General features: G+C 47.0%; 1 protein-coding gene and 1 pseudogene across 2 annotated transcripts; both read right to left on the bottom strand.

Annotated features, from left to right (window-relative positions):
- Positions 1 to 20,327: 20,327 nt before the first annotated feature.
- Positions 20,328 to 24,572, bottom strand: RPL11 (ribosomal protein L11). 2 transcript variants are annotated; one of them, XM_060015937.1, is made up of 6 exons: positions 24,426 to 24,570; positions 23,549 to 23,699; positions 22,427 to 22,533; positions 21,990 to 22,121; positions 20,839 to 20,949; positions 20,328 to 20,406 (listed from the first exon to the last, which is right to left on the bottom strand). In XM_060015937.1, exons 1-6 carry the CDS (start codon positions 24,429 to 24,431, stop codon positions 20,377 to 20,379), a joined length of 537 nt encoding a protein of 178 aa, XP_059871920.1. In that variant the 5' UTR covers positions 24,432 to 24,570; the 3' UTR covers positions 20,328 to 20,376. The 2 variants fall into 2 exon arrangements, with proteins under 2 accessions (XP_059871920.1, XP_059871911.1); XM_060015928.1 differs by having other exon boundaries at positions 20,328 to 20,949; positions 24,426 to 24,572.
- A 797-nt stretch (positions 24,573 to 25,369) lies between these two features.
- Positions 25,370 to 37,365, bottom strand: LOC132426234 (elongation factor 1-alpha 1-like; annotated as a pseudogene).
- Between the last annotated feature and the right edge of the window lie 34,724 nt (positions 37,366 to 72,089).

Below are 72,089 nucleotides of genomic sequence, written 5' to 3'. Positions count from 1 at the left end.
CCAGGGAGCCTTTGTATGGTGTTCAGGAACTCCACATCATTCAGTCTTTCAGCAGATATTTATCGAGCACCTGCTGTGTACCAGACACCTAGCCAGCATGGAGACTAAGCAAAGAGTAGCATGAGGGCCCTCATGAAGCCTGCGGTCTAGCAGGGTCAGTCTGGGGCTCTTCGTATTTTAAGCCTTAGTTCTGCCTCCTCCCACCTCCCACTCCTTGTTCTAGTCAGCCTGACTGATCTGGGATTCCCCAAACTTGCCCCACTGTAGCTTCAGGGCCTATAAACATGCCAGTCTCTCAACCCAAAAATCTGGCCCCCAGCCTCCTGGCCTAGTTGAGACTCAGCTTGAGAACCACTTCCTCTGAAAAGCCTCTACCAAACCCCAACCCCAGATCTGCCCGGATTAGCAATGCACCCATCTCTGTACCTAGGGTTATCATCGTCTATTTCATTGTCCGGCACCCTTACTATACTGTGAATTCCATGAGGGCAGGGATAGTGACTAAACCATCTGTGTATCCCCAGGGGAGGCGCTGATTGATTGTTTGGTGAAACCATAAATGCGAGAACTTGAATGACCAAGAGGAGGGTCTGTGTGAGAGGTGCCCACCCAGGACAACGCATGGTATGAGCAAGTTATGAGCAGATTGGAAACTAGTTAGAGGGGGTTTACAGCTTCAGGAGCTTCCGCTTCAGGGAGCTAGGCTCTGGATAGGAGGTTCGAAAATAGACAGCTTTATAACCACCAGGGAGGCAGATAGATAGATTACGTAGCATCAAAACTGAGTAAGACAGTGGTAGCCTTACTTCTCTTTGAAGAAGTGCCCTGTGTGATGGAAATAACAGAGGATTTGTTCTAATTTGTGTTCTAATTTGGACAATTGCTTGTTATGTGACCTTGGGTTAGGTCTACCCCTAATATTTGTAGGGCCAGTGGCAGGAGTGCGAATGGAGGCCCACATACCACATGTCTCAATATCTAAAAGTTATCAAATAAACTAATAAACCATTTAAATACAGTTTCTGTTCTATTTTCCTACTTTGATAAACATACCTTCATAATGACCTGGAAGTCTAGGTTTGAATTTCAAATTCTTAGAGTTCTTGGGAATATGGTGGAACAAGGAAAACTAGCTCAACCTACCTGCTTCTCTTCCCACCAGTGGTAGGTAGAATAATGCCCCTCTTTCCCAAGATGTCCACAGCCTAATCCCTGGAGCCTGTGAATGTGGTATCTTACGTGGCAAAGGCGAATTAAGATTGCTGATCACCAGACCTCTCCTCCAGGTGGGGAGACTATCCTGGATTATCCTGGTGGGCCCAACATAACCACAAGGATCCTTAGAAGTGAAAGGGAGAGAAGAGTCAGAGTCAGAGAAGATGTGACGACAGAAGCAGAGTTTGGAGTGATGGGATTGCTGGCTTTGAAGACGGACAGAGGGCGCCACCAGCCCAGAAACATGGGTGGGCTCTAGAAGTTGGAAAAGGCAAGCCAACGGATTCTCCTCTAAAGCCTCAAAAAAGGAGTGTAGCCCTGCTGACACCTGGATTGTAGCTCACTGAGACCTGTTTCTGACTTCTGGCCTCCAGAAATGTAAGAAGATACATTTGTGATAATTTTTAACAGCAGCAACAGGAAACTAGTTAACCGCCCAGGCTCTGCCCTGAACCAGGAAGCCTCGTGTTTACCTGCTGGGCCATGCCAGTCACAAGTCCTAAGTGGCCCTCCCACCAACAGCTGCCCCTTGGCCACCCCAGCATAACACCAGTGTTCTCGGGAGGAGGGACCCAGGAAGGAGACTCTAGAAGAGAGCTGGGGCCATTTGAGCAAGGAAATGTGGGTTTTCTGTACTTGTGGTTGGTCTGGAAGTGGGTATGGGCTCCAGGTTGGCATAGTTCCTGGGTCATGTGGGGAGGCACACAGCTCCAGGGCGTCCAGGGAAGGACCCTTTAAAGCACAGAGGCCAGGATCCCACAGGCTGTACTGCCTTGAGTCAAATGGCTTCACCTCCCTGAGCCTCATCTGGAACATCAACCATTTGGATCATTACTGAGCATCTTGTCTGTGCCAAGTGTTATGCTTAGAGACAGCTGAATGGTAAGGAGCTAGTTGGCACTGAGCAATCCCTCAATAAACTTTAATTTCCTTCCCTTTCTACTTAATCTCAACTAAACCAATAGGCTTGCAAATTAAAAATAAAAATCCCGGGGCTTCCCTGGTGGTTGAGAGTGGTTGAGTGGTTGAGAGTCTGCCTGCCGATGCAGGGGACGCGGGTTCGTGCCCCGGTCCGGGAAGATCCCACATGCCGCGAAGCGGCTGGGCCCGTGAGCCATGGCCGCTGAGCCTGCGCGTCCGGAGCCTGTGCTCCACAACAGGAGAGGCCACAACAGTGAGAGGCCCGTGTACCGCAAAAAAAAAAAAAAAAAATCCCTTTCTTAAGGGTGGCTTCCATTTGCTTTTCGAGGAGCCTGAAATCCTCTGCAAGGCCCCACAAGCCCGACCTTCCCTCCCCACTCTGCCTCCTCCTCTGCTCCGCACACAGGCTTGTTCGTCCTCCACTGCACCCAGGGCCGTTGCTGCCCCTGGTCTTCCCCCTGCTGTCCCTTCTGTCTGCAGTGTTCTGTCCTCCACACACACCCACCCCCCTTTCACCAAGCTGACTCTTTCAGGGCTTGGTTTAAATGCCATTCTCTTGAGGAAGCCCTGCCCAGTTCCCAAACCCCACCAACCCGAGCAGGTTCACCAGCTCTCTTCTCTCCCAACTCCAGGGAGCGCTGCTCTGTAGCACTTAACATGACGGCCATCACAGAACTGTTTGTATTTCCTTATTTTGGTTAAATATAAGATGAATCTATTTTCATAATTTTTCATTTCATTTTCTTCAAGACAAAATCCAAAATGTGTTACTTTTTTTATTGTGGTAAAATAAACGTAACATAAAATTTACCATTCTAACCATTTTTAAGTGTATGGGTCAGTGGCATCAAGTACACTCGTTGCCATGCAACCAGTGCCACTGCCCATCCCGAGAACTTTTCATCATCTCAAACTGAAACTCAATACCCATTAAACAATAACTCCTCATTTTCCTCTCTCCCCAGCCCCTGGTAACTACTGTTCTTTCTGTCTCTGTGAATTCGACTACTCCAGGTACCTCATATAAGTGGAAATCATACAGTATTTGTCCTTTTGTGTCTGGCTTATTTCACTAAGCATAAGGTCCTCAAGGTTCCTCCACATTGTTGCACGTGTCAGAATTTCACTCCTTTTTATGGCTGAATAATATTCCACTGTATGGATGTACCACATTTTGTTTATCCATTCATCCATTTACGGACATCTGAGCTGCTTCCACCTTTTGGCTATTGTGAATAATGCTTCTATGAACATTGGTGCATAAATATCAGTTGCTCTGCTTTCCAATCTTTTGTGTGTATACCCAGAAGTGGAACTGCCGGATCAAATGGTAATTCTACGTTTAATATATGTTGCTTGGGCTTCCCTGGTGGTGCAGTGGTTAAGAATCCGCCTGCCAATGCAGGGGACACAGGTTCTATCCCTGGTCTGGGAAGATCCCACATGCCGCAGAGCAACTAAGCCCGTGAGCCACAACTACTAAGCCTGCGTGCCACAACTACTGAAGCCCATGCGCCTAGAGCCCATGCTCCGCAACAAGAGAAGCCACTGCAATGAGAAGCCCATGCATCGCAATGAAGAGTAGTCCCCGCTCACTGCAACTAGAGAAAGCCTGCGTGCAGCAACGAAGATCCAATGCAGCCAAAAATAAAATAAATTTATTTAAAAATGTATATATATATATTGCTTTTCTCCGTTCTTTAATACTCTCCCTGCGCCCTTCCTTCAACACAGCCTTTAGCGCCATGAAGACAGGAACCATGTCTGTCTTACTCCTGGGACCAGCACAAGCTGGTGTTTCAATCAATGTTTGTTAAATGAATGAATGAATGGCAATTTAGCTGACTTGGGTGAAGGGTGGAAACCTGAAGGAGATAGAAACGGAAGAAAAGTGGCAGCAGTTCCTGACAGGGATTTTTACTCCCAGAAGTCCCAAGGAGGGTGCCCACAAGTTTGTCTTGTTTTCCCCAGTTTTTTTTTTTTTTTTAAGGTTTCATGCCTTTCTACGGGGCTCATCCTGTCTACGGCCTTACACTTGAAACTCTTAGGTAGAAGTATATAAAACTACATCCAAGTATCTATGGTTCACTCTCATGAGGCAACAGGAGCACACTGTGAATTGCTGCTTTGAGTCAGAAGGAAAAGGGTTAGAAATCAAGCTCCACCACGTCCTGGTAGTGATTCTGAGCCTCTCTCTCTCCTTATCTGTAAAACGGGATTATTATATAATTCACAGGGCAACTACAAAGATTATCTCAAATACGTAAAGAGCCTGGAACCAAGGGGATGTTGTCAATACATGTTCCCCTCCTTATCTCCTCTAATCCCCTCCCCCACCCCCTCCCACACACAGATTATGTGTGCTCAACTGATTGGCATGATCATCTGTTTTGGAAAGCCTTAATGGTTCTGATACACCACACATTCTCTTCACAGAGGCTCAATCCACAATTAGAGCTGAGAGAATCTTTATTACTCCCAGATCAGAAACGTTAGGCACATTGACAAACACTTGACCACATCTGAAATGATGATGATGGAAATGCCTCACAAGGAGAGACAAACTCTGTTGGACTTTGCATGACACTTTCACATATATTATCTTTTTTGAGCCAGGCAGGAAACAGAGGGAGAGCTGAAAGACTGGTCTAAGGTTACACAGCCTGCACACGGCAGTAGGGCATAATGCAAACCATTCAGGAGATTTGGGTTCAAATTCTGACTCTGCCATTCACTCATGCTGTGATTTTAGGCATGATAAAGTGAATGAGACTCAGGCAATCTGTTTAAATAAATAATAATGATTACTTGAGGCATATGACTTTTAGACACTTGTCCTCCAGAGTATGATATTTTGCCTTCTTAGAGAAAGGAAGGGAAAAATCAAATACACGGGGGAAAGGCCAGCATCACGTTCTACTCAAAGTGTGCTTGGAAGACCGGCAGCATCAGCGTCACCTGCTACACTGTTAGAAATGCGAATTCTCAACTCTACCGCAGATCTACTAAATCTGCATCCCTGGGAGGCCCAGGAATACGTATTTTATTTAATAAACTCTCTAGGAGATTTGTAAGCCCGCTAAGGTTTGAGAAGCACTTGGCTACACACAATGCATAAACTGACTCATCCTGATCCTGCTAACTCCCAAGTTTATATCAATTTCCCCCACTTATCCAACTGCTCTGTGACTTCTCCATTTAGATGACTAAAAGGCATTGCAGATGTAATGTGTTTAAAAGCAAACTCTTGATTTTCTCTCTCTGAACCTGCTCCATTTGCAGTCTTTGCCACTGGGAACTAGCACAGCCACTGACCCAGCTCTTCAAGCCAAGAACCTAGGTGGCAATCTTGATGCCATTCTCTCTCAGGCCCCGTATCCAATGCAATCCATCAACAGATCCTGTCAAACCAATCTTCAAACATCGAGAATCGCACCCTGCTCACCATGTCTTCACCACTACCAACCTAGTCCAAGCCCTCTCACTGCAAGTGCCTCGACATCCACTCCTTGACCCTACAGGCTTCTCTCCTCACAACTAATCGTTTAAAACATACATCACGATGTCAGTATGTCTTACTATTGGTGATGTTAATCTTGATTGCTTGGTTAAGGTGGTGTTACTGAGGTGTCACTTTTTCTAGACCTTCTCAGCAGAAAGAGCTAGAAAATATGTGTTTATACTAACTCATGTACCTACACACATTTATCTCTTTTGAGTTCCAGGCAATACCAACAACTTCAATCCAGCACCACAGGGTTCCTTCTAGCATTTCCCCTTTGCTTACTGGTAATTCTTCTGGTCACTTCTTTTTCAACACTGAGAAACCTGATTCTCATTATCTACAATATATTTACTTATTGTTCAATCCTAGAATAAGCATCAAGTAATTTCAGAATTGCTAACTCACATTCCTCCTCCTCTCTCTTCCCCTCCCCAGTGTGATGAACAAATTTACCAACTAGAATACAGTGTTTGTGTACAGTTCTTTTTGTCTTTAGCCTTACAGTTTCCAATCAAACACTACTTTCCAAAGTTACTTAGCTCAGATCCTTTCTTCTTCTACCTCTTTAGTGAAATATCAATATCATATACCCGCTAAGAGCAATGCACTGAGGGGGGCACATCATCTCTGTAGTATTCCTCCCCAAAATGCACCAACCTCAGTCTAATCATGAGAAAACAGCAGACAGACCCAAAGTGAGGGACATTCTACAAAGTAACTGACCGGTACTCTTCAAAAGTATCAGTGTCATGAAAGACAAGGAAAGACTGAGAACTGCCACGGACTAGATGAGACTAAGGGTAGATAACTTAATGCAATGTGGCATCTAGATGGGATCCTGGAATAGAAAAACTGGTGAAATCCAAATAAAGTCTGTAGTATTCTCTCAATACTAACCTCTTCATTCTTTGTTTTGGCTGCACCACATGGGATCTTAGTTCCACAACCAGGGATCAAACCCGTGACCCCTGCCTTGGAAGTGCTGAGTCTTAACCACTGGACTGCCAGGGAAGTCCTTTAAGTTCTTAGTTTTGGTATCGTTGTGCTATGGTTATATAAGATGTTAATATCATTTTTTTAATTGAAAATTTTATTGAGATAATTGTAGATTCACCTGCAGTTGTAAAAAATAATGGAGATCCCTGTACACTTCAGCCAGTTTCTCCCCATGGTAATATTTTGCAAAATTATAGTATAATATCACAACCAGGATACTAATATTGATACAATCTACCTATCTTCTCCATTTCACTTGTACTCATTTGTGTGTATGTGACATCAACTTTTTAAGTCTTAAATCATTCCAAGACAAAAAGATTTTTTAAAAAGGTTGATGAATTGGCACAGTTGAGATTCCCCATCCCCACCTCCTCTGAGAAAGGGGAAGGGTCCACCACCATGCCAGCTTCAACCATCTCTGTTACCCCCAGCCCCTATAGGTATATAAATATGTGAAGCCTGGAGCATGTAATTTCTAGGGGCCATTCCAGCAATAAAATGCTATGAATCTCTGAAAAAAAAAAAGGTTGATGAAATGTCACAGGCATGAGGGGAGGAACCTACATCAGACCACCTCAATTTCCTTTCCAACCCCCCTCAACACCTTCCCATCACATAATAAACCCAAACTCTTTATTACCATGGCCTTTTAGGCCTTAAGTGGTCTGCTCCGCACCTCTCCAGCCTCTTTTCTTTCCATTCTCCCACTCCCTTGCTGTGTTCCAGTCACACTGGCCTCCTTGTAGTTTCTCAAAGTGGCCAGGTCCTTTCTCATGTCAAGGTTCCCTCTGTCTAGAATTAGCGCCTTCCTAGATACTCACAACAAGGCTGCCTCCCTCACTTCAGGTCTGTTCAAATGTAGCCTGCCCAGAGGTCTCCCCTAACCACTCTTTTTATTTACATCCTCTATCATCTTCTATCCAGTTAACTTTCATACCACTTAATCAATGCTTGATGTTATATATATGTTTGTTTACTAAATGTAATCCCCATGAGAGTAAGTATACCCAGAGCTTAAACAGTACCTGAAATACACTAGCTTTTGATATTTATTAGATGAGAAACTAGATAGATGTTACCTATTCTATTCTATTCTTCTAAACAAAGGCTTTTTAGAAGTCTCCTGTAAGAATGTGGAAGCCAGTGCTTGTCATGGACCTACTACATGGTATGATCTCATCTATTTTTTTTTTATTTTTGAAAAATGTTTAATTTTTATTTTTTTATTATTTATTTTGGTTGTGCCAGGTCTTAGTTGCGGCAGGTGGGCTCCTTAGTTGCAACACGTGTGCTCCTTAGTTGCAGCTCGCCAGCTCCTCAGTTGTGGCCAACGGGCTTCTTAGTTGCGGCATGTGTGCTCCTTAGTTGCGGCTTGAGGGCTCCTTAGTTGTGGTATGCGAACTCTTAGTTGCGGCATGCACGTGGGATCTAGTTGCCTGACCAGGGATTGAACCTGCATCCCCTGCATTGGAAGGCGGATTCTTAACCACTACACCACCAGGGAAGTCCCCAGTATGATCTCACTTAATTCTCAATAATCCTGTGTAATAGCATTATCTCTATTTTGCAAATAAGAAAACGGAAGCTCAGAGAGGTTAACGTACAAGCTCAAGTTCAACAGTACAAGGCCGGTCTGAATTTAAAGCCCTTTTGTCATCTCTAATAGCTGTTACGGCTCAATGGGAGTCAGTCTAGGCTGAACCCACCAGTCTGGACAATTATATGCTTCTAGCTTGGATGAAGGAGATGTATTTGTGCAAGAGATCTCAAACAGTCTAGACATCTTTTATACTTAACTCCTGGAGGCTCTCCTTGGACCTTACTTTGATATGTCAAAACCTCCAAACTGACCACAGCCCTCCAGATATGCTCTGGTCAGTGGCATATATTTTGAAAGACTGGACCAGGATACTGGATTAACATATCTCAAACTAAGCTCCGTGGCCTGTAATCGCTTTTCAGAACTTGCACTCACTGACTTCATTTGTTGTTGCCATCTTTGAAAACATGAGAAAAGTATAGCCTTGAAAATTATAGACCAAAGCCTATCACTTCTACAGAGAACACTTGATATTCTGGAAGGATAGGAGACTTCCCCAAATCTATACTTCCACATAATTGCCCCCAAAATATGACATAAGTTATAACTGGGGGGAAAAAAAGACCCTTAGATACCCACTGATCACATAAATCCAGGACTATGGTGCTTTACAGAACTATTAAATAATCTTGTCAACTTTTACCTGATCTTTTCCTTCTCCTTGGATGATTGATTTTTACTGTGGATGAAAATGATGGAAACAAATGGCATTTCCTCTTTGCTGCGGAGTACACAATATTCTGCCTATACAGGGGCCACCTACCTCACATCATGGATTCAAGGCTGCCAAATCTGACTTCCACTCTTTATCCCCCATGGGTTTGTGTCTCTGAAACCATTTTCTTTAGAGCACATCATTCTCTCTTCACCTCCATTACCCTCACTAGCAAATGATTTTTTCATAACAGGATACCTCTTAGGATGTCTCAGCAAAATTACAAATTAAAATTTGCTACAGACTTCCAGGTTTGCTTGCAAATAGCTGTTTGCTTGCAAATAGAGTTTTCTGACTAAAACTCACAAACACCAGACGCCACTCAGCTATCTCTACTTGCCATCCCCTCTCCAACTGCCTCATTTCAGGTCACATCATCTTACATCAGGAGTATGGCAAAATGTTCCTGGTGCTTCTGCCTCTGGCCAGTCTTGATACCCCTGGTAACCCGCTGCTAGGAGGAGCTTTCTAAACACAAAGGAAACTGATAATCATTTGACCATTTGTGTCGTAATAACTTCACTTACATTATTTTCACTCTTCATAATAACCAAGTCACACAGGAATATCTATCCCTACTTATCAAAGAAACTGAATTCAGAGAAATTAAGAAACTCACCAAGATCGGAAGGTTATTAAGAGCCAGGACTGGGATTCCATCCCTGGTCTCTGCGGCTCCAGAGCTCGTGCCCTCCCCATTACAGCCGGCGGCTTCCCAAAGCCTTCCTGTCCTGCCCCCAACACTGCTCTCGGCTCCAGACACAACTTATCCTTCTTCCTGCTTCCATACCTTAGTGATCACTATTGCCTTGTCTGAAATGACTTTCCTCAACCCTTTTCTTTGCCTGGTTCACTCATGACACCGACATTTAAATCAAGTGAGTTTTTTGTCATCAACTGCCGCCGCCCCTGCACCCCCCCCGCCACACACACACACACACACACACACACACACACACACTCACAGTAATCACAGAACAGCCTGAGCAAACCTCTGGCACACCATCCATCAGTTTTCTAACCTGCTGTATCCTAAAGTATGGGGTGGGTACATGGACACAATATTAAATAATATTGAATCACAAAGTGAGAAAGGTATCCCCTTTCCATTTCTCTTTTAATCTCTGACTACAAGGAGGAAGTTTCACTGCGGTGGTGGTGATCAGGTGGTGGGGAAGAGCACGGCCCCTGGAGCCACACGGCCTGGGTTCACTCCCTGCTGTGCTACATAATAGCCCTTGACTTCTCTGTGCCCCAACTTCTTCATCTGTACCTACACAGACAAGAGTATAAATGGGGTCGGTCCAAGGATCAAGAGAGTTAATAACATTAACTCATTACCTGCCCAGGGTCGGTGCTCAGGAGCAGACAATTACTATAGTTCTCTTTAGCTCCTCTCTGACTACTGCTACTTATTCTTTTTTTTTTTTTTTTTTGCGGTACGCGGGCCTCTCACTGTTGTGGCCTCTCCCGTTGCGGAGCACAGGCTCCAGACGCGCAGGCTCAGCGGCCATGGCTCACGGGCCCAGCCGCTCGGCGGCATGTGGGATCTTCCTGGACCGGGGCACGAACCCGTGTCCCCTGCATCGGCAGGCGGACTCTCAATCACTGTGCCACCAGGGAAGCCCTGCTACTTATTCTTGAATAGAGCAAGCCTCAGGCCCAGAGCCTTTAGCAGGCAACAGAATCTAACCAGCTACTGATACTGATGTTCCATTTATAGTAGGATATAAAGAGATATAAATTTAACAATTCAGTCCCTTTAAAATAAACATTAGGCAATAATACAGGTGGTACCTGGATATGGCAAAAAAATAATAATAAAAGCAGTATTGGAACAAATAAAGTTAGAGAAGTATACTCAAGTGTTCTCACACACACACATACACACACACACAGATAACTATGTGAGGTGATAGGTGTGTTCGTTAACTTGATTGTAGTAATAATTTCACATGTATACATATACCAAATCATCACATTGTATACTTTAAATATATATAATCTTATTTGTCAATTATACCTCAATAAAGCTGAGGGAAGAAAAGCTGTGGAAGCATATTGTTGATTTATTCACTTGTCTCCCCCACTAAACTGGGAGTTCCTCGGGGACACAGACTAACTTTCATTGCTGTATCCCCCAGATCCCAATACACTGCAGGCCCACAATATGAATTTGCTGAATGAATGAGTTACAGAGAAGTATACAGCCTAGTTCAGTAGTTCTCAAAGAATGGTTCCTGAATCGACCATCTAGCCTCAGTATCAACTGGGAACCTGTTAGAAATGCAGATTCTCAGACACCACCCCAGATCTACTGAATCAGAAACTCTGAGGGTGGGGTCCCAGCAGGCTGGTTTTTACAAGTCTTACAGGAGATCCTACTGCACTCTTAGGTTTGATCATCACTGATCTGTAAGACAAAGATACAGAGCAGGGTTGGAAGCCAGAAGCCAGAAAGCAAGAGCAGAGGCGAGAGGGAGCCGCTCGCCTGACAGCAACTCTGTATCAGGACAGACCCGCAGGTTGAGACGCTGCCAGGAAGAGCAAAGGTTCTATCATGGAAAAGATCAGTTCCTTGTGGATCTACCAAGTACCAGGCCAGGAAACCAGGCCAGCTGGGCTGGGCTGGGCTCTGCCTTTAACCAGCTGTGTGATCCTGAACATGGCCCATTAGCTCTCAGCCTGTTTCTTCACCCATCGATGCTCCACTGAGAGGGTCCTGCCCTTCAGGAGTGTTCCTCCATATTTGGTGCGGGACTCTCCCAGATGATTCTTTCACTCCTTCTCTAAGGCCTAACACCTCTCCCCCCATCCTTACTCTCCTGCTTCACTGAGAAAATGGAAGCTCAGTCAGAAGAGAATGTCCACGGATCTCCATCCCACATCCACCACCTACCAACATCTACGCCCACATACTCAGCCTCTTGACTTACCAGCCACAGTTCTACCCAAACTGAACCCCTTCACTTGTGTGATAAAAGTAACCCCTCTCACTTATTCAAAGGTATTGCTACAGCACATCTCCCCTCTCCCACATCAATTTTTTATTTTCCTACTGGACTTTTCCAATCACCAGAAAAAGCTATTTCACCCATCTTTGCTCCCCTTGACAGCAAAACTCCTCCTAAGAGCTGTCTATACCAGCTGTCTCCAGTCACTCTGCTCAGGCTGTCACCTCTACCACCCTGCCAGCACCTCTCCAGTCAAGGTCCCTAGTGCCTCCACATTGAGAAATCTAATGGTCAATTCTCAGTGCTCGCTTTACTTGACCCACCGGCAGCACTTCCCTGAGCTCATCACACCCTCCTCCCGCACGTGTTCTCACTTGGCTTCCAGGACACCAGACTCTTCTGTTTTTCCTTCTACTTTAGTTAGTCCCTCCTTCTGAGTCTCCTTTGTCAATTGCTCTTCTTTTCCCAGACCTCTTAATGCTGAAGTACCCCAAGGTTCAGTCCTGGGTCGTCTTTTCACCACACCCACTCCTTTATGATTTCATCCAGTCTCAAGACTTTAAATATGGATATCCTGATGCTGAAGACCCCCAAACACATGTGCAGCCCAAACTCCAGACTCTGGGCTGCCTATTCCACATCTCCCCTGGGATGATTAATAGACGTGGTAATCATGTTCAGAACGGAATTCCTAGTTTCCTGTCGAATCTGCTCCCAACACAGCCTTCCCTATCGAAATTCATGGCAACTCTGTATTTTCTGTTGCTTAGGCCAGAAATTTTAATCATTCTTGATTTCTCTTTCTCTCACATCGCTCATCCATTCATTCGAAGAAATCCTGCTGGTTTACCTTCTAAACCTACTATCTGACCATTTCTCACCACCTCCAATACTGCCACCATGTCAGACCCAACATGATTGGATTATTGCAATACTTTCTAACAGGCCTTCCTGCTTCTACCCATTCCCCCATATTCCAGTCTCCAACAGCAGAGGTAGCTTTAAAATGGAAGTCAGATCACGTGATACGTCTGCTCTAACTCTTCAGCGTGATCCGTTTTACTCACAGTGAAGGCCAGAGTCTTTATAATGGCTTATGAAGCCCTACACAAGCAGCTTCCTCACCCGCTTACCTCTCTGACCTCATCCCCTCCTACTCTGCCTGGCTCTACTGGTCTCTGTGCTACATACCCCTCTGGTGGAGGGCCTTTGCTCTAGCTGCTCCCTCTCTGGAAAGCTCTACCTCACAGATCCATTTGGCCAACTCTTACCTCCTTCAAGTCCTCTCAAACCTCACTTTTTCAATGAGGCCTACCCTGACCACCTTCCCCATCCCCCTTTCCCCACCCTACCTTTTCTTTTCTCCACAGCGCACATCATTTTATGACATACTTTATAATTTACTTGTGTCTTGTTTATTATGCATCTCCTTCCACTAGAATTTAAGCTCTACGAAGGCAGAAATCTTTTGTTCTTTTGGCCACGCCATGCGGCATGAGGGATCTTAGTTCCCCGACCAGGGATCGAACCCATGCCCCCTGCAGTGGAAACACGGAGTCCTAACCACTGGACCGCCAGGGAATTCCCAGAAATATTTGTTTGTGTTTGCTGATATAGCCTAAGAACTTTAAACAGTGCCAGGCATATAGTGGGCACTCAAAAACTTTACAGAATAAATGACTTAAGTAGGACACATTTTTTAGATAGTTACATATCTATTTAGTATATTTACTGGAGAACAATATACTAGAAGTAGGGGAATTCCCTGGTGGTCCAGTGGTTAGGACTCAGCGCTTTCACTGCCGTGGCCCTGGGTTCAATCCCTGGTCAGGGAACTAAGATCCTGCAAGCTACATGGCACGGCCAACTAAAAATATATCAAGTAATATAATAAACAGGTCAAACCTGTAAATTCAGTGACAGGTCCTTTTATGACTTTTAAAGAAAATATCTGGTAAATAACAGTACTTCAGAAATAAACTAGAGGTGGATTACAAATCGAGAAACTCTGCCCACTATATACAGACAGGCAAATTCAAATCCTCTGCCATTCTAGAGGGCCTTCACAGCGTAAGGGTTGCATCCTAGAACTTTCAAACCTGGCTGTGCACACAAATCATCTAGGAAGGTTGTTACAAAAAGGATTCCTACTTCTCCTCGAAGCTCTTTGGGGTTGGGGCTGGAATCTGTATTTTAAACATATGTCTCAGGTGATTCTCCTGCAACCAGTCCAGTGCTGGGCAAGGATTAGGACTTAGGGACTGCTGGACCAGATCACCTCTGAGGGCTCTTCTAGCTCAGAAGTTCTGACTTTGTGATTGAAACACAACTGACTACCCTGGAAAGCAGGATTTTTCAAACTGCAGATTTAATGGGTTAGAACCAGCATCAGGAAAAAAAAAAAATTAACAGAACAGACTATAAAATGAGAATGCATTGCCTGTAGTAAGGGTATTGTTTCATGAAATATTTTTCAGAGGTGAGTATATATGTATTTAATAAAGTGGTGATATAAAATTTGTGTGTGTGTGGCAGGGTGCTGTTGTCAAAAAACTCTGAAAGCTATTGTTGTTGAGAGAACGAATCTCAACTTTCAGTGCTGCAAACTGCTAAGCCCCACAAAGTTCAAGTCTCTGAGTGGAGTTCAGGAATCTGCATTTTTAACAGCTGACTGATGCAGGTGGCCCTAGACCACACTTAACTGAGCTCTGTGAACTCAAACCCGCCCCCAGGACCCAACTCATGCAGTGCTTTTCAACACTGGGGGAGGGGGAAGAAGGGGGTTGGAATGCCCTGGGAAGGAGCAAATCCCAGCCCTCCATTTTTTGGGTGGTGCTAAGGGATGATCTGGAAAAGCATAGTTAATATCACTGTACTGTAATATTGGGGAGGAGCCCTATTTTGTTCTTTATAACATTAAAAAGGACACTGGATTTTTTTTCTACCTGAGAAGTGGGGGAAGGAGGAACGTGTACTTTTTGTCCACTTTAGCAGCAAGGACTGTATCTGTCTGGTTCAATGCCATGCTTCAGGGAGGTAAGCACTCAAGTATTTGCTGAATGACTAAGGAGAGAAATGCTGAACTGAGAGAACAGGAAGCTGTGCCTGGTTCCTCTCCAAGTTACTGTCATTCTCAAGGCCCAGCTTTTTGAAAACAACCCCCTGAATCTGAGCTTACTCAGCGCCTTTACAGTGAATAACCCTCATCCTCATCTTTCCTTTCCCAGGAAAGAGAGGCACTCAAGTCTCAGAATAAAACCTCTTACGTTTAAGCCTACCACAGACCAAAGAATATATATTCAATAAATATGTAATATTTACATACTGATAACAGCTCCTACTATGTGATTTACATATACTACCTTTAATTCTTGAAAATAACCCTGAAAGGTAGGTGTTGACCTATTTTACACAAGACCTTAGGCCCAGAGACGTTGGCTGACTTGCCTGAAGTCTCACCCAGGTAGTAAGGGGCAGTGTTGCTGGCGGTGCCCTATCTGAGCAACAAGCTGGTCTCGGAGGTCAGACACTGGGAGCGCACAGTGAGACGCAGCCTTGTGCCTGAGGTTACAGAACATGAGTCACAAAATGCACACACCTCCCATTCTCAAGAACTTTCTTCCTATAACTCAGTAGTTACTTGGGTGTTTGTCCCTGTAGACCCAGTCTTTGAAAAGTAAAGACCAACTCCATTGCTATGATTGTCAGCCCTCTTGGGGACTTGGAGAATGTAGGCTAGCATTTTGTGGGCCTGTCAACCTAATTTCAAGGAAAATTTAATGGAAGTATATTTCAAGGGGCAGATGTGTGGTTTAACCTTATTACAACAGAAGCTATAAAAAGGTTTAACCTTATTACAACAAGAGCTATATAAAACTGTACAAAAAGACAGCCGGTCTCTATGTCCTCATCATCCGAACACCTCACAGTTATGAAAACTAAATGAGATAATATGCATGTCAGGAAAGAATCCCAACCAACATCTGGGAAGGCACACCCCGCTCCCCCAGGTGACTGCCTGGACCACCACCCTCAGGGTAACAGCTGTTGCACAGCCATTTCCTAAAATGAGAGTTGGAAAAGGGGTGAAGTGGCAGCGAGTGGGACCTTTCGTAGAAAGCAAGTCTACACTATCTGCCAGGTACCTGCAAGGGATCCGAGATGCTTACGTTCCAAATTCTGGGCTCCTACCCACTGTGATATACCGTGTATTGATTAAGCAGAAGCAGAAGCAGTTTTTTTTCTTTTAATAGGTGCTTTTTAATTAACTGATTGTTTTCAGTTATTTTGGAGTACAGTAAGAAATTTGGAATTTTGAAAATAGAGAGATGTATAAACCATATTTCATTTCCTCATAGAATTACACCCCGTTTTTTACATATAGATCCATAAGAAATTGCACACATAGAAAACAATACAGGAAGCAGAACCAATCTTTAAAAGCAAAAAACAGAAATACACTACAGGAAAACATTTCCAGAGGCAGTCACCACAATATTAAAAGGGTTAGAAGTCATGTTATCAAAGCAATGTGTTTAGCAGGGTAACCGGGAGAGTCTAGAACATCACTTCTGCTTAGGTCGTCGAATGCCTTTGCCTTTTAAGCTACTTTCAGATTCCAGGTAACTGTTGATGTATTTATTACATAACAAGTTCAACCAATAGTGATAAATATAATCCTAAATCATGTTATACAAGGTCCTTAATTGGTACAATCACACATTATTTTTGTTCAGATACGTAAAAACACAAACCATCTGCATTTGTTTCCTAAGCTTTCCTGCACCTGCACCTTGAACAGTCAAGTTCAGTCTTCCTGGTGCCTCCAGGTACCTCAGGCTGGATTCCCCTCTGACAACCAGAACCTTGGTTTCCATAACAAGCTGCTCTTAAAGTGGTACTGTACCCCCAGGCACCAGCGAGGTCCCCAGCGGCAGGCAGTTTACACTACCTGTGGGTGGTTTCTGGGCCCTGACCTCACCACTCACCTAGGCGGCCTGGGCCTTAAGCCTTTCAGACGCAGGCCCTTCTGGCAGCCTACTCATTGTAGTCTTTACTCACCAGTCGGCTAGAGCGCCTCTGTGTACACATGGAGTTTAACAGGTTGGGACTAGCGGGTGGTTAAGCTGGAGGAAAAGGCAAAAGCACAAAACCCAATAGGCTTTGCTATAGAGGGCAAGAGAGGCTGAAATGTGCTGTTACTTGCCTATGGTCACGACGCTGGCAGAAGCAGAGCAGAACTTATATAACGCCATCCAACAGCTTTAAGATACAAGAACCTTACACACACTCACTGGACAGAGGGCCAAGAAAACAGGACGACAGTGCTTCTACCAGGGCAGTTCTGTGGAACTGACATTCCTGACACTTGGTGCCGGCTGCACGGATTAAGGTAGTCTGGCCTATAGAGCTAAAGGATGGCATGTTATGAAGCCACTGTAATGACATGAGAACACCTTATGTTAAGAGGAGAAAAAAAGCGCACAGATTATAGCTACAGTTTCCTCTCAATTTGTTTTTTTTTTAAAAAAAAAAGGCCGGAAGGTAACATGAGCCATGTTTGTGAATTAGCATTTCCAATGGAGAAACTGTCTTTAGTCTTGTGATTCTCATGCAATCATTTCTGACTGAAGTTATCTGGCACGTTTTCTACCTAACAGCTCAGAACAGTAACATGTGCACATGTATGATTTCCTGTGACTACACTTCCCTGGCTGGCTTTTGATCTCTCCCGTCCGCTTGGCTATCCCATGTGGATGACGTGCCAGCACCCTGGAACAACAGCCCACGTGGTCCCTCCCTTTCTGCCCTAGTTCCCCTTCCTAAAGTCTGTCTCGCCAAAACAGCTGGAGCCTCCAAGGGCAGGCTCTGCGATCCGGCTCTGCACAGGCCTGACCTGACTATTCCCTCGCTCCCTCTGGCTGTGGTCTCCCTGCTGCTCCTCAACCAGACTGGGCCCTGCTAGCGTTTGCACAGCTGGCTAGCTAGCCCATCATGTAGCTAAAGTCATCAGTAACCACCCTGTAACTACCCCCATAGCACATCACACATTTGTGATCGTCCCGAATGGCGGACTATTTGATACCCTTGACCTCCAGTAGCCCATAGCAGCCCTGGTTACTGTGATAACCAAAAGCCCACCCCCACAAATATCCAAATACCCCAGGATGGGGAGGGGCAACACTGCCCCAGTTTGAGAACTCTACCCCAAAGGGTAGTTGCAGGACTACAACATTCATTCATCCAAGCAGCATCTAGTGTTCCCCAGCCTGAAACTGGGATAGACAGATGCCCGCCAGGGACACTACCTTATTCTGGACAACCACATGTAGCGTGGGTCCAGAGTCACCTAACATCTACCTAAGTTTTCATGGGCAGTAGCTGAGGAAATGAGAAAAACCACACAGCAGGAACTTCATAAAACTAAACTTATGAAAGAAGTCTCCCCGTTATGCCTTCCCTCTCTGTTTTGACCTAGGATGCGGTCAGCGCTTCTACTCTTTAGTATGCATACATATCACCTACAGATCTTGTTAAAGGAATTCGGGTCTGAGGTGGGGCCTACAGGAGTTCTAACAACACCCAAGTGATCCAAGCAAGCTCGACCCAAACATCAATGCTTCAGACCCTGTGTGACATTTGTCTGGAAGCCAAGCTTCTAATCAGAGAGCGGGTAAGCTTTCCTGGCACTGCTGCTCTAAACTGGTTAAGGAAGCGTCCTCACCTGTTCCAGTTCCCAACATGTTTCATCACTCACCTAAAATACCACTGCTAGAACTATGAGTAAAATCCAGCTAGTCTCCAAACTCCCTAGGGCCTTTTTCCCTCTGGGCCAGAAGCCCAGGCGGCTTAATTTTTAAATGGGAAGTGAACTCAACTGAGTACACAATACAGCAGGAACAAGTGGAGGGTGGGCAGGTGCACAGTTAAACTAAATAGCACCACAAGCTCAAAAGCACAGCTACACGGCAAATGGCTAACAGTAAAGAGCACAAGGACGGCAATACTATCAGGACTTCCACTTTCTACATTTCATTTTCCTGCAGTGCTTTATTTAGATGAAGCTAGCATACACTCCCACCTCTGGAAAACATACTGACTTCCCACAGCAGCGAGCACCCAGTCCTTGTTAACTAATATATTCACCAAGAGTTACTTTGTTCTCTAAGATGTTTATTCCAGTTGTAGTTGTTAGTGTAATTACAGATGTTTAACAATGAGGTGCACCCACCTGTAAAAGTGAAGCTGAATCACAAGAATTGGGCTCGTTCACAAGTCTTTACTCCATTTACAAAGTGGTGGCCCACAGTAAAAGACTGAGAAGTGAATGCACATTGATGTTTTAAGTGAAACAAAAGGTTTATGCTCACACATTTCATGATTCTCTCCTTTAAGCATCTGGATCTGATGCCTAAGACTTTATCAGGAAGACTAAGTAGTATCTTCATAAACAGTTGCGCATACCAAATAACTTCAAGGTTTAAAAATACCTACGAAGGCAGCTATTAAATTAGAGAACCATTTAACAGCAACGAAAAGGTGGCCCAGGGACAACTGAACTCATTAGTCACAAGTGAGTAAATTATTGAGTTAACTTGTGCTCAAAATTTAAACTATGAACCACTGGCCAAGTATTGTGTCCAATAGAGAAATGGTCGCTTTTGAATGTCACTGCTTCAGTGACCTGGTAAAGTACAGGCAAGACACGTTCCACTTTCACACCAAAGGGGGAGCAAACTGGTTAAGAGTAACATTTCTCACAGATGATAACACAAAATTAATCCCTTTTGAGCACTTTGTGCCTGGTACAAGTTTAAGCATCCTACAAGTATCAAACCGTTTAATCCTGAGGGATATAACCATTATTGCCTTCACGATACACACGGGGAAGCTGAGGCAGATTTAAACACAGCTAATAAAATGCAGGGCGAGGAATCACATCCATGCAATGTGTCTCAAAGACCACTCCCTTTCTCTACTTACAGTCTCATCAACTCTAGATTCTCATTTTAAAGGAAAACTGAGTCCAATATTTAATCCCAAGCACCACACCAAAGCCTCTGATCCTTTCATACATCGTTGCTGGTAAAACCTCTAATGAAGAGCAGAATTGCTGAACAGAGGGGAGCCCTGCACCCCACTTTAATCAAGGCTCTAAATTCAAACCCAGCCCCAACCATTCCCTCCCCTCTACAGTCAGTTTCCACGGGGTCACTGCACCACAGCCTGTCAACAAGGGTGTGGTGAGCACAGACAGTGCTGCGGAAGTTCTCAGGTTTGGATCTGCCAGGAAACACTGGCATCCAATCAGGGGTGACAGGGTTGTTACCAGCTACTCCCATCGAAGCTTTAAGTGGCTTGAGGTCCAAGGACTTGAATATGGCCAGGCTCCTTTCACAGAACACACAACAGTAATCGTACATTTCACTGAAAACTTTTTATTAGCCTTTTGGATAGGAACGGGAATTTACTTGCCAGGAAGGATGATCCCATCATACTGAAAGAGAACAGATTTTATTTTTTCAGAACAGGCGGTTAACAGTAAAGACTGCAGCAATGGCTAACGTTCAAGAATTCAAATCAGGTACATGAACTTCGGCTTTGAATCCCATATCCCCAAACAGGAAGCTGGCCATCTTTAACAATTGCTACACTATGCTCAACTGCACTATACCCTGAGAAAAGGGGCTCCTATTAAAGCCATATTCCTCCCCTTCCAGCTATCTGCATTCACGGGGCTGGGGAGAAAGCCTGGTTCTGGGTGTTCTTTTAAACCACCAACCCTGGAAGCCCATTTTCCAAGTTGCCCAAATGTTCCACCTTTAAAAGAGCTACCCACCAAAGGGCGCTAGACTTTGCATCCCCGAATCCCAACTCCATTCACCAACACCACATTCCACCACTTCACCTGAGACACATCAAGCTTTACCTTCTGCTGGAACCAGCGCATGGCCTCCTCTTTGCTGATTCTGTGTTTGGCCCCAATGCAGCCTGTCCTGCGCTTCTTGTCTGCGATGCTGAAACCTGGCCTACCCAGCACCTGTCCCAGGAATAACCAACAGTCACCTAGCCAGCTCAGAGTCAAGAGCAGATGGACAAGACTCACACATTGGAGTGACTGATCTTCAAGAGTTACCTGGTGGCCCAAGAGACCCATGATCTCAGTGTCTGATGGAACCTGCATCCTAGATGACACATCGCCTTCCTATACACTATAGGTCTGCTCTGGAGGCTGGACTTGCAGCTCCTCCCCGCTCCCCTACCTAACTTCCAATGGCAGCTAAGGATTCACCACTGCCCCCATGCCCCAAAGCACTTTTATTTAAAAAAAAAAAAAAAAAAAAGCAAATAAATTTTACTCCAACATGTGCATTGTATAAATCTTAAACTTTCAAGAAGCACAAAGAAATAACTATTTCTCTCCTCTGCTTCAGCTCAAAAGTGCTTCTTAAAGGTTTGTCATCCCCCGTGAGTACCCAACTCTCACCACCATTTCTCTGGATATTCAAATCTAGTATGAAGACTGCTGCCATCCTTCAGGTTCATACTAGTCAGGACTTCAGGGTTTTGCCATTTATTTACTTTGATGGTTGGACCAAATGACACAGTGACACAAATGGTCACGTCTCCATTAAAATCCCCATCCTGAGCAAACAGCCCCACCGTCAAACCTGCTTCCACGTCCTCTGGATGGAAGCCACCCCATTCCCAGAGTCTAAGGGAAGAAGCAGGGAAAGGGCAGCCTCAGTGCAGCCAACCCAGACGCCAAATGCAACCCCAATACCGTCTCTCAAATTTCCAGTTCAGTGGCTGCATGGAACTGTTTCCTTCGCCCACCTTTGAGCAACATCAGTGCTTGCTAGATCCTAGACCGTAAACGTCACGGATCTTGTCCATCTAGTTCACAGTGCTATATCCCCACACCTGCCACAAACGAGGTGTATCTTCCCAAGGGAGAGAAGACAGACAACACTCAGAGCCCCAACCCAACATGTCACCATCAAGACAGCACATATGAAATAAAGGAGGAACAGATTGCACTCTCACAGACCAGGAGTAGAAAAGATTAAGTATTCATACCACATAGAAGTCCAGGCCGTAGATACCAATGCTTGGGTCATATTTGATCCCCAGATCGATGTGTTCTTGGATTCCAAAGCCAAAGTTGCCAGTGTCTGAGAAGTTATTTTTTCTTAACTCATACTCTCGCACCTGAGGGAAAAACACGCAGCAATCACTCCCTGTCAACTCTACCCCGCAATAACTAGCTCAGCTTGCAACACTCAGGACCCCCAAGACACAATTCAATGTAATTTGGCCAGCAACAAAATCTGATATTCCCACTACACCAAATCACAGCTACGGACTTCATATAACTACTAACTTTCAAAGGGAAGGGAAAAACCCTTTAGAAGTTCAAAAAAGTCAGAAGGCAGAACATTAAGTGTAACTACTACCACTGTAACTACGTGCTAACTGGTGCTTTCAGTATTATCCCACGGAGGGATCAGCCTCACCTTCAGACCTTTCTCCAGGATTTCTTCTGCCTTGGCCCCACGGACTGTGCAATGGACGGCAATTTTTTCATTTCTTCTGATGCCAAAGGATCTGACGGTGTATCTAGCTGCGGACAGGGGTAACAAGGAGTCAGCTGTTATCATACTCCCACTGCACTCCCCTCTTCCCCAGAAAATCATCTCCATGACTCCAAAGTGACATTAAGTATCCATCCACATTCTAAAGTGATGTTCTAATCAGTGTCAACTTGTATCCGTTAATCAGATTCATTTGTAACACAGAAACAGATTTTCCAACTTCCAAGTCACTCAGCCATACTTGACTGATTAAGACCTCAGAGCCATAATGTCAAAGTCTCAGGGAGGGCAAGTTCATAACCAGTATAAGCTAAAGGAAAATGACCATGCATTCTACTAATAATGTTTATTAATAATAGCTAATATTTGCTAAAACCTTATTGTATCCCCATTTCACAGAAGCCGTGAAAGGTTAACTTGCACAAGATCAGTTGGTAGTAAGAGGCAGGCTGTGATTCCAAGGACTTGCCATATTCCATTACCCCAAAGCAATGAAACTCTTAAAACAAAAAATGTAACAACAGTAATGCCTACACTGTGCTTGGTATGCAGCAGGCATTTCATATAACCTATCCTGTCCCCCGCGATCTTGTAATGCAAGTACTACCATCCCCTGTATGCAAATAAGGAAGCTGAGGCCCAGAGAAGCCAAAGTCACAGACTAGCAAGTGATGGAGGCGGGATGCGAACCAGGTTAGCCTAGGGACACAGCCCTGTTCTAGCTGTAGCCTATGTAACCCTAACTGCTAATCAAGCCAAATACCATTTTCTGCATTCCCAACATTTCCACGCTACCTCATACTCTCGTTACTTGCAAAAACCTCTACTTGGGCTAGCCTTAGCTTAATCTCGGCTCATACAAAATCTGGTATTCCAATACCACTCCTATGTTGGAAGGGAGATACCTCTTGGGAAGCTCAGGAAGGCAATACTTTAAAGAGATATCACCTTCAAAACGGGTACGAAACAGGCTTGACAGCAGGCGAGGTAAGAAACATCCCGACATCCCCAGCCACTAGCCCTTCCCTGCCGGCCACGACTCACCTTTGGAGAACACAGGGGTCTGGCCTGTGAGCTGCTCCAGCACCTTGGCTGCCCGGGTCAGCCTGTCTCCACTCTCCCCCACGCAGATGTTGAGGCAGAGCTTGCGGATGCGAAGTTCCCGCATGGGGTTCTCCTTCTCCCCTTGATCCTGCTGCAACAAGGAAGCGCAGCCGTCAACACACACAACCCCGCCGGAACTGCCAGCCTAATATTTATACTTAGCGCATTTCCGCTCATCCCAAATAGTCCCGAAAGCCCTAAAGGTTCAAGAATTAGCACCACGTTTGTGTGGGAAGCACCGAGGAAGACATCTCGGGGTCTTGTTTTCTCCTTCCCCCACGCACGGAACGGGTGAACAGAAACAGGACAGGTACCGAGTGGAAAAGTTACAGACAATGCGGATGAACCCCAAGGGGCTCAAAGTGTAAGGTGACGGAGGGCGCCCCGTTACACGGCCGGTGAGGAGTGAGAAAACAGCACGTGGCTGGGCAGCGTCCCCCGAAGCCTGGCCTCTGCCCCGAGGAGGAACCGGCTGAGGCTCCCCAGCACCAGGCAAGTTTCAAGTCCCGGGGCCCAGCAACAGGTCCGAACCCCGCGTCCCAAACACCCCTCCGATCGCTCCACTGGCCCTCGCTGCAGCCTGCGGGCCGTGCTTCTGGGTCTCCCGCGGCTGCCCCGAGCCTCCTCCTGGGAGGATGGGAGGAAGGCGACAGGGTCCAGCTCCGCGGCCTCGGCTCGTATGGCTCTGCCAGTTTCGGCACGGCCGGCATCGCGGTCTCCGTTCTCCTCGGGCGGCGGTAGAGGTAACCCCCGCAGGCTCCGCCGGCCGTGGATGGAAGCGGATGAAGGGAAGCAAACCCACACCTCAGCTACTCACCGCCATGACGGGAAACAGGAAGAGAAAGTGAGACTTCTGAGCCAGGGCCTTATGGGCCAGAAGGCGGACCCTTTTCCCAGGCTAACCAGCGAGATGAGGGAGAGGAAGAGAGGCGCGTCTGGAGCCGCGTAGAGTCGGCTTCCCCCTCGTGGACACAGATGTCAACTGCAAGTGACGCTGGCTGACCACTGGGGCGTGGGCTTATCCAAAAACCGGTTTTTAAAGCTCCCTGAACTGGCATTTCCTTGAATTTCCGGTCCCCAGGGATGGTGTTCCCGCCCACAGCCTCAGGTACGGGTGGTTCTTGGCTTGTTGAGACTGCCAGAATACACTGTCAATTATGCAAATTATGAAGTAACAGTTTTACTCTGTAACAGTGTAAACAAATGGCATTTAAATATTTAAACAGTAGTTAGAACAGAGTGTTGGCTTAAGAGTCCTGAGCTGTGAAGACAGGCAGATGTGGTCCTGTCTTCGCTAGCTCAGTAGCTATGAGATCTTGGGCAGGTTACTAATTATATCTCCTTCAGCCTCAGTTTCCCTCAGCTTTAAAATTGGTACTTATTGGTCTTCCCTGGTGGCGCAGTGGTTGAGAGTCCGCCTGCCGGTGCAGGGGACACGGGTTCGTACCCCGGTTCGGGAGGATCCCACATGCCGCGGAGCGGCTGGGCCCGTGAGCCATGGCCACTGAGCCTTCGCGTCCGGAGCCTGTGCTTCGCAACGGGAGAGGCCACAACAGTGAGAGGCCCGTGTACCGCAAAAAAAAAAAAAAATAAAAAAAAATAAAATTGGTACTTATATCACTTGAGGTTGTTGTGAAAATTAAATGAGGTAATAATAACAATAATAATATAGTGGGTTATTCTTATTAATGTAAACCCACTATATTCAAGCAACCCCCTCCCCCCAAAAAGTGTTAGACATGGTACATGATGAAGAGAGGGTCATCCTGCAGGCACAAAGATGGCTTACAGATTAGTCTGACAGACAAGTACTCCAACCTCAGACAGTAACAGGCCTCCCTGGTTTGCACTAAATCCTCATCAGCAGGACCCAAGGGGGTGCTGTGCCAAGGTCCACACCCCAGACAGAAGCTGGCTGTGAGTCAGGGGGTTTCTTTGACAGAAGCAAATGGAGGAAGGAGAGCATACAGGGCTTCGGTGGAAAAGGAGTGAAGGGGCTTTCTTCTACAGCCATAATTCCTTCTCTCATCCCCGTGGGGGAGGTAGAAGCCCCCAGGTTCTCCTTGTATCATCCTTAGGGACGAAAGGACACTTCTGGGAAGCTGGGCTGATGGAGGAAAGCAAAGAGAAAAGGCCCATCCTCTGAGCCTTCTCTACCAAGCACCCAGCACTAGTGCAGAGCAGGGGCCTCAGGCAGACCCCTAGGGTGGGCAGAGCCAAGGGAGGGACTTCTCCAAAACTCCAGAGATGTGACAGCTGGATATAGCATATGATCCTGCATTTTCTGTTCCTATAAAGCACATTATTGGACCCACTGGCAAAATCTGTAGGCTTCAGAAATGTATGCATGGTAATTTAATGTTGACCTGATTATATGAACTTGGTTACATAAGAGAATGTCCTTAGGTTTAAGAAACATACATTCAGGGACTTCCCTGGTGGCGCAATGGATAAGACTCCATGCTCCCGATGCAGGGGGCCCAGGTTGGATCCCTGGTCAGGGAACTAGATCCCACAAGCATGCCGCACCTAAGAGTTCGCATGCCACAACTAAGGAGCCTGCCTGCCTCAACTAAGGAGCTGGCGAGGCACGACTAAGACCTGGTGCAACCAAATAAATAATAATAATTTTAAAAAACCTCAGTAAACTTTCAAACTACTTGCTATTAAAAAAAGAAAAAAGAAACACACATTCGGTATTTGGAGGAAAGGGGCAGCATATCTGCAGTTTATTATCAAATGGTTCAGAAAAAAATGTATATTGAGAGGGAAAAGGATAAAGCAAATGTGGTAAATTTAAGATTTGGAGAATCTGGATGAAGGATATGTGGGACTTCTTGAAACTTCTCTGTAACTCTGAAATCATCAAAGTAGAGAAAGTAATTTCAGGGAAACATGTACCTAGGAAGATACATAAAAGCTTATCCTCAAGAACTCCCATCTCATTCCCTCCCACTACAATTTTTCTCCAGCCGAGTCCCTTGACAGCAGTACCCACAGGTGGTAATGAGGAATACCTAATTGATACTGATATGCCGTGCCCAGTAGGCACCAACTCACTCAAACTTCAACATCCCTGTGGAGGCAAATACTATTGTTTTCCCATTTTATAGATGGGCACACAGAGGTTCAGTAACGTTTATAGACACTATTTAAGTCAGGGGGTCTAACACCAGAGTCCAGTCCTGTTCTAGGAACTGATGATCTAAGCCAGGGCCAGAAGCTGTCCCCGGCTTCCCCCTTTACACCTTTTCCTCCCTGTGACCCCAGCTCTCTGGTTCTTGCACCAGTCAGGCCCCCAGGAGGAAGCCAGAGGGGCAGAATGAGACCCAGCACCCCTCTGCTTCCTCCTTGCTTGACACATCCAGGTCAGTAGAAGCAGAGGCAAAATGACTTGTGCTTTATCCCCATGCCTGAAACTCATCAGCAAGAAGAAAACCCAGGGCTTCCCTGGTGGCGCAGTGGTTGAGAGTCTGTCTGCCGATGCAGGGGACGCGGGTTCGTGCCCCGGTTTGGGAGGATCCCACATGCCGCGGAGCGGCTGGGCCCGTGGGCCATGGCCACTGAGCCTGCGTGTCCGGAGCCTGTGCTCCGCAACGGGAGAGGCCACAACGGTGAGACACCCGCGTACCGCAAAAAAAAAAAAAAAAGAAAACCCAGTTAGCAGGGGCAGGTTTAGGACAGCCCAGGCAAGAGAAGAGCACGTCCAAGCCTTCACTCTTTCGCAGGGTGCGGCTCTGCCTGGGCTGCCCCTGGCCTGGAGGGGCCTGAGTAGCCATCACCACTCACTTTTTGGCGGCTTTTATGGTCGCCTTGGTGACCGTGCCTCACGTAGCCGCTTTTTTCTCCACGGCTTTGGTGACCCTGACAGCCTAACGTTTAGCACAGAGCCTAGCACAGAGTAGGAAGTGCCATTCCCTGTGTACTGAGTTCAGAAAGTTCTTGTGCTTCAAGCGCAGTCATGCCTAAGATAACTGGGGAGTCTAAGAGGTTGCGGAATCTGAGCCTTTGGGTTTAATAGGCTCCATCAGTAGTTCTGGTAATCCACTAGGTTTGAAAACCACTGCACCAGAGAGTAGTGGAAGGACAAAAAGTCCCTACTCATCTCTTTACTGTTCACCTTCTCTAGGTCAGTGCTTCTCAGACTTTGATGTGCACCTCAGTTACCTGGAGATCTTGTTAAAATGAAGATTTGAATTCAGCAGGTCTGGATGGAGCCTGAGATTCTGCATGTCTAACCAACTCCCAGGGGATTCCCATGCTGCTGGTGCACGGACCACACTTTGAGTTAGCAAGGCTCTAAAGTGGCCCCTGCCTTCCCGTTGACACTAGGCAAGCTGCTTTCCCTTTCTGGGCCCTTCTAACCTGGTACTCAGATCCTCTGACCAGGTTCTGCTTCCTAGCTCAGGTGTGCAACTGGCTCCCCGGAGCTGGGAGGAGGAGGTAGCAGCCCCGGTAGCCAGTTGCTGTTGGGCCTTACCAAGGGGTGGGTACTCAGGGAAGCTTTCCATGCACATGGGACTGCTCAGCATCATCTGGGTGATGCCTGCCTCCCCGGACTTCAGGGCTTTAGGGCTGTCTTCCAGCTTCTTGCCTGAGTGCCGGTCAAGCTTCTCTCTCAGCTCTGCAAACTTGCAGGTGATGGGCGCTGTGGCAGTCCAGAGCTGGTGAGTAGCCAGCTGCAATGCTGCCGGGATGGTTGAGGATGATCACCTGGAACTGGGGGGAAGTGGGGGGGATGGGGTATGGGGAGGGTATTAGCCAAGCATCCTTCAAAGGAAGTGGCTCTAACCAGCTAAGGGGTCAGCTGCCTTGGACACATTTTAAATTATAGTGAATATTTGAATGTTTATAGGGTATGCCAAGTTCCATGCAAAGCAAATGTCATTCATTTCACTTTAATTTTCACAGCAGGGAGCCTGTGTAACCCAAAATTTCACAGCGAGGAAGTGGCAGAGCTGGGTATAAATGATGTCTATGAGTGATAGATATGATTATGTGTACCACTTCCCCCCACCTTTTAGAAAAATGGATTATAATAATAGCTACTTAACTTGTTAGGTGGCCCCAGGTCAGCTGTTTTATACATCACCACATTTAATAATCCCAAGATCACTGCAAGGTAGTCCTAGCCTCCACATGCACAAAGAAGAATGTGCCAGGGACTTCCCTGGGGGCGCAGTGGTTAAGAATCCGCCTGCCGATGCAGGGGACACGGGTTCGAGCCCTGGTCTGGGAAGATCCCACATGCCTCAGAGCAGCTAAGCCCACATGCCACAACTACTGAACCCAAGCGCCTAGAGCCCGTGCTCTGCAACGAGAGGAGCCACCGCAATGAGAAGCCCGTGCACGGCAATGAAGAGTAACCGCTCGCCGCAACTAGAGAAAGCCTGTGGGCAGGAACAAAGACCCGACGCAGCCAAAACTAAATTAATTAATTAATTTTTTAAAAAAAGAAGAAGAATGTGCTAGACATTGCATTAAGAAAGGGTTTCATGGGGCTTCCCTGGCGGTCCAGCGGTTAAGACTCGCGCTTCCACTGCAGGGGGTGCGGGTTTGTAAAGGGAGCTAAGATCCCACATGGCACATAGCGTGGCCAAATTGAAAAAAAAAAAGAAAAAAGAAAGGGCTTCATATTCTGACTCTGGGTCAAGGAAACACCTGAGAGGTCCAAGCATACAGCTTCCCAGGTTCCACACAAACCTACTGAATCAGAACCACTAGGGAGAGTTCTAGGAGTCTGAATTTTTTTTTTTTTTTTGCAGTACGCGGGCCTCTCACTGTGGTGGCCTCTCCCGTTGCGGAGCACAGGCTCCGGACGCGCAGGTTCAGTGGCCATGGCTCACGGGCCCAGCCCCTCCGTGGCATGTGCGATCTTCCCGGACCGGGGCACGAACCTGTGTCCCCTACATCGGCAGGCAGACTCTCAACCACTGCGCCACCAGGGAAGCCCTAGGAATCTGAAGTTTTGAACCACTTCCCCAGTGATTTCTAATGCATTTGGTTTGAGAACTCCTGCTTTAAGGCATCAAGAGCGTACTTTGGAAATTAACCAGGTCACCAAAATGCATCATCTCGTTCAAGGGCAAACAGCAAATACACTGCAGAGTCAGGGTACTAACCCAGACTGACTGTACCTACACTGCTGACAAGAGCCCAGCATGGAGCCTGTGCTCAGTGACCACTTCCTGAATGACCCAGTGACCCATCCTGCTCTCAGGACAGTATGGCCACTTCAGGAGGACACCCGTAAGTGGGCTTTCTCACCTGGGAGAGGAAGCTCCCATCTCTAAGGGTGGGTCATTCTTGCTGTCCCCTGCCACGTTGCCCTGCCTGATGTCCTTTAAGGACACGTTCTTCACATTGAAGCCCATGTTGTCACCAGGCAGGGGCTCAGCCAGGGCCTTGCGGTGCATCTCCACGGACTTGACCTTGGTGGTGATGTTGCAGGGGGCGAAGATGCCAGTTTCTACTTGGCCCACGGGCATGGTGCCAATACCTGAAGGGACAGAGAAACCAGACCCTAGTGGGCCCTCAACCTCAAGTACCCCCACCCAGCATGTGCTCACCCCCAGTCATCCTGCAGGGACAGCCGCAGGGGCTTGTCTGCAGGGCAGGCAGGCGGCATGATGGAGTCCAGCGCTTCTAGTAGCTTCGTGCCTACCACGTTCCCCTCCTTCCTGATAATTTTCTAGCTTCGGGACCAGGGCATCTGGAAAAGCAACCACATGTCCACCTTACTCAGCCCTGGGAAAGCCTGTCCCAGGTACCAGCCCGCACTTAAGATGGGACCTCAAGGAATTTCTTTAAGCATTCTGAGCCTGGACTTCCTCATCTGTGAAACGGCAATATCACTGCCTACTGGCAGAACAGTGTAAAGACACAAAAGACCACACTCAGTCCACCAAGCACAATACCTGATACGTACTATGTGCCCCCTAAACGGTGGCAATTACTCCACATCTCGCAGGCATTGCCCCTGAGTTGAGCCCATACGTTTTAGGAAGCAGAGATTCCTAGAATCTGAATAGCCCTTACATCCCATTCCATCTGCTCTTTATACAGATGGGGAAACTGAGGTCCAGAGAAGAGGAAGGACTTGTTAATGTTCAGCAAAGTTAAGTAAACATTAGTAATAAGAAGGAAAACAAGACTCAGATACTCTAACGCTCATACCTTCTAAAGACTAAGATGCTCCCCAAGGAAGCAGACTTATAAGCAAGGGCACATTATTGAGTAAAAGACCTTCTGGGAAGAGGACTTTCAGTATGACAGTGCATTGTATGCAGGCCTTTTAAGCAGACATTGTCTTTACTCCTCTAAAAACCCTACCCAAAGCTCATCAGAGACATCATCTTTGCCTTCAAAGATATATCAGTTAACTGGAAATCCAGGACAGAGGACATACAGAAAGAATCAAGGTGGTTGATATTAAGGGCCAGGTGGGCTGACCAAGAGCTGGTCAGCACTTGGACCTTATAGGTCAGGCAGACAATTGGGATCCTGATGAAGTGCCTCCTTTCAGCCGTAGGTCCTTGAGCAAACGTCTAGGCTTCGAAACTTCAGTATCCCACCTGTATCAAAGGGAACACCGGCCCCTACCACAGCACTGTGGAGAGGGTAGGTGCCCTGGCCCTGAGGGCACTCACAGCAAGCTCTGTGAACTCTCAGTTCTTAGTGAGACTCTCAGAAGGGGAAGAGGCAACAAGTGCCATGGGTGAAAGGGTGGGGAAGGGGCATCAGGGAAGGTTTTGGTGGATGGGGAAGGAGGCTCCAGTCAAGGAAGCCTTCTTCCATGGAAGAGAAGCAAAGCTATGCAGTACAGAAGCCACACAGAACACATCTCGCCTCATGGACTCAAAAATTAGTGGCCCAAGGAAGAAGGCTACCATTTCTATTAACACTCAGCTCTTATAGAGGATGGGGGAGAGGGGAGAGGTAGGAGGCTTTGAGAAAATTTAATGAGCAATTTTGTATAAATAATTCAAACTTGTAAAAAAAATAAAAGTATCCCTTCTTTTTCCAGAGGGGGTAATTGAGGGTCAGAAGTAGGTTGCCAAAGGACCAATGACTGGCAGATGGCTAAACCGGGAGTTGATAATGAGGCCGCCTCCTTATCAAACAGCAGCCTCCTCAATGAGGATGAGCTCTTCAATTAATTTGATGAACTTGGCAACTCACTTAGCTCTGTGCCAACTCACAGACCTGCACAGCCTTTGAGGTTGGCATCAGCTCCATCTTAAAGCTGGGGAAACCGAGGAGTTCAATGTCACAGGTATTTGAGAGCTGAGTCTAAACTCCAAGTCTACCATCTAGTCCACTGGCTGCAGGCTTTGTTCTTTTAGCATCTAGAACATGGTAGATGCCTAATAAATGCTCAAAAGGACATGAGCATGAAACTCCCTTATCTTACTGGCTGAAATGTGTAGCAAAACTCAGCGTGTGGGTGGGACTTCTTTGGTGGCACAGTGGTTAAGAAACCGCCTGCCAATACAGCGGACACGGGTTTATCCCTGGTCCGGGAAGATCCCATGTGCTGCGGAGCAACTAAGCCCGTGCGACACAACTGCTGAGCCTGCGCTCTGGAGCCTGCAAGCCACAACTACTGAGCCCACGTGCCACAACTACTGAAGCTCGCATGCCTAGAGCCCGCGTGCTGCAACTACTGAGCCCGCGTGCTGCAACTACTGAAGTCCGTGCGCCTAGAGCCCGTGCTCTGCAACAAGAGAAGCCACCGCAGTGAGAAGCTCGTGCACCACAATGAAGAGTAGCCCCCACTCTCCACAACTAGAGAAAAGCCCGCGTGCAGCAACTAAGACCCAACGCAGCCAAAAACAAAAATCAAAAAAACAAACAAAAAAGTCGGTGTGGGGAAACAGACATCAAAAACTTCAGATTTGTCATTTTAGGTGAGTCCCCCTTTACCACTAACACACTCTTACCTTGTCCCTTTACCTTTTAGATTTTTCTCAGCACTTGTCATCATACACGATATTATTCCCCACTCCCAACACACACACACACACACACACACACACACACACACACACGACTGTGAGTGCTGTGAGCAGAGCTGCTGCTTATTCACTGTGGTACCCTTAGCACCAAGCACAGTGCCCTGTGTGCAGAAGTTCAAATACGGTCCAAAGGAACACATTGCCAATGGCAGTTCTAATCTTTCTCAAGGGCAATTGGGCAAGATATGTCAGAAGACTCCAAAATAATGCCTACCCTTTGTTTCGTTAGAGATTATACTAATTAAGTTATTGAGGACACATGCAAAGATTTATTTACCAAAATGCTTATGGCAATTTTAAATAAAATTAGAAACAGTATTCTTAGAAGCTTGTGCCTTTGGGCTATTCCTTAACTGTGTTCCAGTTTTCTTGTTTCACATGGGAATAAAATGCCTTCTTCATGGGGTTCTGTATGTGTAAAGTGCTTAGTCTGGTATCTGTCACATAGTAATTTCTTCTATCATTAATCACCATTTTCATTTAATAATGGATATGGCTAAACAAAATACTGTATTTTGAGATTCAATACAAAACACACCCATTAACTATTGAACATGTTTAAAATATTTATTTATTTAGTTGTGCCGGGTCTTAGTTGCAACACGCGGGATCTTCACTGTGACATGCGGCATCTTTAGTTATGGCATGCAGGTTCTTTTTTAGTTGCGGCATGTGGGATCTTTAGCTGTCATACAGAATCTTTTAGTTGAGAAAGGGGGCTCTTAGCTGCAGCATGTGGGATCTAGTTCCCTGACCAGGGATCAAACCTGGGCCCCCTCATTGGGAGCATGGAGTCTTAATCACTGGACCACCAGGGAAGCCCCTGAACATGTTTTTTTGTTTTTGTTTTTGTTTTCTCGTGGTACGCGGGCCTCTCACTGTCGGGGCCTCTCCTGTTGCGGAGCACAGGCTCCGGACGCTCAGGCTCAGCGGCCATGGCTCACGGGTCCAGCCGCTCCGCGGCATGTGGGATCTTCCCGGACTGGGGCACGAACCCATGTCCCCTGCATCGGCAGGCGAACTCTCAACCACTGCGCCGCCAGGGAAGCCCCCTGAACATGTTTAAATGGCAAGGAAATTTTAAAAATTAGAAGTGTTATAGAATATTATGTTTAGTTTGAGTCCAGCTGTGAACGTCGAGAAAGAACTACATGAAAACTAAGTTATCTGTTAAGCCATGGGATTGCAGTTTATGCTTCATATCTGCATGAAATGCTCCTTGTAAAATGTTAGACATTACTTTTATAGTCAGGAAAAGATAGCTATGTACGCGGGGAGCAAAAGCTTAAGAATCCTCAAGTCAGTTATAGAAAAGGTAGGCTTTAGGCAAATGCAGTAAGTAGTAGCAGTTAGCGCTTGAGCGCCAACTGTTTGTGTGAACAGTTGCCCATGTGGAGTCTCCCAGGTAATTCCCACAACCCCATGAAGTGAGTCCTAAGTTCCAGAGCATTAATACCTCCCTCGTCCCTTTACTGCGGGCAAGGGATGGAAATGGAGCTTGAACCCAGGTCTGATGCTAGAGCTAGACTTCCTTAGTAGGGTGACACTCATCTAGGAATGTTAAACCCTACCAGATTCTGGGATCCACGGGCACAGTGACTATATCTTAGACATTTATATTGCCCCCATAACTGCTTAACCCATCCTGAGAGGTAGGATAGCTTAGACGCAGCGAGCATGGGCTAGAATTCTAGACTCTGCTAACACTACCCAATAGAACTTTCTGCAGTGACAAATATTTCATAACTTCACTGTCCAATATGGTAACCACATATGGTTGTTGGGCACTTGAAGTGTAGCTAATGCAACTAAGGAAGTGCGTTTATTTGATTTAATCATTTAAATAGCCACATATAATCAGTGGCTACCATATTGGACAGTGAAGCTCTATGCTTACTAGTCACGTAGTCTTGAGTTACCTCTGTTTGTTCCTCTGTAAAATGGGAATCAAATCATGTATCCCATGGCGATGGAGATCACTCACAGTGACTGGCCTAGAAGCACACTCTAAATCCTAGGTATTATATTCGAGGAAAAGCCCAAAGATTTGAGTTGGAAAGTCTCATGTAATTGGCCCTGTCCCCATCCGCCCTCACCTTTGTGCTGGGTTCTGTCATGTTGTCCCCAAGCCCGCCTCAGATGGGCACAAAGACAACAGCCTTAGTGTTGCAACCGATCTTCTTGAGAGAGGCCTTCACCTCCTTGCTGATTTCCTCAAAGTGCGTCCTACAGTAAGGAGGCTCTGTGATGTCCATCTTGTTGACCGCCACCATGAGCTGCTTCACGCCCAGTGTATAGGCCAGCTGTGCATAATCATGGGTCTGCCTGTTCTTGACAACGCCAGACTCAGACTCGCCTACACCACTTGCCACGTTCAGCACAGTGCAGTCTGCCTGGCCTGAGGGACAGAGAGGAAGGTCCAACTCAGACCTGTCCTAGAACAACCACTGCCCATCCCCATAACAGGGCACCCATGGCAGAGCAGACAGCCCCCCCTGGTGGTACCTGTGAGGTGCCCATGATCATGTTCTTGATGAAGTCCCTGTGACCCGGGACATTGATGTTGGTGATGTAGTGTGTCTTGGTCTCGAACTTCCACAGGGAGATGTCAGTGGTGTGCCATGCCCCAGCTCCACCTTCAGCCTGTCCAGCACCCAGGTGTACTTGAAGGAGCCTTTGCCCATCTGGGCCAGGAGTGGGAGGGAAAACCCCAGGGTCACTCTGCCTTCCAAATCTGCCTACCGACCAAGAAGAAAGTTCCCAAGTAAGCTGAGAGTCAGAGGAGACAGTAACAGGGCAGTGTATGGAGATGCCTTTGAATTTTTAAAATAATAGAATGTATTACTTGTACAATTAAGTTTTTCTTTCAGAGCAAGTTTTAGAGTCAGAATGACCCAGGGCCACAGTGAGCCTTGAATTAACAGCAGTAAACATGTATGTAATGCTGACCATGTACCTGGTGCTGTTTTTAGTACTTAACATGGATTATCTCATTGAATTCTCACAGCGATTCAGTGAAGTTTTATTACCTCCATTCTACAGATGACATAATAGAGAAATGAACTGACTAGCTCAGGGTCACACAGGTAATAAGCAGCAGAGGCAGGATTTGAACCCAAGGCATCTGACGCTAAAGTTCATGCTCTTAACCATTACCCTGTGTTAAATGGTAGCTGTGACTGAGAATTACCCCTGGGATCCTGGGTAAGTTGAATTTCTTTCAGCACTGGTGAAAATGAGGCTACTAAAAATTCTGTAGCATATACAGGTTACCATGTTAGTCTAGGGTGTGCTCTGCCTCTTGCCAGCTGGGAGACCCTGAACATTTGTTCATTTCAGTTCTAAGTGCTGTGCTAGGCCCTGAAGGCAGAGTGGAGATCAGGAGAATCCAGAGACCAGGTGGATTCTTCAAGAAAATGAATTAGTTTATTAGGAGATAGGACTAGAACCCAGGTGTCCTGACTTAGGAACTTGTATAAAGTCTCCCACAGTCTAGAATATATATTAGATAAGCAGTTCTCAAAGAGTGGTTCCAGGTCCTCTAGCTGTGTTTTTTAGAGGCTACATGACATGAAATTGCAACAGATTTAATGCAGAAGCTGATAAGAGAATCCAGCTGCCTGCCATTAAGCCAGACATTAATGATACCTGCAAAAAATGTAAAACAATGCCACCGCTCTAGGATTTTTTTGTTTTGAAAAATAGTTACTTTTCAAACACAAAACTATGATATTTATTTAATATGTAAGGGGTTTATCACTGTTATTTTTTTTAATAGATTTATTTATTTATTATTTTTGGCTGCGTTGGGTCTTCGTTGCTGCGCGCGGGCTTTCTCTAGTTGCAGCGAGCGGGGGCTACTCTTTGTTGCGGTGTGTGGGCTTCTCATCGCGGTGGCTTCTCCTGTTGCGGAGCACGGGCTCTAGGCGCGCGGGCTTCAGTAGTTGTGGCGCAGGCTCAGTAGTTGTGGCTCGCAGGCTCAGTAGTTGTGGCACACGGGCTTCGTTGCTCCGCGGCATGTGGGATCTTCCCGGACCAGGGCTCGAACCCATGTCCCCTGCACTGGCAGGTGGATTCCTAACCATTGCACCACGAGGGGAGTCCCCATACTGTTATTTTTAAATGAATTAAATATTTTAAAAACTCAGTTTTTTGTTTTTGCGGTACACGGGCCTCTCACTGTTGCGGCCTCTCCCGTTTCAGAGCACAGGCTCTGGACGCGCAGGCTCAGCGGCCATGGCTCACGAGCCCAGCTGGTCCGCGGCATGTGCGATCTTCCCGGACCGGGGCACGAACCCGTGTCCCCTGCATCAGCAGGCGGACTTTCAACCACTGCGCCACCAGGGAAATGGGGATGCAGTTTTACCTCCTGAGATACAGTGTGGCACACTTGAATTTAAACCTTGGCGCCACCTTCAGGCGAGCTGTTTAACCCTCCCGAGCCTCATTTCCTCGCCTGGAAAATGGCAGCCACAGCACCTGCCTGGAATGATTAAGAAAAGCACCTACCAGCCCAGCAGGTGCTCAGCGGGAGCGGGCTGTGCCCTCCCCCAGCATAAGGGCTCCCTCCCAGGGAAACCAAGGCTGGAAAGGGGGTGGGGGGCACTCAGGCACAGCAGCCTCAGCTCGGAGGCCTCCTTCTCAAACCTTTCGATGGTCCTCTTGTTGACACCCCCGCATTTGTATAAGACGCTCATTTGTGGTGGACTTGCCCGAGTCCACGCGGCCGATGACCACGATGTTGATCTCTTGCCCATGCTGGGAGCTGCTGGGAGAGAGAAGGACAGGTGTGCTCAGGGCCCCTGCCCCTAGCTCACCTTCCCTGGGACTGGGCCAGCAGAGGTTGAGACAGGAGAGGAAAACAGTTGGCCGGGAAGGAAGGGGAAGGGGGCCTCCCCAACACCTCGTGCCTGGGGAGGCTGCTCTGGTCTCTCCCCCAGCTCCAAGGGGGTCATGTCTACCTCCTGAGTCAGGAGGAGCCCCTGGTGCTTCTTGGCATCTAGAGCTGACCCACCGGGTGCCCAGCCCCACTCCCTTTTACAGCCCACATCCCAGGCCTGCCTCTTGCATCCCCACATCCCCACTGGCTCCCACTGGTCCTCTGGACCACATGGGAAAAACCCAGGGCCCAGCTCTCAGGGGGTGGGCTGTCATGTTTCAGGAGGGGAGGGGATGAGCCTGCTGCCACCAAAAGGAGGCACCTGTGGGCTTTGAGATGCTGAACGACACCCTCTCCCCAACCACTCCCAATGCCAGGTTGGGCACTAAGAGATGGCCCAAGGGTCAAAGGCAGGCCTGAGGATGGGAGGTGAAGGAAGGAACCTGAGGTCCGGAGGCGGTCCTGTACTTGCTGGGCGTTCAGGCCTGTGTATGGGAAAGGGTGGGAGCTCTAGCTTTTTACATATCTGCCTCCTGGGTCGTCCTGGGCCTCAGGAAGCAAATGGATTCATTCCTGTCTCCAGCCAGCACAGAGCCCGACCCATTGCAAACCCTGAGTTTGTTGAGTAAATGCAGAATCGCCGACTACCGCCTTCCGGGCCCTGCCCCCAGAGCCCTGTGTGCACCACCCCCTTTATGCTGCTACTAACTCTCTCTGAAGAGCGAGGATGCTGAGGCTCAGGGGCAGGACCACCGGTGAGAAAGTAGCAGAACGAGGGTTGGAACACAGGTTGTCTGACCCCAGCATCTTAGCCAGAGCATGGCTCTACCTCTCAGCGAATTAACGTCTGAAGGAATGAAGGGAGGAAGGGACGTGACTGCAGCCACAGCCTTGTTCATCTCTGGGGTCCCAGCCTCCGGGAGTGGGTCACTAAGTGAATATCGAGGGTGGGACCTGGAGGGGAAGATGAGCTGGAGGGGTCTCTCTCCCCTGAGGGAAGGGCTGCCCCCAGGCTTAAGGGTCAGAGCTACTGGACTGGAGTGTGAGGCCAGCACAATGCCAGTGTTTGGAACCATCCACACATCAGTTCCTGAGGACCTGACTCTGTGCCCGGAGACCAGTGTGATGCAGGGAAAGGTGGCAGAAAGAACACGCTGGCCTAACTGGATTAGAACCCTGGCTTTACCACTCTCCTCCTGTGGTCCTCCAGCCCCTCTGAGCCCAGGTTTCCAACTACCTCTCAGTGTTGTGGTGATTCTAGGAGATACGGCACCCCTCCCCCCACTATAAATCCACAGGATGCTGGCAATACAGTAGGCCCTTTAAAACAGCGGTCCCCAACCTTTTTGGCACCAGGGACCAGCTTCGTGGAAGACAATTTTTCCACTGACTCTGGGGGTGGGGGTGTTCAGGCGGTAATGTGAGCGATGGAGAGTGGCAGATGCCCGCCGCTCACCTCCTGCTATGCAGCCCTGTTCCTAACAGGCCATGGACTGGTACTGGTCCGTGGCCGGGGGCGGGGGGTGGGTTGGGGACCCCTGCTTTAAAAGACTTAAGGCGAAGGAGAAACACTTGGGGGCGCTCTAACCACAAACCGCAGAGAAAAATATTCTTACAACCAGGGCGACTGGGAGCTGGGGACAGCTGAGGGGCTGTTACTAAACCCTTTGCTGATGACATGACCAATTCTGGTCCTTCCTCTTGGATACAGGTGGTGGTAGAGAAAGGATTTGTGAGTGGGTGGTTGGATGATGTAGTTAATTTCAACTTCATCTAAGCTTTGCTGTTTACTAATTATTTTGCATCTTCTTATGTGAACAGAAATGTTTGGCTGTTAACTCCCACAAGTTCATAAAAGGTAAAGTGAGGCCCTAGTGTTACCCGAAAACTGGGTTCACCTCTCGGTGGCTGTTGAGCCAAAAGACACAACAAAGCCAAGGAGCGGGAGACGGATTTCTCACCCGCAGCGAGTAAGGAGAACACCGGAGATCTTTCCCAAGGCGGTGTCTCCTGGAGCAGCAAAACTGGGGAATTTTTAAGATGAGGGTGCATGCATATTCATGAGGGGGCTTGAGCAGAGGAGAACTCAGCATAGAATTGGGGGAAAGGTTGACAGAGTCCAAGCTTTAGTTGGCTGAAGTCCTGAGGGTCAGCAAAGGTCAGCATCATCATTCCTTAGGTTCCAGTTGATCTCATGGTTGAGGGGGTTTAAATTCTGCAAACAGCTCAAGACAGTGCTTCAGGCTAATCTTTACCATTGAAACAGAACTGGGAGTCTTTACAACTGATTTATTATCTTTGCTCTTGTTACTTCTCTTGTCTGTTCCCTTAAGATCAGTATTACTGAGACCTGTTCAAGGGCAAGCATTGTGGCCAAGCTTAGATCACAAAATGGGTTAGGCCTGGGACTTTCCTGGTGGTCCAGTGGTTAAGACTCCATGCTCCCAATGTGGGGGGGCCTGGGTTCGATCCCTGGTCAGGGAACTAGATCCTGTGTGCCTCAACTAAGACTCAGCCAAATAATAAATAAATATTAAAAGAGAAAAAGGGTTAGGCCTAAAGTGGCTTCTCTATATCTGCTTCTTTTCTTCCGGAGACCTCCTACCCTATCTAGTAGGGACAGTTATATTTCTCACCCATCTCTGGCCTTTCAGCTCAGGTTTCTGAGACTCTCTGTGGAGTGCTGGGAAGGAAACTGGCTTTAGGATCCAAAGACCAGGCCCCAAGTCGCAGCTCTACCACCTCATGGCTGTGTGAACTTGGGCAGGTCACTTGACCTCTCTGAACCCCATTATCTCATCGGTAAGGGAAGGATGGTGATAGCCGTCCTCACAGGATTATTGTGAACATCATGTGAGCTGTAAAATGATTTTGCTGCAGAAATGCCTGTTTGTTGTATGGCATTAGCCTGTAGAAATATGTCAATAAGTGCCTAGTCAATGGTTTTAACATGCTGATTATTTGCTGACCACCTCCCCAAATGGGTCAGAAATTTCATTTTACCTCTTAAGGGGTTTTCCAGTATCTGGGTTTTTAAAAGCACTGGACTGGGCTTTTTGCCAAGGGGAGGTTGGTAGTGACTTAACTGTCCCTGAGGGTCCTTCTCTGCACCAGCCTATCATCACCCCAGAAACTCCACCATCGGCAGTGTTTTAGTTCAGGCTGCTATAACAAAACACTACAGACTGCATGGCTGAAAAACAATAGAAATTTATTTCTCACAGTTCTGGAGGCTGGAAGTCTGAGGTTAGGATGCCAGCATGGTTGGGGCAGGGCCCTCTTCTGGGGGGCTGACTTCTTGTTGTGTCCTCACATGGTGGAGGGGGCAAGGGAGCTCTCTCAGGCCCCTTTTATAAGGGCGCAGTCCCCAAAGGCCAGATCTCCTAATACCATCACATCACGCATTCAGATTTCAACAACGGAAGCATTCAGACCAGAGCAAGCAATTTGCTGCTTTGGGTTCCTCTTTTTTAAAAAAAAACATAAATTTATTTATTTATTTACATTTTATTTTTGGCTGCATTGGATCTTCATTGCAGTGAGCAGGGGCTACTCTTCGCTGCGGTGCGCGGGTTTCTCATTGCGGTGGCTTCTCTTGTTGCAGAGCACAGGCTCTAGGCGCGCAGGCTTCAGTAGTTGTGGCGCACGGGCTCAGTAGTTGTGGCTCACGGGCTGTAGAGCGCAGGCTTAGTAGTTGGGGCACACGGGCTTAGTTGCTCCGCGGCATGTGGGATCTTCCCGGACCAGGACTCCAATCCATGTCCCCTGCATTGGCATGTGGATTCTTAACCACTGTGCCACCAGGGAGGTCTGGGGTTCCTCTTTTAAAACATCACCAACTACCCCCCCTTTTTTCTCCCTTTCCTTCTCCCAAAGGGCTTTTCTCACTGACTTGCTGATTCTTTTAATGCCACCTTTGGACAATTTGGTTTGGTCTAAGGCTTCAGCCTCCAGATAAAACTGCTTCTAGCTCTAAGAAAAGCCAATACTGGAGACTCAATTATGAGGTCTTCCAGGGCAAGGACCATGGCTCAGTCATCTCTGTATCCCCCAGGACCTAGCAAAGGGCCTGGCACACCATAGGTCTGCAGTGAATGCTCGTGGAATTGGCAAGTTTTATCCAGAATCAAACTAAAGTGTCTTTCCATCATCCCTACATCTAGGACGGAAGGTACAGGAAAGGATTTAAAACAGGGAGGCCAAGCTCAGTCTTTCACACATTTTCACAGTCTGTCTTTTTTTCCCTCAACACTAAAGTTTGGGTTTGAAAAAATTAATTACTAAATTAATTAATTATTAACTATTAAAGCAGTACACAAGTGAGAGAAACTAAAATAGTATATGATATCGCTTATATGTGGAATTTAAAAAATAATACAGATGAATCTGTATACAAAACAGAAACAGACTCATAGACATGGAAATCAAACTTGTGGTTACCAAAGAGAAAACAGAAGGGAGGGAGGAAGGGATAATTAAGAGTATGGGATCAACAGATATAAGCTACTATACATGAAATAGATAAGCAATAAGGATTTGCTGTATAACAGGGAAACAATATTCAATATCTTCTAATAACCTGTAATGGAAAATAATTTGAAAAAATATATATAGCTGAATCACTTTTCTGTATACCTGAAACTAACACAATATTGTAAACCAACTATACTTCAATAAAAAAGCAATATATAGGGCTTCCCTGGTGGTGCGGTGGTTGAGAATCTGCCTGCCAATGCAGGGGACACGGGTTTGAGCCCTGGTCTGGGAAGATCCCACATGCTGTGGAGCAACTGGGCCCGTAAGCCACAACTACTGAGCCTGCGCGTCTGGAGCCTGTGCCCCGCAACAAGAGGCCGCGATAGTGAGAGGCCCGCACACCGCGATGAAGAGTGGCCCCCGCTCGCCACAACTAGAGAAAGCCCTCGCACAGAAACGAAGACCCAACACAGACAAAAATAAATTAATTAATTGATTTTTTAAAAAGGAAGTAGTGGCTTCAAAAAAAAAAGCAATATATAGTCAATATAGCGGTTATAGAAATACAGAAAGAAAACCAAATTATTCATAATCCTACAACCACCCAGATACTATCATCGTTAAATTGTCATATTTCCTTCAGATTCTTCCTTTCTTTAAAAAAATCCTGTGGCAGATTGGGAGTGGTCTGGAACTCTGACAGGTGTGCTGGGAACATCACAGCCTGCATCCCAGCCCTCACCAGGCACCTGCTCTGGCCCCTCTTGCTCCAGCACTGCTCCCCTCTGGGGAGAAGGTGCTGGTGCTGGAGAAGGAACAGAACCAGCTAGAACCTGACCTTCAGGGCTTCTGCTCCAGCAATTTGGGATTTGACCACACCCCGATATGGTGGTGGTATCTACTGAGCAGATAGCAGCCCCTGTTCACACCTGGCTCTGGCTCTCGCCTCTCCACCTCCAGCCCCACCTCCTACCAAGGTGATAGCTGCCAAGGTACTCTGGGGGGAGATGTGACTCATGCTCACATCAGATCCAGCTCTTCTACCAAAGCCACTGGACTGTAGAGGGACATTCCCACACAAGGACAACCCTTCAGGATCAGGATAGGTAATTGTTTCACCTAACTTCATAGAGACAGAAGAATTTGTTGCAAATGAAAGAACAAGAAAAAACCCTGCAAAAACAACTAATGAAACAGACATAACTAATTTGCCAGATTAAGGGCTCAAAGCTACTCTGAACTAGGGAAAAGAATAGATGAACACAGTGAGAATTTTAACAACAAACTAGAAAATATAAAAAAGAACCAGTCAGGGACTTCCCTGGTGGTCCAGTGGCTAAGGCTCCATGCTCCCAATGCAGGGAGCCCAGGTCCGATCCTTGGTCAGGGAACTAGATCCCACATGTCATAGCTAAGAGTTTGCATGCCGCAACTAAAAGATCCAGCATGCTGCAATGAAGATCCCATGTGCTGCAACTTAGACCCAGAGCAGCCAAATAAATAAATAAATATTTTAAAAAAAGAACCAGTAAGAACTGAAGAATACAAAAACTGAAGTGAAAAACACACTAGAAGGAATTAACAACCAACTAACAGGTCATATAACAGGTCATACAGAAGAAGGCATAAGTGATCTGGAAGATAGAATAATGGAAATCACCCAATCAGAACAGCAAAAAGAAAAACAAATTTAAAAAAATGAGAACAGTTTAAGGGACATCTGGGACAACATCAAGTGTACTAACCTTCACATTATAGGGGTCCCAGAAGGAGAAGAGAGAAAGGTGTCGAAAATGTATTTAATGCAATCATTGCTGAAAACTCTGAAACATTCATGACACGGAATATGACTCAGCAACACCAGGGAATGAACTATTGAAACGTGCAACAACTTGGATGGACCTCAAGGGCATTATGCTTAGTGAAAAAAAGTCAATTCCAAAAGATTACGTACTGTGTGATTCCATTTGTAGAACATTCTTTTTTTTTTTTTTTGCGGTATGCAGGCCTCTCACTGTTGTGGCCTCTCCCGTTGCGGAGCGCAGGCTCCGGACGCACAGGCTCAGCGGCCATGGCTCACAGGCCTAGCGGCTCCGCGGCATGTGGGATCTTCCCGGACCAGGGCACGAACCCGTGTGCCCTGCATCGGCAGGTGGACTCTCAACCACTGCACCACCAGGGAAGCCCTGTAGAACATTCTTAACATGACACAACTATGGAGATGAAGACCAGATCAGTGGTTGCCAGGGGGACAGGGACAGGGGTGAGGAGGTGGGATAGGGTGGGAGTGTTTAGGAATACAAGACATAGGACAAAGCAACTGTGATGATGGGACTGTTCTGCATCTTGATTGTAATGGTGATTACTGGAACCTATACAGGGCATAAAGTAGAACTACACACACATACACACGAATGAGTGCAATTTTTAGAAGATGGTGAAAACTGAATAAGATCTGTAGACCAGTTAGTGGTAATGCAGCAGGAGTAATGTGAATTTCCCAGTTTAGGTACTCTACTACAGGGAATTCCCTGGCGGTCCAGTGGTTAGGACTCCATGCTTCCACTGCAGGGGTCATGGGTTCAATCTCTGGTCAGGGAACTAAGATACTGTACTACAGCTATGTAAGACGTCACCACAGCGGAATTCTGGGTGAGGATACACAAGTCTCCATGCACTGTTTTTACACTTTCCTTTGAGTTTATAATTATTTCAAAATAAAAGTTTAAGTTTTCTTTTGAGGGGGTGTGGGGGGCAGTGGCTATGAGAGGCCGCTCCATCTCCCAACGTATTTAATATTTAGTGCAAAGATTCTTACCCTTCCCAGGGTGGGATGCCAAGGTTCCATTATCCTGTTCCCTGTGGCTCTGGGGAGGAGGTTGATGTAGGTGTAACCGCACAGGTGCCTACCAAGGAGGGTGGAGGGAGAGTAATGATGCCACCATTTGTAGACAGATGGGTCAGGTATGAGAGCAAGGACCAGTTTGAATTCCCCTGAAAGCCAGCCTGCATGCTGTCTTGAACAGGAGGGACTCTGGCCTCTGACTCCTAGTACAAAAAAGTGACCTCTATACCAAAGGGGAAAGGGGTAGGGGAGGGATGAATTAGGAGTTTGGGATTAACAGATACACACTACTATATATAGAATAGATAACCAATAAGAACCTACTGTATAGCACAGGGAAGTATATTCAATATCTTGTAATAACCTGTAATGGAAAAGAATCTGAAAAAGTATATATGTATATTCTATAGTCACATATATATATGACTGAATCACTTTGTCGTATACCTGAAACTAACACAACATTGTAAAACAACTATACTTCAATTAAAAAGCAAACAAACAAACAAAACAGACCTCTACTTTTCATGAATTGTGTAGTTCTCCAAGCCTTTCTGTGGTTATCCTTAGAGACTATTTTAAAGGCTGCTTTGTCCAAGGACCCTTCTCCTTAGTAGATACTAAAAATAAACTCTAAACTAGTCCATTAAAAATCTATTAACACTTCTGCTGTGGACCAAGATGGAGTAACAGGTACCAGATAAACTCCCTCACCTGAAACAACTAAAAAAACTGGACAAAAAAATATGTGAGGGCTTCCCTGGTGGCGCAGTGGTTGAGAGTCCGCCTGCCGATGCAGGGGACGCAGGTTCGTGCCCTGGTCCGGGAAGATCCCACATGCCGCGGAGCGGCTGGGCCCGTGAGTCATGGCCGCTAAGCCTGCGCGTCCGGAGCCTGTGCCCCGCAACGGGAGAGGCCACAACAGTGAGAGGCCCGCGTACCGCAAAAAAAAAAAAAAAAAAAAAAAAAAAAAAAAAATATATATATATATATATATATATATATATATATATATATGAAACAATGGTTTTCTAACTTGGACCACGAGCAATGGAGGACAATGATTCCTGAGGAGGGGAAACCAATAAGGTGAGTTTACGATGGCTCCAGCTTATAGCCTGGAGAGTTTCTGAGCTGCAGCAGAGGGAGGGGAGCCCGGGGAGGGCCTGGCCGACTCCTGGGGTAGAGTTGGAATCAAGGAAGGAAGTTAGCAGGGCCAAGCACCAGAGAGGAGAGAGCTGCAGACAGAGATCTGCAGAGGGTTCCCTCTTCAGCTGAGGAACTGAATTAGCTCATGTGTAAAGAAACTTAACTACCTGAGGCTGGGGAAAGAACCATCACCAGAATTCACTAGTGTCGGGAATACTTTGTATTCCCACCAGCCAGAGTGGAAAACCTCACAGTTCAAGAGGGATTGGGTAAAGTACTCCGAAGCGTACTGTCTCAGTGGTGGCACAAAATGAGCCCCAGAGTAAAGGCTGCTTTAATCCCACCTTACAAAGCCTCAAAACAGGCCTTGAAGGAATAAATCTATTTCCGAGTAACTTGTGGCCCAGAACAAATTTCAAGAAAATGTATAGGAACACAAAAATATCCAGCACCAAAAAAGGTAAAATTTATGATGTCTGGCATCCAATAAAAAATTGTCAGACATGCAAATAAGCAAGTAAATAAGACTCAAAATGAGCAGAAAAAACCCCAGTCAATAGAAACAGACTCCAAAATGACATAGCTGATAGAATTAGTAGAAAAGGGAATTAAGGGTTACTGTAACTACATTCTAGGTGTTCAGGCAGGTAGAAGAAAGGTTAAACATGATAAGTAGAGACATGGAAGATTTTTAATGTCTTTTAAAAATTTTGGTTAAAAATACATAAAATTTAACATCTTAACCATTTTTAAGCATACAATTGAGTGGTCTTAAATACATTTACATTGTTGTGCAACCATCACCACCATCCATTCCTGTAAGTCTTTTCATCTTACAAAACGGAAACTCTGTATCCATTAAACAATAACTTTTCATTTACCCCTCCCCCCAGCCCCTGGCAACCACACAATTTCTGTCTTTATGATTTTAGCTGCTCTAAGTATCTCATATAAGTGGAATCAAACAGTGTACGTCTTTTTGTGACTGGCTTATCTTACTTATCATAATGTCCTTAAGGTTCATCTGTGTTGTAGCATACGTCAGAATTTCCTTCCTTTTTAAGGCTGAATGATATTCCATTGTATGTATACACCACATTTTACTTATCCGTTCACCCACTGATGGACATTTGAGCTGCTTCTATGTTTTAGCAATTGTGACTAATGCTGTTTTGAACATGGATGTACAAATATCTCTTCCAGATCCTGCTTTCAATTCTTTTGGGTATTTTATTTTTAATAGTTTTTATTTACTTATTTATTTATTTGTTTGTACCGGGTCTTAGTTGTGGCAGGAAGGCTCCTTAGTTGTGGCTGGCAGGCTCCCCAGCTGCAACAGACAGGCTCCTCAGTTGCAGCTCGCAGCCTCTTTAGTTGCGACACGTGGGCTCCTTAGTTGTGGCATGCAAACTCCCAGCCGTGGCACGCATGCAGGATTCAGCTCGCTGAGCAGGGATTGAACCCGGGCCCCCCGCATTGGGAGTGCGGAGTCCCAACCACTCTGCCATCAGGGAAGTCCCTTTTTGGGTATTTAAAAGACCCAAATCAAACTTGTAGAGATTAATACCACAACATCTAAAGTGAAAAATACCCTGGATAGGACTAACAACAGACTAGATACAGCCAATAAAAAGGTTAGTGAACTTAAAGACATAGCAATAGAGAGTATCCAAAATGAGACAGATTTAAGAGAAAAAGACTTAAAAATAATTACAAAGCATCAGTGAGCTTGGGACAACTTCAAGCTACCTTAGGAATAAGGTATAAATGGAATCCCCAAAGGATGCAGGGGACAGCACAGGTGTGGAGTCATGCATTCTATTTATGACCACAGTAAGCCGTCTGGGTTTAGGATCAGGTGTGGGGTGAGGATGGGGGTTTGAGCTGAAAGAACTCCAGGTGGGATTGAGGAATCCACAAACTGCTCCTGAATTTTTACCCAGCTACTCCTGGGCTCTCAGTAATCTCCATGGCCACCACTACACCCTGCCTCCCCCTCTAAAATGCTGGCCAAATCCCCAGCCTCATTCTTCTTAGCACAAGTTGGCTAAGGGCATAGAGTTACACAGACCTGAGTTTAAATCCCAGCTTTGTCATTCACTAGCTGTGTGGTCTTTGACAAGTGTCTTAACCTCTTTGAGCCTCTGTTTCCTCCTCTGTAAAATGGAGATACTAATATATATCTCATGAGGATAAACCCAGATCACATGTGTGAACATGCCTGGCATGTACTGGACGTTCAATAAATGATAGTCCTCTCCCTCTGAACTTCTGTTTCCTCATTTGTAAAAAAGAGGGAGGTGGATAAAATTTTAGGGCTTCTCAACTCTTCTATTTAAGAACACCCATGGGCATCTCTCTAGCTTGGTTTAAAAATTTGGTTCATCTGTACAGTAGAGTACTATTACAGCTGTGAAAGAAAGAAAGAAAGAAACAAAGAAAGAAAGAGAAAAAGAAGAAAAGAAAGAAAGGAAGGAAGGAAGGAAGAAAGAAAGAAGAAAAGAAAGGAAGGAAGGAAGGAAGAAAGAAAAAGAACAAAAGAAAGGAAGGAAGGAAGGAAGAAAAAGAAAAAATAGAAGGAAAGAAGAAGAAAGAAAGAAAGGAAGGAAGGAAATGCTTTTCAAGATTAATTAAGTAAAAAAGTAAGGTCAGGAACTGTGTATCTTACACATTAGAATCCATGTAAAAATGGGGGGAAGACCCATACATATATGCAGCATTTCAGTTTTTTTCCCTTGCACTCAGCCCACTTCACAGTTTACAAGAACTTGTGGGGATTTCCCTGGTGGTCCAGTGGTTGAGAGTCCTCCTTCCAATACAGGGGACACGGGTTCGATCCGTGGTCAGGGAACTAAGGTCAGGGAACTTAGCTGCTGCAGGGCAAGTAAGCCTGTGCGCCACAACTACTGAGCCCTCGCGCCACGACGAAAGATCACACATGCTGCAACTAAAACCGATGCAGCAATAAATAAACAAATATTTAAGGAAAAATAAAGAGTTTGTGACCCCTGCTCTGAAGAAGCCCCATGTCCACACATGAACCAGGGCCATGTTCCCCAGGGTAGGGATTTGAGGCTCTCAGGACTAGAAACGCTTTCAATGCCTTTGGTCTGATATTCTGGGATTCTCTCAGTCCAACAGCAGCAGAAATGCCAGAAGCTGGCATAATCTGTGGGGGAACAGGAAGTTCTGCCTGGGAGTGGGGAGGGGGGAATGCACGTCCATCTCAGGCCAGGTTTGCAAAAGGGAGAAAGAGAGAATACTACTAGCTCTCTGTCTGACAAGTTGATTTTGGTGGTCCCAGGGAATGGGGACAGAGTCCCTGGTGCAGTGGGAAAAACTGATATCCCTGGCCACCTGAACTAGGTCCTTCCCCTGGGGGGTTAAGAACCCCACAGCCATGGGAGACAAGATCCCCCATATGGTTGCTATGGTGTTTGTGATGCCAAATAAACCTCTGTACCTGGAGGAAGAGGCAAGACAGGAAATACCTTTTAATGACTTGTGCCGGGAGTCAGCTTCCCACGGCTGCCCTCTCGCCCTTGGGCCTGGTCACCATGAGCTGGGGGGCAGAGGTGGGACTTACTTGTGGTTGACTCTCTAACTCCTAGCTGGAGTTTGGCACAGAAAGTACACTCACTACTTGTTCAGTGAGTGACTTACTGAGGACCTGAAGTCATTCTCAATTTCTTCCTCTCCATCGTCATTCAATCCCTTATTCCTGTCAATTCTTCCCTGAATGCCCCGGACTGACCTTGCTATTTATTTCATGGGAAGCAGTCTGGGTAGTGGTTAAGAGCACAGGCTCTGAAGTTGAGTTTTGTGGGCTTGAATCTTGGCTCCTCCACCTAACTAAGCTGCAAGGAGACTCAGGAAAGTCTTCTTCTCTCCAAGCCTCCAGGCTTTTGCTAATGTTTCCCTTTGCCAAGAATGCCCTCTTCTACCACTCCCTGCGTGGTGCATGGAAACCATTCTCATCCTCCGAGGCCCAGCCCACTGGTCAGTCTTTCTGAAGGCTGCCCTGAGTCCCTGGGTAGAAAACATCTCTCTCCTGCTCTAAAAGCTGTTGTTCAGACTCTCTAAACTAGCAGTTGTGATATGGTAATAACCTATGTCGCATTCATCAGTGTATTCACTCATTTTTTAAAGCAAGTATTATTAAACACCTACTATGTGCTAGGCACTGTTCTACGCACTGGGGAACGAGAGCAACAAAACCTCTGCCCCCAGGGGCCGGCATTCTGCTTCCCCCATGGTCTGAGAGGCAGCCGTGTTGCAGTACTGCTGGGCTGCCCCCCACGGGATGCAAGCCCTGTGCTTGCCCAGCCTCACGGGAGAAGAAAGAGCCTGGAGTCAGTGACAGAGTTATCAATGGTTTAATGGATGGAGATGGGGGTCTTACATGTCTGAAGCAAGGTTCTGGAGCGCCACCCCGCCATGTGAGGCAGACGTGGCAGCAATCTTTGCTATGGGATGGGGGGGGGGAGGTTACCAGTTATAAAGGGAGTTGAGATCAGGTTGGCTCATCAGTTACCAGGGAAACCAGCAGAGGGGCACACCCCTTTAACAAACCATCATAGTGGAGATAGTTCTGATCTAAATATCAGAACAATCACTAGCCGGGATGGGGGGCAAGTACATAGGAAATTACTGATGAGGCTCTATGATTAAGAGAGCAGGTCAGGCATGTGAACAGGGTGTAGGTGAAGCAGAGACTGGTAGAGCAAGGGATGTACAGAGAGCAAGAGAACAGCCATCTTGGGTGGCCTGATCATACAAGTACAAAACAGCTGGTCTTGGAGTCAGGCGGGCTGGGTTCTATTGGTCCTGGTCTCCCGTAGCTGTGAGATCCTGGGCACATTTGCTACCCTCTCGGAGCCTCAGCATTTTTACCTCTAAAATGGGCTTCATGATGCTGATTTCAGTTGGATGTTGTAAGGATTAGTTGTATGAATATGAAGTGCCTCGATGGTGCTGGCACACAGTAGGTCCTCAGTGAAGGACGGGCTAAAAGCTTGCTGAGCACCAACCCCGTGCCAGGCCCAGGCCGGTGGTGCCATGGCTACCCAGATGCTGGTCCAGCCCCCAGGAAGCTTCTGGGTCGAAACCTATACCAAGGACCCTCTAAGAGGTTTGGGAGGCACTACTGATATTCTCTAGGGATTGGAAGTAGGCAGGGATGCTGAACGTCTTCAATGCATGGATTTTCCCACCCAGTTGAGAGAGTGTTGCCCAATAAAATGCCCCATCTTTGAGAAACACTTGCTAGAACCATTCAACGCAGAGGTTGCAAACTCAGTGCCTCCTGGGACCAGGCAGGTGAAATGCATCATTTGTCTTCCTGCAGACAGTTGGTTTAAAATTAAACATATAGAAATGAGCTCTCATTCACAAAGATGCTTCCATTTTTCTTGAAACATCCATCTCTCATTGGCTTTTGTTTTCTTACGTTTGATAGAAATTGGGGCATAGAGAAATATTTACTTTCCTGTGAAGACAACCTGGAGAACAGGGTGAAAGGATAACAAGTCACAAGACCACGTACAGGATCTATTCCAGGTGTGACACCTGGTTCTTTAAGGTGTTTCATATTGCTCAATATTGCAATCTGGGCCAAACCCAGACCTTCTGAGTGTTGAATTTAGCCCATGGGTCCCAGTTTTTGTCTTCTATTTGGTTTTTCTACTTCTGACCTTTTATTTCCCATCAGAGCCCAGCCTTCACCCAGGTGGGAAAGATGGACATGGCAGGGAAGGGAAGGGAGGGAAAGGAAAGGCCTCATCTGGGGGTAATATCCATCAGGTTCACCAAGAAGACGGAAAGTGCAAGGTCAAGGTCATGGAGAGAAAGAACAAGATGCAGTACTGAGGTGACGGACTCACAGCCATGACCAGCACAGAGGGGCCTAGAATTCCTGGGGGACAAACCCGTTCAGGGTGATCCTGGCCAGGGTGAGGCGCTCTCCTCTCCCCTGCCTTTCAGTTCCCCTCCCCCATCCTTCTCCCTGCCCTCCCCACTTTTCCATCTTCCTTTCCGGTTCTCCCTCTCACCCCCTCTTCCGCAGGGGTTCATGGGAAGAACTGGACCCAGGCTCAGATGGTGCCACAGCTGGGGGACCTTGGGCACGCCACCTGACCGCTCTGTGCCTCAGCTTGCTCCCTGAGAGAGTGGGGAGTGTCACAGCCCCTCCCTCACTGAGACCTTGACCCTGAGCCATGGTGCCAGGAGACCTGAGTTCTGGTTCCAGCTCTGTCTCTGACTGGCTGGGGGGCCTTGGACAAACCACATACCTCTGGGCTTCATTCCTTCTTTATTAAAAAAAAATTTTTTTAATGGGGGCAGAAGTTAGACTAGGTAATATAGAAATCTCTTTCAAGCTCTGACCTTCTGAGGTCAATTTTGTGAGCTCTGAATTCAATTTCTAGTCACTTCCACCCCATCTCTGGGAGAACTCAAGCTCCTAGCTGGCCTGGTCTTTCCCTGCCTATAAAAAGCAGTTCTGATGAACTCATCTGCCCTCCAGCAGTGAATGACTGTGTTATTTCTCAAGAGACAACATCTGACTGGGATCTGGGATTTGAGTCAGACCCTGGTTTGGGGATTTAGGGTCAGTTAGTGAATCTCTGTATGCAGTTGAGACTTTAACTGGGAGAAGCAGTTGTTGGTGGCCATGGTGGCAGAGAAAGACAGTCTTGAGGGAGAGAGAGACAGAAACAGAAAGAGGAACGCAGCAGACCTACAGGGGGGAGCAGAAAGAAGAATCCCCATTTCAAGCTCTTGAAATCTGAGACACCCCTGAGTCTTTGTAATGGATTCTCCCCACTTTTTTCTTTTCTATTAAACTCCGGTTAATTTCGTTCCTTGTCACCAAAGGTTTCTAACCTACATAGGTTAAAGCACAGAGGTTTGGTTTATTATATTTCTGAAAAGCTGAGTTTGTTTTTAGTGGGAAAAAAGAGAAAGCTAAACAAGGATGGACACCCCCCACACACACAACAAGGACAAACTGAAAAGAAAACAACTGTCAGTTATTAATTTGACAGATGTTTCTTGAGCACCTACACTGTGCCAAGCATTGTGTCCAGTGCCGCATACACACACATTACTTTAATGTGTGGGTAATGCTTTTCTCATTTCAGAAGGCATTGAGGCACAGAGAGGTTAAGGGACTCCTGCAATGACACACAGCTGGTGAGCAGCAGAGACACTGAGTCAGGGCTTGGTGAGATGACAAGAAGTTGGGTCTTACCTGTGTCAGCACAGCTCAAAAGTGAAGAGATCTCCTGGGTGGGGACCCATTTGGCCCAGAGAGTGTAGCAAGCCTGAAAGATCACACCCTGTCATGACTCAGTTATTCTGGCTACAAAAGAACACAGCAATCTTTCCAGTTTGAAGCAGGGAGGGATAGATTGGAGAGGAAAATCTTCCAAAATATGAAACACTTGGAATCCCTCATTGTCTCTCATTTTCCATCTTCTCAAGATTTCTCCTGTAAAAAGGCTTACTGGGTTCAGTAAAAATGATTCCTCTCCTAGATCCATGGAGGAGGTTAGAGGGGGTAAGAAAGGAAGATGCTGTACCCAAATCAGGTCGGAAACAAGAGTTTACTTTGCAGTTGCATCACCTTTTTTTTGGCTGCACTGCATAATTGCAGGATCTTAGTTCCCCGACCAGGAATGGAACCCGGGCCTGTGACTAAAATTGCCGAGTTCTAACCACTGGACCACCAGGGAATTCCCTGCATCATCTTGATATAAAAATTTCTTTGAAATCAATAAAAAGAGGCCCTGTCAATAGGCAATAAACCAAGAAAGAATAGTCAACATTTCTAAGAATCAAAGGAATGCAAATTAAAGCAACATACTATTTTTTACCTTCTGGGTTTTCAAGCATTAGAAAAAGTATAAAGACCATCGCTGGGGAAAGACATAGGGAGATGGGTACTCTCACACTTGCTTGGTGGGAATTTCAATTGATGGAAACATTCTGCAGGGCATTTGGGGAATATGACTCTAAAGCCTTAAAATGTGTATCCTTTTGACTCAGTAATTCAATTCTAGGTATTTAAAATGAAATATAACGACAGGGATATTCTTTCTAGAATTATTTACAATAGTGGGAGGGTCTCTGGGGTGGGCTGAGGCTGCCAGGGTGCTCAGGACACCCATGGGGTTTGGGGTAGTTGCTATTCAACCACCAGAGGAGAAATATCTCCACAGTTCTCCAACTGGTTCTGTCATATCGCCCATCTGTAATGTCAGTTTTAAAAACTAATTTTTTTTTTAAGGTTTGCCTCTGCTTCTCGTAAAGTTGGACCTGGGTGCCGGGGCTTTGGTTCTTGCTTTTCTGCTTGAGCACAGGTCCTGGGGCATGACTGTGCCATTGCTCTGATGGGTAAAGGAGTGTGTGTTTGTGTATTCCTGTGTTTTAAGCATTTCTCAATTTTAATTTTCAATATGGCAAATACTGAAAAGAAATAACCCACATAAACAAAATGTCTGGAGGGTCCTTAATAATGCTCCTGAGACCAAGGAGTTCGAGAATCCCTAATCCAAACAGGTGGATGTCAGGGCCACTTTCAAGATATAAAAGGTGGGGTGCACGGATTGCCCAGTGTCACCAGCTAATGAGGAACAAAGCCTGCATTCGCATCTAGGCTCGTCTGACCTCTGAATCCTCTCTTTCCCACTATTCACTCGGCAGATCAATGTAATGACTCGTGTCTGGGTGTTTCCTGGTGGGGACCCAGGTGCCTTCCCTGCAGCATCCTAGCTCCTGGCCCAGGGCCCAGCCCTAAGTGGGAGAGAAATGAATGTTTGTTGACTGAATAAATGAACGACCCATTCCAAGCATATCTAATTGAAATTCTCCCCGGGAGTGAAAGGTTAACCAAACTCTCTCCCTACTCCCTCAGCCCTGCTTCTCCAGCCCCGTTCTTTGGCCTCAAACTTTCTGTAGTAGCCACCAGGGTTAAAAGGCCCTGGGCCCAGCAGATGCTTCAGACAGAAGGTTGAACAGAATAAGTCCCAGTACTCAGGGAGATCCTGAACTAGCAAGTAAGAGAGGCCCCAAATATGTAGTGACATGAATGACAAATCTTACTGACAAGCGAGGCAGCGTGGAAAGTCTGTAGGGGCAGGGAGGAAGGGTCCCAACCTGGCGGTTCACGGGTTGGGGGAGGTCAGGGATGCTTCATTTCTAAGCTGGACTGAAAGCAGAGCAGCGTTTGGCCAGATGGGAGGTGGAGAAGACTGTTTCAAGTGGAGGAAGAGCATGTTGGAAGACCCAGAGGAGAGAGAGCTTGTGGACCCCCAGAGACAGGAAAGAAGATGGTCTGGAGAGGTGGGTCCTGACCACACAGGGCCACAAAGGCCATGACCAGAGCTTAGGCAGAGGGGAGCTGTGTTAGCTCGGACTGCCATAACAAAATACCGCAGACTCAGTAACTTAAACAATAGAAATGTATTTTCTTACAGCTCTGGAGGCCAGAGGTCCAAGATCAAGGTGGCAGCAGATCCGATTTCTGGTGAGACTCTCTTCTTGGCTTGCAGACGGCCACCTTCTCCCTGGGGCCTCACATGGCCTTTTCTCTTGTGCTGGGGACAGGGTGGAGGCAAGCTCTCTGGTGTCTCTTCTTATAAGGACACCAATCCTATCGGATCGGGGAACCCATCCTTATGATCTCATTTAACCTTAGTTACCTCCTAAAGGTCCTATTTCCAAATAAGTCACATTGGGGGTTAGAGCTTTAACATATGAATTTGCGGCTGGGGAGACACAATTCAGTTCATAGCAGATGCCATTGAAGGTTTTAGGCAGGGAGGTGCTAGGGTGAGACTAGCCTTAGAAGAGCTTTCTGTGGCTTTCCTTCGGGGAGGATGGGCCAGAGCAGGCGAGACTGGAAGTTTTTGAACGGATGCTCTTGTCCAGGGGTGAGAAGTGCTGCCTGGATCAGAGGAATGGCATTTAGGATGGAGAAGGGGCAGCTGTTTGGTGAACTTGAATCTACAGGACTTGAAGTCGGGGTGAGGGAGGGGGAGAAGCCAAGGATGACAGTCAGGTTTCCAGCCTGGGTGATAGGTGGCTGCAGGGCCAGCTTTACGGGCATGTGACCTGCACAGCCCCATACTCAGAAGGGCCCAGTGCTGGTTTAATGCCCTGCTGCCACAGTCCTGAAGTTATTAATACTTTTTAAACGGGGGGCCTTGCATTTTTATTTTGCACTGGGCCCTGCCAATTAGGTAGCCAGTCTGTGTGGGTGGGGATTTGTGGACCAAATGGGGAGTTTGGAGAAGGAGGAGTTTGGGGAAGAAGATGCAGAGTTCAGAGTGAGTCCTTTCTCCTACCGATGTTCAGAAGCTTTCCAGTCTTTTCTGCAGGAATCTTTTCCCTGGGCAGCAGGAAAAGGGGGACAATGTCCTCTGGGGGGCTTTCTCCTGTAGAGACTTTTCTCCTGAGGGGTTGCCTGGCCAGGGGGAAGCCCCTCTTTTCAACCTCCTTCTTTGAGGTCTTGTCCATGTCCTCCAAAGGCATCCTCTGGGCTCTCCCTTCCTTCTCACGCGGCACCTCTTCTCCCCACGGATCACTGGATGGGAGCAGTGAGGGAGCTGGCCTTGTAGTCCCAGGAGGACGCCCGTCCACGCTGTGACCTCTCTCTTGAGTCGATTGGATGACACCAGCTTATCTCTGCCAAGCAACCTCTCCTAATCCACACCCCACATGGGTTCGAGCCCTGGTCCAGAAAGATCCTACACACCGTGGAGCAACTAAGCCTGCGTGCCATAACTACTGAGCCTGCGCACTAGAGCCCGTGAGCCACAACTACTGAGCCCGCGTGCCACAACTACTGAAGCCTGTGCACCTAGAGCCTGTGTTCTGCAACAAGAGAAGCCACCATAATGAGAAGCCTGTGCACCCCAACAAAGAGTAGCCCCCGCTAGCGGCAACTAGAGAAAGACTGCGCAAAGCAATGAAGACCCAATGCAGCCAAAAATAAATAAATAAAATAAATTTATATTAAAAAAATAATAATTCAACTTCATTTATTCAACATGTGCTATCTGATCTGTTAAATTCCTCCCTCACTTCTGGGAGTCCATCTGGAAAAAGGAGATTTGCTTGTTGCTTTTTTTTTTTAAAGTAAATGTTTTACATGTGTTCATAATAATTGTAACAATAACAACAGTTCACATTTACTGAGCACTTTGTTTTAGACACCTAACAGATATTATTTCATTTCACTCTCACTACAGTCCTATGAGGAAGTTTTTATTGTATCCCAATTTGCAGAAAAGAAAGTAGAGGCTCAGAGAAGTAAAGGAACTTGCCCAAGTCCACACAGCTGGCTTTTGCAGCATTGCCCTATAATGCTGCCATTAGCTGTAGAGTGAAAAACCCTGATTCCTGGAAACATCTGCACACCATCCCCCTCCTCTTTATGCTCCAGTTCTACTAAATGATTGCTGCTCTGAACCTACCATGGTGTTTCATGCCGCCCTTGCACATGCTCTTCTCTCTATCTGAACTGTTCTTTTCACTTCTTTGCCTGGCAAACTCTTATTCATCCTTCAAGACCCTGCTCAGGTTACAAACATTCATTCTCTTTGAGCCAATCATTCTGCTTTCAGTAAATCTGTCCTAAGGTATATCCTTCCCTCCTCTGTGCCTTGTAGAAGCACTACCATTGAACCCACCACTTGCTAGTGTGAGTATTTGTGTAAGTGTCTGTCTCCAACCCAACTGCGAGCTCTCTGTGGCCTCCTTTTCTATCCCAGCATGGGGCCTGGCACCGATAAGTGATCAGAAAATGCTGAGCTGAACCAACTGCAGCGAGGCTAAGATGATTATCACCCCAAATGACACAGCAATGTGAAAAATGCTCCTGACCAGACAATACAAGTGTGTGGCAAAGTGGTTGGGGACACCCGCTCTGGAGCCAGACTGTCTGGGTTCAAATCCCAGCTCCATTCCTTACTAGCTGTGTGCCCTGCTGTGCCTAAGACCCCTTGTCTTTATTACAAAATAGGCACAACCTTGTATGAGGGTTAAATGATTAATGCAGGTAAAGCGCTAAGAATGTACCTGGCACATAGGACGTGCTCGATAAAGATAAGGTATTAATGTTAGTGAGGGGCCGACTCTGAGAGGATGACTCCTCACTGTTTAATATTGGTCGTGGTGTCACCTACTGAACTATGCTCTAGAAACTCTGTAATCCTCACAGCAAACTCTGAAATAGTGGCTATTATTATCCCCCTTTCCAGATGAGGGGGGGCTGAGGCTCACGTGCCTCTTACAGATGAACAGTGGCATCTTTCTGACTCTGCCGCTTTCTCCCCACTTTCACTATCTCTAAGTCCTACTTCCAGATCAGGCGTGGGAATGGGGGCTGGGAGGCAGTTTCCTATTTCCGTTACCACTGTTCTCAGGGAGGCTGCAGGTAACAGCCTCAAGGGCAGTACCTGGCCAGATGCTGGTGCGGTGGCCTGTCCCACGGCCCCGGGATGGGCCACTTAGCCTCCTCGGTTTCCCCAGGAGGGGTTGGGCAAAGAGGGGACCAGCCATCTGGGTTGGGGGTTGGGGAGGAAGGGGGACACATCGCTTGCCTTCTCCAGGCTTTCTTTCCCAGTTGCCTTTCAGGGAAGCCAGCCCAGCACAGAGGTGCTGTCTCAGGGCCTGTGGATGCAGCCCCCACTGTGCAGCTCCAGGAGAGGTCATCGCAGAGGGGACTACAAGTGGCCTGGTGGCCCCCTGCCACCACCCTGTGCGAGTCCTTCCTCGGTCCCTTCCCCTCACACCCTCACAACAAACCTGGCCTCCCCAGCCGGTGCCCAGATTCATGGGCCTCATTCATTCGTTCACTCATTTGTTCAACATGTGTTTGCCTAATGCCAGGACCACATGTGAGGTTTTGTGTTATGTGCTGAGGATACAGCAGGAATCAAGACAGTTATCTGGACCTTCACAGGCTGGCAAATAGGGTGGAAAGATGGATATTAAGCCGACCCAGTGGAAGCTGGTTTGATATGACTCCAGTTAACCCATGGGAAGATTAGCCATCGCTCTCCATTCTCTCAGTAAAACTCAGAGCCTGGAGCTCAGGAGACACTGAGTATTCAAGGCCAGTGGGTCTCTCTGCAATCTGCCCCACATGTTTATTTTTTATCTAGAGTCTTTTGGTACCTGCCCACTACCAATCCCCATTGGGTCAGAGGTAAATTTGCATTTACTGAGTAAAATACAAAGAGTTAACCACTAACACGCAGGATGAGTGCTTGTCAGGAGAAGCATTGCATGTGTGTAACATGAGGATCTGACCCTGTTTTAGCAATGTGGGAGGGCTTCCCAGAGGAGGTGACTTTTAAGCTGAGCTGGGAAGGGTGACGAGGAGACGGCCCAGGGATATGGGGGACAAGAAGCCTTTCAGGCTCCTCACCAATCCCAGCTTGCTCAGCCACAGTCAGACAACTCATGCCCCAGGGCTGTCACCAAGGTGTGCAAACAGACTCTCAGACACTCTCCCTCCCTGCCACATATACATTCATATGCACAACAGCAAGATCCCCCAGCAGCTTTGCTCCCCGCTCCTAGCCTGACGTCTGGGTAGCCCATCTGCTTTCCATCAATCCCTTTCTCCTGGAGTCACATTTCCTGTTTTCAGATTCCAGCTAAAATACTCACTTGCGTGTAACCTTGGGCACGTTACTCCAATCCCGATCCTGCTCCTCAGCTGTAAATGAAGGTAATAATCTTTCCTGCCTCTCAGGGTCATTGAGAGGGTTAAGGGTGATAGCCCCGAAAAGCACCTACCTCGTGCAGGTCCCTTAATAATGGTAGCTCAGCCTAGGGTCCTTGCCGTCATCACCTCTCACCTTGGCCTTGCTCTGGCCCCCTGCCTCTGCCTCTCCTCCTAGCTCACTGCTCTCCGACCACCACTTCTACTGAGCGTCCCTTCTTTTTCTCCCTTTCCTACTTCCTGAAGCTGAGACCCAGGATACCTGAAGGGCTGGGGAAGGAGAAAGGGTAGCCATTTCCCAAAGAGAAATGCCGCCTGGTTTAGATTCCCAAGCAGGGAGGGGGAGGGACTTCTGCCCAGACAGAGAACCTAGAAAACCCCACGCAGATCCTGAGGTAGCCTCTGCGAGGCATAATCCCGCAGAGACAAAGCTGGGTTGGTCAGGTCACTACCTGACCTGTTTTCCATCTGTGAACCAGAAAGAGAGGGGATTGACCTAGATGCCCCTAGATGCCCTCAGGGGACACGTTGGGCGCTGAATCCACACTGGGGGCAGGTGGAATGTGGAGTGCATCTCACTGACATGCATTTGAATCTTGGGTCTTCCTTTACTTCTCTGAGTCATCTTGGAGAAGTCACTTCTCCTCTCTGAGCCCTGGTCTCCTTATTGGTAAATTGAAGCCAGACAACAATCCCTGCCCACTAGCCCCCCAGGGCTGTTGGGAGGAAACCACGTTCAGAAGAGGGGCAGAAAAAGAGAATTGTGTTAGGAATGAGCGCTTTCCCCTTGCGGCCTAGCTCCACATCTTAGCCAGCAGATGGAGCCATCGTAGCACCAGTATCTAGGCCCTTCGCCTCCCTACAGTGGGCTCCCAGGTCCCATCTGCACTGCTTGCCTCTGCTTGGATGGGGATGTTTGCTGTACGTGACAAAACTTGGTCTAGAATGTTCGTTAGGAGCCAAACTTTGGAGCTGACGGAGCCGGACTGGACTGATTCTACTCCTTTAATAAAGGCAATGTGACTTTGTGTAACTGGCTTAACTTCTCTGAACCTCAGTTTCCCCATCTGTAAGATGAGGATGGCATCTTTCCTTCTGGGGCTGTCTGGAGGATTGATTCCATCTAGGATGAAAGGCTCGTGTTGCAGCACCCGCAGGGGGTCAGTGCTCAGTGATGTGACTAGTACAGATGGCTTCAGCGAGAGGCACCAACTCCTGTTCCCTCCCAAGCTGCCCGAGTTCAGCCACACCGTGTTACCCGTGTCCAGTCACGTCACCAGGCTTTCACTCCTGCCCTCTGTGGGGAATGTTCTCCCCATCTGTGTTTCGTGACTTCCTAGAAAATTCAAGACTCAGTTTTTTCCTAATTGCATGTTTAAACCTTATTGAGCTATAATTTATACGTTATAAATTTACTCATTTTAAGTGTACAGTTCAATAATTTTCAGGAAGTTTTTTTTTTCCCAAAAAACTTTCATTTTGTTATTAAACCTTGTAGTACAAACCTGAAAAGTAAACAAAAAACTGGCAATAAGCAACATGAAGTCTTCCCTTTGGGGTGGGTGCGCAGGGCAGCGCTCAAGATTTGATTTTCAAAATAGTGTATCTCAAATTCGACCTCTCTCCCGAGTCCCGGACCCTCTCTCCAGAGTCCCCTGGACATTGCCACATGGCTACCCCCAGTCCCTCTAATGCAGAGCACCCCCAACCAAACTCATCATTGCCTCCCCTTCCCTTCCCCTCTTCCAGTGTTTCCTATTTCCTTTCTTGGCTTCTCCAGACCAGCAATCCCATCTTTTTTCTCTGTGCTCTCTGTGCGTTGCTCAGGACCTGGCACTTAGTAGGTGCTCAATAAAAGTCTGCTCTCTGCATGAATAAAATAATCAGCACCATCCAGTTACTCAAGTTTGATTGCTCTCCCCTCACATCCCACCTGCCAGCCACCTTGTTGAATGGAACCTGGAACTGTCTGGCTGGGGTCCACCCCTGTCCTAGCCCTGCAACTGCAGCCTTGCTCTCCCACCCTCCCCTCCACTGTTGCAGTGGTCTCTCCCCTGCCTTCCTCCCAACCCACTCCGGCTTTTCTCTGCCTGTCTGGTCCTACAGTGACTTCTCAAAACAGCACATCTGATCTCATCATCCTCACCCTAAGAACGTGCTACCTATTCTGCTACAATAAAGTCCAGATCCCCCAGCCACACACATGCAGCCCTTCAGGGTTTGGTCCCAGCCCATCTCTCCAGCCTTGGCCTCATCCCTCTCGCTTCTCCAACTCTTCCAGCTCTAGTCACCCCAAACTACATGAGCAATTTGACCCCATGGCCCAAAGGCAGGTCTGGAGTCAGCCTGGTTGGAGTTCATGCCCCAGTGGCAGAGCCTCTTTCAGCCTCAGTGTCCTCATCCGTAAAATGGGAATGATAATAGCACCTCCCTGTGACTCTCCACTCCACGCCTCCCAAGCCTGGCTTCTAGGGTTGTTGTGGGGATTAAATGAGGTGGTGAAGGCAAAGCATTTGGAATAGGGCCTGGCCAAATGGCCAGTACTCAATCAATGTTAGTTTCATTTCACCCCCAGGTCCCCAAGCACACACAAGTTTTGCTCCATGGGTTCATCTGCGGAGACTGCCTTTCCGCTGTCTCTCCACCAGGGGTGCTGCAACCCATTCCACAGCCCAGGGAGACCTGCTCCACCTGGGAGGCCTGCCCCAGGCCCCTCAAGTCCACTTTAATCAGAACTTTCTTGCTCACAGAGCTTCTCACACTAGGATCCCTCTTGCCACCTCCCCCAGGGCGAATCCAACACCAAGTTATTTACCCCCCATACAGCTCTCACATCTCTCCCCTGGTCCACATCCCCAATGCCACCTCCCTTACACCAGCCACCCTTGTGCCCACCCTGCCCCTTCAGTGGTCTTCCCCGAATGGACAGCTACCCTCACTGCCCTTCCCTCAAACCCTTCAGTGGCTCCCAAGCATGGTCCACCAGACCCTGTGGGCTCTGCTCTGTCCCCAGCCACATAATATAGCCCATGTCTTCTGCCCACTGGGTTCCAGCCACACTGGCCTCAGGAACACTCTTCCCCCTCCCACCTCGGGCCTTTTGCACATACTGTTTCTTCCACCTGGACCCTCTTTCTGCACCCCTTCACCTCCTATTAAACTCCTTCAGATCCTCATAAGCATCTCTGACCCTCCCACCACCACTAAATCAAGATCCCCCACCATATGCCTTCAGAGCACTCTGCTTCCTCCTCTTAACCCTTATCACAGTTTGTAATTATATATTTGGGTGGCTATTTGATGAATATCTGCCTCCCTCACTTCCTTTGAGAGCTTCCTGAGAGCGGAGGCTGCCTTGTTCCATTGCGTCCTCAGTAGCCTGGCATATACCAGTGGAACGGCCGAATGGAGTTCGTCTGTCTCCTCGTGTCCCCTCTGCCCTCTTGTCAGGTTTCCAAGGGAAGGGCCATAATCCAGGTCCGTATTTCCAGACAGAACCCCTATCCCACCTTGGCTTGGAACACGATAGGGGATCAGTAAATGTCCCACGGATGAACGGTGACATCTTTTTCTGGCCTTCCTAAGGTTGATATTTTAACTATGCTTAAAGAAACTATGGTGTGTTGTGATCAAATATTAACAATAATAATATCTACAGTGGGCATTGAATTGGCTGTCACTGCTCACTTAGTCCCCAGGAGAGAATGTTCGTTGACCATGAACATCTCTGCAGGCCTTTGCAATTCACTTTCCCAGCCCTGATCAACCCTGTGGGATCAGCAGGACAGTGTCACTATTTTCACACTTTTACACAAGAAAACAATGGAGGTTTAGGGAGATGAAATGGCCTGCCCAGACGAGGCTGAGCTGGGGTCCGAATTCAGGCCCTCTGTGTCCATGCCCTGTGACTCTCCACTCCACGCCTCCCAAGCCTGGCTTTAATCTCCATGTGGGCAGATTCCACATGCCACGGCCCCTCTATACCTGGGTCCTAGTGCAGGGCCTGGGCAGCAGGGGGAAGGCGTGCAATGGCTGTTGAATGAATGCATGAGCGAATGAATTCCTCCTTAGGTGCACAGGCCGGATCTCAGGACACCCTTCCCCACTTCCAGGAGCCACTCAGAGATGCTTTCTGTCATCGGGGCTCCATATCAGAGCCCAGAGGTGGGGAAGAAAAAGGGCCCAGGTAAGAGGAAGAAGAGTCATGTACAGAAGCAGCTCCTGAGCACAGCACTTTACAGTCTGCAGAGCCCTCACACTCACTGCCTCTTGCTGAGATCTCAAGGGAGCTCTGCAAGCAGCATAGCAGAGCCAATGAACAAACAAAACAAACAAGAAGAAAAGCTCTCTTTCCTCTTTGCAAAGCCCACGCGTGTTCTTTGTAAACATTTCAGAACTGTGCTGCCCGATGCAACAGACACCTACTACACGTGGTCACTTAGATTTAAATTAATTACAATCAAATACAATTTAAAATTCTATTCTTCAGTCTCACTAGCCACATTTCAAGTGGTCAGTAGCTACATGTGGCTAGTGGCTACCATACTGGACAGTGCACATATAAAACATTTCCATCACCGCAGAAAGTTCTATTGGACAAAACTGACGTATGACATACAAATAAGCAAAAGGAAGGGGGAAAAAACAACCTGTAATTCCATTTCCCAAAGAAAACTACTGCTAACATTTTGGAGTGGGTATTTCCAGTTTTCTCTATGGGTGGGCATTATATATATATTGTTTTTTTTGAAAACGAGTTAATACTGTACAGACTATTTTATGTTCTGTTTTTTTGCTTATCAAAGTACCATAAATATCTTTTCTATTACACCTTTTTAAACAGTAGCACAGTATTTATATGACTCCCACGATTTATTTACCCAATTCTCTATTTGCAAGTAGTGGTATTGTCTTCCGTTTTCTTTTTACACTATCAGGGCAGCTATTATTATTTTTTTAATAAAAAAATTTTTTGTATGACAAGAGCTATTATTGATTGATTGATCGGCCGCACCGAGCGGCTTGCAGGATCTTAGCTCCCCGACCTGGGATTGAACTCAGGCCACGTCAGTGAAAGCGCTGAGTCCTAACCACTGGACCACCAGGGAACTCCCAAACTATCTTTTATTTTGAAATCACTTTATTATTTTTGTAAAAGTAGTAGATGCTCATTATAGAAAATTCAATGAAATACATAAACTACAAAGAAGAAAAAAAAATCTCCCCAAATCATTCTACTCCAAAATAACCACATTTTCTTTCAACTTTTTCTTGTAAGATTTTTTCAAACATGCAGAAAGTTTGAAAAAGTAACACAATAAACACCCACACACCCACCACCTCAATTCGATAACTGAAACCGCCCCATTTAAACATGTGGGAGCTGTCTTTCTAAACATCCTCCTGGGACTAAAGACATACAAACATGTGTATATAAGAATAACATACATGTTGTTTTGCAATTTGTTTTTAAAAATTTTTTACTTTTAATAATATATTGCAAATATGGTCTCAAGTTTCACGAAATATTCCTCCACAACCTCATGTTTATGGCCGCTTAGTATCCATTGTATGGGTCTATCATAATTTTCATAACCAACCCCTATGGTTTGGACATTGGTGTTTCCAACTTTTCACTATAATGGAAAAAAAAAGTTCAGTGAACTTGCCTGTATCTTTCTGTCTTTGGGTGATAATCTTCTGAGGGTAAATTCCTAGACTGGAGATTCAGGAGCAAAAGGACCTGCCTTCCTCAAGGTCCTGCCGATTTACATTTCCACCTGTGATGTTACCCACAGCCTCACCAATATTTTTACTCTTAGGGCAATTGTGTGTTTACATTATGTCATTTTCGTCTCTGCCTCTCTCTCCAGAGATGGTCTTATTTTGAGCTCTCCTTTTTGTCTTGTTTGTTTGTTTTCTGTGGGTTGTTTTTTTTTTCCCCACTCCACACCTTGCGGGATCATTTACTTCCCCGACCAGGGATGGAACCTGGACCCACAGCAATGAAAGCACCAAGTCTTAACCACTGGACCACCAGGGAATTCCTGGACTGCTCCTTTTTGAATTTCAGACCCTGGCACAATAGTCAGCACGTGACAGATGTTCAACAAATTCATGTTGAATATATGGTTTCTGCATCTCACCGAAGGAACCTAGGGAGGGCCATGACACAGAGAACACGGTGGAAATTCATCTTACTGGAAGTCGGGTTTTTTAAGTTGGCACATAAATAAAATACCCCACCAAATGTTTGTTGAATGAGCAAATGCTTGAAAATCCTTTAGGAAGATGCCCAGTGGATACTAAAAAGTAGCTTCTGAGTTATTCACACACTTTCATTCATTTAACATATATTTATTCAGCAGCCACTAGGAGCCAGGCACTGTTCTGGATAATACAGCAGAGGATGAAACAAAGTCTTTGCTTTTGTGGAGCTGACATTCTAGGGGTCAGACATACAATAAACAAATAAACAAGAAAATGCTTAGTATGTCCGTTCAATAATGACGAGTGATATGAAGAAACGTCAAGCAGGAGAGGGGGCTTGAAAGTGGCAGAGGTGAGGGGGGAGGACAGGGGGCTATTTTATGTAAGGTGGCCAGGGAAGGCCTCTTTATTGATGAGCAGAAGTGAGCCCTGTGGATGGCTAAATGGGCCAGAGGGAAGGGAACAGCAAGTGCAAAGGCCCTGAGGTACAGTTGTGCTTGGCTGCTCAAAGAACAGCAGGGATGCCAGGGTAGCTGAAGTGAGGGAGCAGAAAGCCAGAAGAGGTAAGGTGAAGAGGTGTGCACAGCTCAGGTAGGACCTTCTAGGTCTTGGTAAGGTGTTAAGATTTTCTTCAAGTGAGAAGGGTGCCACTGGAGTGAAAGGATTTGATTCATGTTTTAAAAGATGATGCTGGCTATGATATGGAAAATGGAACATGGGGTGAGGGGCAAGGAAGGAAGCAGAGCCCCACTGGGAGACTTTTACATAAAACCAGTCAGGAAAAAACAGTGCCTTGGACACAGGTAGTAGCTGTGGAGAGGGTCAGATTCTGGACATCTTTTCTTTCTTTTTTCCTTTGGCCACGCCACGTGGCTTTCAGCATCTTAGTTCCCCGACCAAGGATTAAACCTGGGCCCTGGCAGTGAAAGCACCGAATCCTAATCACTGGACCACCAGGGAACTCCCTCTGGACATCTTTTGAAGGTAGGGCCGGGGTATTTGTGCTGAGTCAGATGTAGGTATGAGAGAGAAGAGTCAAGGATGACACTCATTGTGGCCTGAGCAACGGGAAGGATGGAGTTGCTACTTGCTGAGATGAGAAGACCAACAGAGGATCAGGTTTGAGGGTAAAAATGAAGAGTTCCGTCGTGGACATATGAAGTTTGGGTTTCTTGCTGAGTATCTGAGTAGAGATGTATGATTCTGGAGTTGAGTGGGAAGGTCTGGGCTGGAGAAACAAATCTATAGTCATCAGTATTTAAGAATGTATTTAAAGTCTCAGGAAGGATGAGGGCACCTGGAGAGTGAGCCAGAGGAGAGGAGAGGTCCAAGGGCTGAGTTCCAGGGAACTCCAGCATGTGGATGTCGGGAAGATGAGGGAGGAGACTGGAAAGGAATCCTCTGAATTGGGAGGGGAACCAAGAGAGTGGCATCCAGGAAGATCCAGGAAGGATGTGTACAAGCAGGAGGGTTCGATCACCTGGTCAGATGCTGCTGAGGAGGACACTGAAAACTGATCGTTGCATTGGGCAGCAGGAGGTCATTGATAACCTTGACAAGATCGGTTTTCATGGAGTGGTGAGGGTGAAAGCCCAACTAGAGTGAGTTCAAGAGAGAAAAGGAAAAGAGCAATACAGGGTGTCAATCTGGAAAACTCTTGGAGAAGTTTTACCGTAAAGGGAAGCAAAGAAAGGTGTGCGTGTTTGCATGTCCGTAGGTGTGCTTAAGACCGGGAGAATTGCAGCATAGTTGTGTGTTGATGGGAATAACCAGTAGAAGGGGAGGAAACCCGATGCTGCGGGAGAAACGGGAGGAATTGCTGGATGTGTCCCGGAGTCAGCAAGAGGGACAGTGCAGAGCCCAGGTGGAGGGTGTAGTCTTAGAAGTACACTCGAGGCATCCGTGCAACGGGGCAGAGGCAGAGAAAGGACACAGAGGACAGCAGGTGAGCAGAGGGTGAGGTGGGAGTCTGGGGAAGCTTCCTTCTGATTGCTTCTGTTTTTCCAGTGAAACAGGAAACAGGGTCATCCATCAGCTGACGGCGAATATGGCGGGTTCATTCTTCTGTGTTGTTACAGATAGCTGTGGCTTCCGCTGACCACCAGATGAAAAGGTTGGCTTATATTTAGGGCCACACAGTATAAAAACCCTTTGAATGCCAGGATCACCCTGGGCATGGTGAGAGCTCACACTCTGCTGGATGTGGGGCAACTAGGACCAACTGGGGGACCAGGGCAGGTCACACCAGGTCATGTCCCCACGAAGGTGTGAGTGCTCATGGGATGGGATGGGAGTGTGACTCCGCAGCCGCGATTCCTGCACATTGCACTCTCTCTTCTCTCCTTCTACGTGCGTGTTTAAATGTAAGTTAAAGGCACTGTGGTGAGGACTCTGGCATAATGGCACGGCTGGAATCTCAGGCCTCCTGACTCCAGGCCAGTTTTCTCTCTGCCAAGCTGCCCCATCTCTCATCACATCAGTAGGGAACAGCAAAATTGCAGGGAGGAGAGTAACCAGGCTGAGAGGAGGAAGAAAGGGTCTAAATCAGGGAAGCCTGGGACATCGGGGCAGGGTGGGTCCCCGCAGACCATCTGGTCCAGCACCCTTATTTTACAGCACCTTGATTTTATCTTATTTCTCAGCTCAGGCTGGAGAGATTCAGTGACTCGCCCCAGATCATGCAGCAGGATCCCCACCACCCCCATCACTCCTCTCATCACCATCATCGCCATCAGCACCGTTATCATCTTCATGGCAGCCAGCCTGCATCGATCAATCCCTGGGGCCAAGCGGCATGTCACTTCATCCTCACAGCCTCTCTGAGGTGACCACTCTCACCATTTCCATTTCACAGGTGGGGAAACATCACAGAGCAGGTAAGGAGTAAGCTGGGAGACCTTCCTCTCAACCACTCTAAAAATCTTGACCAGAGATCCCACATGGGGCCCAATAACCCTCAGATACAAGGCAGAAGGGGGCTCCCCTTGAAACCTGAAAGCGGTAAATTTAAGACCAATAAAGGGAAGTTTTGCTTTGCACAGAGGGGGTAGGGGCTAAAAATACTAGTGGCTACAAGAAGTATTTAGATGAATTCATAGATAGTTGATCTTCACGCAGCAGTCAGAGTCATCTTTTCAAAACGTAAACAACACTTTACTGTCCAAAACCTCCCACTGCACTTGTAGTGAAATTCAGACTCTTCTTGCTGGTGGCTTCCCCACCCTCCTCTCCTGCCCACCTCCTTGCTCTCTTGGCTCCAGCCACGCTGCTCTCCTGTCTTTAGGACATGCGCTGCTCTCCTGTCTTGGAGACTTTGCATGTGCCCTTCCCTCTGCTGGGCTGCTCTCCTCTCTGCTCTTTGCCTGGGTGGCTCTTTCTCACCCTCCACACCTCAGCCTAAATATCGTCTCTTTCAGGGGGCTCTCCCTGCATGAACACGCAGCTGAGTCAGTGCCTGGTCACTCTGTCTTGTCACCCGTGCTTTGGTTCCTTGCCCTTATTATAAGCCATAATAATTAATTGATTAGCTTGTTTTGTGTCTGTCTCCTTCTGCTGGACAGTGAGCTCCATGAGGTCAGTGTCCCTGAATGTCTTTTCATCCCCATGTCCCCAGAACAGTTACCCTGCCAGCTTAGTGCCTAGCATGTGCTAATTATTTATTCAGCACTGACTGTGCTGGATATAGTCCTAAACCCTTTTGTATGAATTTACCCATTCAGTCCCCACACATCAACCCTGTAAAAGAGGTACTGTTAGTATCATCCTTATTTTATAGTTAAGGAAACTAAGGTACAGATTGGTTAGAAATTTACCCAAGGTTATAGCTAGTGAGTGGTAGAGAAGAGATTACAATTCAGGCAGGTGGGCTCCAGAGTCTGTACTCTTAACCACGACTCTCTCCTCCTTCTCCAATATTTATTGAGAAGGTCATCAGTAGACAGTTGAAGAGTGAATGAATGAATGAATGAATGAGAGGCAAAGGGATTGGTACAAAGGGTCCTGGAATCAGATGGGTGGAATTGGGACCCAGCTCTGTCTTCTCTGAACTTGGGTCTCAGATTCTAACTCTATTAAGGAAAAAAACCAGGGGCTACCCTGGTGGCGCAGTGGTTAAGAATCTGCCTGCCAATTCAGGGGACACGGGTTTGAGCCCTGTTCTGGGAAGATCCCACATGCCGCGGAGCAACTAAACCCATGCGCCACAACTACTGAGCCCACGTGCCACAACTACTGAAGCCCGTGCGCCTAGAGCCTGTGCTCCACAACAAGAGAAGCCACCACAATGAGAAGTCTGCGCACCACAACAAAGAGTAGCCCCTGCTCACCGCAACTAGATAAAGCCCGTGTGCAACAACGAAGATCCAATGCAGCCAAAAATGAATAAATAAATTTTAAAAAAGGAAAAAAAAAAAAAGGAACAAAACCAAGAAACCTCCCTGAGAATGCCTCAAAGCAATAAGAAAATAAACCTAAACAACCTAATAGAAAAGTGGGCAAAAGGCTTGAACATGCAGTTCACTGAAAAAGAAACCAGGATGGAAAATAAACAAATGGAAAGACGCTACACCTTATTAGGGAAATGCAAATGGTGACTGACATATTGGGCACCGTGAAGATGTCTGGTGTTGGTTGGTGTTGGCGAGGACCTGTTAGTAAGTGTTGGTGAAGATGTGGAGCAACTGGAACTCTCATCCGCTGTGGCAGCGGGAGGGGAGAGTGTTCATGGGTATGAGCACTTTGGAAAACAACTTGGCACCACTTGTAAAGTTAAACATGGACGTACCTGGATGACCCACAATTTCAATCTCAGATATGTAGCTCAGAGAAACTCCCACATGTGTGCACCAAGAGACAGGTATAAGAATGATCACGGCAGCCCTAGTAGTTATAGCAAAATACTAGGAACAACCTACATGGTCATTGACTGGAGAATGGATAAAGAAGCTGAGGTCTAATTTAGACGATGGAGTACAAGACTGCTGAGAAAATGAATGAATGTCAGCTAAAAGGCAAAATCATGTATGTATTTTAGAAACCTAGTGATGTGTGAAAAAAATCAAGCCAAAGAGGAATATCTCTGCATCATATTATTTATATAAAAGTCAAAAAGCAAACAAACCAATATGTTGTGTAGGATCCGTTCCCATAGGGTGACAGTATTTTATTTTCCAAAGCAAGTGAATGGTGATCACAAAATTCAGGATTGTGCTGAACTCTGGAGAAAGGCAAGGAAGAGAATTGGGGAAGCACGTAGCTGGCTTCAACGGTGCTGGTAAAGTTCTAGTGCCCAAGTTGGGGCAGTAGGTTCATAGTTGTTTCTCTTCATAAACCAGATGTTCATCACACATTTTTTTGTATTCACCAAATATTACATAATAAAGGCTTTTTTTAACTTCTGCAGTTTTCAGGGCTGTTGGAAGAATCAAATCGGAATGTGGATAGAGTGGTTTCATTCATTCAACAAGCATCCACCATATACCAGTCATCCTCTTAGAAGACACAAAAAATGAGAACATGACTCAGTTGGGAGGAAGTAGCTTGAGATGAGAGAAGTGAAGAGCACCAGCTTTGGTGCTATAGGGAGACTTGGGTGCAAATCCCAGCTTTGCTATTTACTAGCTGTATGACCTTGGGTAACATACCCAGCCTCCCTCCTCCTCAGTTTTCTCATCAACATCAGGAATAACAGTCATGCGATGCTATAAGTCTTAGATAAAGCTTTAAAGATAACTGGCTCGCCAGGATAAAAGCATTTAGTAAGAGCTCAGTCAATGTTGTTGTTTGTGCAACATGCTGAGGAGGTGGGGTGGAGAGGAGGGTGTCAGTCTGCCCACGTGAGCGCTGAATGGTAGGAGAAGGAGTTTGAACCCTTAAGGCTCAGAGGGATCATTGAAGTTTTGAGGCAAGGCAGGGACAAGATTTGTGTCTCAAAAAGATCCCCCTGGCTAAAGCGAGGGGTAAGACCTGAGCCAGGAAGCCCGCTTAAGAGGCTGTTAAGGGCTTCCCTGGTGGCGCAGTGGTTGAGAGTCCGCCTGCTGATGCAGGGGACACGGGTTCGTGCCCCGGTCCGGGAAGATCCCACATGCCGCGAAGCGGCTGGGCCCGTGAGCCATGGCCGCTGAGCCTGCGCATCCGGAGCCTGTGCTCCACAACGGGAGAGGCCACAACAG

This window comes from Delphinus delphis, chromosome 1, assembly GCF_949987515.2.
Source record: "Delphinus delphis chromosome 1, mDelDel1.2, whole genome shotgun sequence".
Lineage (NCBI taxonomy): Eukaryota > Metazoa > Chordata > Mammalia > Artiodactyla > Delphinidae > Delphinus > Delphinus delphis.
This window is presented reverse-complemented; position numbering and strand designations above follow the sequence as displayed.

Coding starts and splice junctions, on each gene's coding strand:
- RPL11 (XM_060015928.1), bottom strand. Junction 22,122..22,426: donor TCCTGGAGAAAGGTCTGAAG/GTGAGGCTGATC, acceptor TTTTTCCCTCAG/GTGCGAGAGTATGAGTTAAG. Junction 20,950..21,989: donor ACGGCCTGGACTTCTATGTG/GTATGAATACTT, acceptor TTCCTGGGACAG/GTGCTGGGTAGGCCAGGTTT.